The 69,833-nt window shown below is 34.4% G+C and overlaps 6 protein-coding genes, 1 long non-coding RNA gene and 1 other non-coding gene across 17 annotated transcripts in view; 6 read left to right on the top strand and 2 right to left on the bottom strand.

Annotated features, from left to right (window-relative positions):
- The window catches only part of LOC106667559 (glutamate synthase 1 [NADH], chloroplastic), a 29,241-nt gene extending 21,588 nt beyond the window's left edge, over nt 1–7,653 (top strand). For 2 of the 4 annotated variants that reach the window (XM_014395591.2, XM_014395592.2), the window contains 18 exons: nt 1,417–1,512; nt 1,586–1,767; nt 1,828–2,028; nt 2,086–2,266; nt 2,322–2,530; nt 2,588–2,773; nt 2,842–2,990; nt 3,057–3,195; nt 3,323–3,636; nt 3,704–3,863; nt 3,925–4,106; nt 4,165–4,430; nt 4,519–4,739; nt 4,802–4,978; nt 6,395–6,631; nt 6,691–6,972; nt 7,083–7,239; nt 7,311–7,456. In XM_014395591.2, the coding sequence (XP_014251077.1) occupies nt 1,417–1,512; nt 1,586–1,767; nt 1,828–2,028; nt 2,086–2,266; nt 2,322–2,530; nt 2,588–2,773; nt 2,842–2,990; nt 3,057–3,195; nt 3,323–3,636; nt 3,704–3,863; nt 3,925–4,106; nt 4,165–4,430; nt 4,519–4,739; nt 4,802–4,978; nt 6,395–6,631; nt 6,691–6,972; nt 7,083–7,239; nt 7,311–7,456 (3,485 nt within the window). The other 2 variants (XM_014395590.2, XM_014395589.1) reach the window with 2 other exon arrangements.
- A 12,293-nt stretch (nt 7,654–19,946) lies between these two features.
- LOC106667612 (probable tubulin polyglutamylase TTLL2) lies at nt 19,947–44,970 on the top strand. Of its 6 annotated transcripts, none has more exons than XM_014395667.2 (10): nt 19,947–20,396; nt 25,095–25,189; nt 34,950–35,072; nt 38,048–38,151; nt 39,122–39,245; nt 39,306–39,582; nt 39,640–39,842; nt 39,900–40,181; nt 42,651–42,783; nt 42,841–44,970. In XM_014395667.2, exons 1-10 carry the CDS (start codon nt 20,318–20,320, stop codon nt 43,251–43,253), a joined length of 1,833 nt encoding a protein of 610 aa, XP_014251153.1. In that variant the 5' UTR covers nt 19,947–20,317; the 3' UTR covers nt 43,254–44,970. The 6 variants fall into 6 exon arrangements, with proteins under 6 accessions (XP_014251153.1, XP_014251155.1, XP_014251158.1 ...); XM_014395669.2 differs by lacking the exon at nt 19,947–20,396 and adding an exon at nt 21,683–21,700; XM_014395672.2 differs by lacking the exons at nt 19,947–20,396; nt 25,095–25,189 and adding an exon at nt 33,122–33,281 and having other exon boundaries at nt 34,950–35,064.
- On the bottom strand, nt 40,108–45,453 carry LOC106667613. Its single transcript, XR_001340603.2, has 3 exons — nt 45,245–45,453; nt 40,293–40,359; nt 40,108–40,199 (listed from the first exon to the last, which is right to left on the bottom strand). It is a non-coding gene; the product is annotated as an uncharacterized LOC106667613 (long non-coding RNA).
- Trnar-ucu lies at nt 42,308–42,380 on the top strand. The gene has a single exon. It is a non-coding gene; the product is annotated as a tRNA-Arg (tRNA).
- Nucleotides 45,454–46,423: 970 nt separating the features above from the next.
- On the top strand, nt 46,424–50,375 carry LOC106667656 (TELO2-interacting protein 2-like). The gene is made up of 6 exons (XM_014395736.2): nt 46,424–46,746; nt 48,737–49,031; nt 49,264–49,386; nt 49,459–49,620; nt 49,685–49,888; nt 49,948–50,375. Exons 1-6 carry the CDS (start codon nt 46,574–46,576, stop codon nt 50,224–50,226), a joined length of 1,236 nt encoding a protein of 411 aa, XP_014251222.1. The 5' UTR covers nt 46,424–46,573; the 3' UTR covers nt 50,227–50,375.
- A 1,868-nt stretch (nt 50,376–52,243) lies between these two features.
- LOC106667512 (T-complex protein 1 subunit theta) lies at nt 52,244–56,469 on the top strand. The gene is made up of 9 exons (XM_014395497.2): nt 52,244–52,481; nt 52,644–52,814; nt 54,489–54,620; nt 54,757–54,955; nt 55,019–55,218; nt 55,283–55,528; nt 55,587–55,790; nt 55,847–56,086; nt 56,147–56,469. The coding sequence occupies exons 1-9, from the start codon at nt 52,422–52,424 to the stop codon at nt 56,336–56,338; spliced, it is 1,644 nt and encodes a 547-aa protein (XP_014250983.1). The 5' UTR covers nt 52,244–52,421; the 3' UTR covers nt 56,339–56,469.
- A 107-nt stretch (nt 56,470–56,576) lies between these two features.
- On the bottom strand, nt 56,577–60,341 carry LOC106667516 (aminoacyl tRNA synthase complex-interacting multifunctional protein 1). Its single transcript, XM_024227970.1, has 4 exons — nt 60,119–60,341; nt 57,433–57,564; nt 57,223–57,373; nt 56,577–57,109 (listed from the first exon to the last, which is right to left on the bottom strand). The coding sequence occupies exons 1-4, from the start codon at nt 60,296–60,298 to the stop codon at nt 56,595–56,597; spliced, it is 978 nt and encodes a 325-aa protein (XP_024083738.1). The 5' UTR covers nt 60,299–60,341; the 3' UTR covers nt 56,577–56,594.
- Nucleotides 60,342–60,476: 135 nt separating this feature from the next.
- On the top strand, nt 60,477–69,571 carry LOC106667517. Of its 2 annotated transcripts, XM_024227969.1 has the most exons (25): nt 60,477–60,721; nt 60,788–60,823; nt 63,490–63,508; nt 63,601–63,684; nt 63,756–63,848; nt 63,925–64,005; nt 64,098–64,184; nt 64,275–64,358; nt 64,938–65,030; nt 65,135–65,218; nt 65,279–65,344; nt 65,435–65,500; nt 65,580–65,666; nt 65,731–65,805; nt 66,100–66,285; nt 66,882–66,983; nt 67,103–67,179; nt 67,291–67,348; nt 67,422–67,468; nt 67,530–67,581; nt 67,666–67,698; nt 67,773–67,966; nt 69,128–69,191; nt 69,270–69,354; nt 69,421–69,571. In XM_024227969.1, the coding sequence occupies exons 1-25, from the start codon at nt 60,629–60,631 to the stop codon at nt 69,518–69,520; spliced, it is 2,046 nt and encodes a 681-aa protein (XP_024083737.1). In that variant the 5' UTR covers nt 60,477–60,628; the 3' UTR covers nt 69,521–69,571. The 2 variants fall into 2 exon arrangements, with proteins under 2 accessions (XP_024083737.1, XP_014250991.2); XM_014395505.2 differs by lacking the exons at nt 65,279–65,344; nt 65,435–65,500 and having other exon boundaries at nt 60,481–60,721.
- Nucleotides 69,572–69,833: the final 262 nt, after the last annotated feature.

Below are 69,833 nucleotides of genomic sequence, written 5' to 3'. Positions count from 1 at the left end.
GCTTGAATAATTCTCAAAATTAAAATTAGTTACAAGGCTTTGAAACAATAGAGGTCGTATCAAAGGGGGCATTGGTGGCTGCAATGGTTTAGGCGTTGACACAGTGCTTATCACTGAAAGGTAAAGGTTCCAAGTTCAAATCCAACAGCCCTCCATTTGAACCCGGCATACTTACAAATGGGCTTTTTTTCAAAAACACCAGCACCTCGAGGTTGATATTACCTCTGCTGTTGCAAACCCTTGTTTAAAAAAATATGGTCATATAACCCCTTGGAGTGTTACAATATACAAAAGTCTATTTGTAAGTATGTGAGGTTGGAATGCAGAGCCCTACTGGATTTGAACCAAGAACCTTTTCCTTACAGTAATGAGCACTCTGTCAACACCTTAAGTTGTGGCCATCATTACAATAATTAAAATGAGCTTAGAAATATTTTATTCAGGGAATCAACCTCCATCAGCATCTATATTTTTCTCCCAACAAGTTACTTACCCAGTTATACCCTTATTTTAAATGTTTGGCTCGTGTGTCTTAAAAAATAAATTGTTTCCGTTGCTAAGGAAAGGTGAAAGTCAGGTGGTGCCAGGTTTGGAGTGTGCAGAGAGTGTGGTAGATCTTACCATCAAACTTCTTATCATCTCTTATTCTGGCTGTATGAGGTCTCACGTTGTCCTGGTGATGAATTACACATTTTTTCAGTTCAAGAGAGCCGCGTTTCTAGGCCAGTGCAAGATATACTTGTTTCAGCTGGATTGAGTAGATTTGTGCGGTAATGCCCATTTATGTGGCAGGAATTCATAGAGCACAATATACTACACCAAACTCAACTTTTGTTGTAGACATTTTTATTTTTTGTGTCAATGGGACAGGGTCATTCTATTTTGTGCCTTGAAAGAAATGAGAGTTTTAAAGCCGAAGCGTCAATTTATGAGGAATCCATTTGCTCACTTCTTTCCAAATTGATGAAAGCTAAAGTGAATGCTTCTATCGCTTACGTTGAACACTCATGGTGAGCTCCTTAGCTCGGCTAGCTATAGCTATAGCTTCTCTCACTTCATCATCATTCCAGGCAGAAGGTCCACCAAACCGTGGTTCATCTTCAATCTTATCATGTGCTCATTTATATTGTTTCATCACCAAACATAGTGCAAATTTTATGAGTTCCCTTGGACACCATAGTGCCTAGCTTAAATTCATACAAAAGTTAGTACGAATTATGGATTTTAAAGTTATGAGAAAGAAAATATTTTATAACAGTGAAATGTTCAAGGCGTTTTTTTCTTAATGAACTGATGCATTATGTAAATATCTAATCCTCTTAATAATAATAAATGAAAAACCACGACCTTTTCTGGTTGTCTGGTAATTATATGTAGTAAACTTAAATAGTTTATGTATATATACATGTATTTTAGGTGCTATGAGTTTCGGCAGCATATCTTTAGAAGCACATACTACACTTGCCATTGCCATGAACAGAGTTGGTGGTAAATCAAATACAGGAGAAGGAGGTAAAAACATCAACTATTTTTTATCAATGATAGTAGATCATTATTTTCCAATATATCTTGAAAATTTAATTAGGGGAAAATGCTGACCGTTACTTAGACCAGGAACCTGAGTTTAATAAAAGGTCTTCTATTAAACAAGTAGCATCGGGGAGATTCGGCGTTACAAGCTCTTATTTGGCACATGCGGATGACCTGCAGATTAAGATGGCTCAGGGTGCTAAGCCAGGTGAAGGTGGTGAGCTTCCTGGCTATAAGGTATAACATTTCATCATTTCAATTATATTGACAAGATTACGTTTAATTTTGATTTTTCAGGTTACAAAAGATATTGCAAAAACAAGACACTCAGTCCCCGGTGTCGGTTTAATATCACCGCCACCACACCACGACATTTATTCCATCGAAGACTTGGCTGAATTGATTTACGATTTAAAATGTGCAAATCCAAACGCGAGGATATCTGTCAAGCTTGTTTCCGAAGTCGGTGTCGGTGTTGTGGCGTCTGGCGTAGCAAAGGTAGAATTTTAATTAACCCCAGCTTATAAAAATGTTCAATTTTATGCTCGTTATTAGGGTAAGGCTGAACACATTGTGATATCAGGGCATGATGGTGGCACTGGCGCTAGCTCTTGGACCGGAATCAAAAATGCAGGACTTCCTTGGGAACTCGGTGTTGCTGAAACACACCAAGTTTTGGTATTGAACAACCTTCGATCAAGGATTGTTTTGCAAGCCGATGGACAAATCCGTACTGGTAAATAAAATATTAAGCCTTGTTGTAATATTCATTAAAATTGTTTTAAATTAAGGGTTTGATGTTGTTGTCGCTGCACTCTTGGGAGCTGATGAGTTTGGTTTTAGTACAGCACCTCTCATTGTCATGGGATGCACCATGATGAGAAAATGTCATTTAAATACTTGCCCTGTAGGGATCGCAACACAAGATCCCGTTTTAAGAAAGAAATTTACAGGAAAACCTGAACATGTTATCAACTACTTATTCATGATCGCTGAAGATGTATGTTTTCAGTTTTAATACCCGTGTTTTATTTGTCTTTAATACTATTTTTTACAGGTCAGGCAGTACATGGCGTCATTAGGAATTCGTAAGTTCCAAGACCTCATTGGAAGGACCGACTTGCTTAAAGTTTATGAAGCAACTAAGAATCCAAAAGCAAAATTGTTATCTATGAATTTAATACTTAAAAACGCCTTGCATATGAGGCCAGGTGTGAATATTGTGGGCGGTTCTGTTGCTCAGGTACAAATAAAACGTGTATGCTTTCTTTTTTGGAAACTTTTGTATAAAAACTTAATTCTCTTTTATAGGATTTTCAATTGGAAAAAAGACTCGACAAACAATTAATTGATTTGTGCATGCCTGTGATAAATAAACAAATGAACTGCATAGATTTAAATATGACAATAAACAATGAATGCCGTGCTTTTGCCTCAACCCTCGCTTATCACATCTCCATGTAAATCAAACAATTTTTCACGTTATTTATATATTTATGTTAATTATATTGAATTTTCAAAAAAAGGAAATACGGTGATGAAGGACTTCCAGAAAAGAGTATAAACATCCATTTGACAGGATCAGCTGGTCAGAGTTTCTGTGCTTTTATGCCCAAAGGGGTACATGTGACATTAGAAGGAGACTCTAATGATTATGTTGGAAAGGTAAAATTTAAAAAAAATTAAAATCAGATTTTTTTCCGGAGGATCTCCGAAAAAACTTTATGTTTCCAGCAGGTCGATAATCTAGCTCATCGTCAGATTTTTTTTTTTTTTAATGGATTTCTTCTAGGGACTTTGTGGAGGAGAGGTGGTCATCTATCCTCCTAAGACATCAAAGTTTGACTCCGTTCAAAATGTAATCGTCGGAAACGTATGCCTATATGGTGCAACCTCCGGGAAAGCGTTTTTCAGAGGGATTGCTGCAGAACGTTTCTCAGTCAGGAATTCTGGCGTAGTCACAGTCGTCGAAGGCGTAGGCGATCATGGTTGTGAATACATGACTGGCGGCTGTGCATTGATATTGGGTCTAACAGGACGCAACTTTGCTGCTGGTATGTCTGGTGGGATTGCGTATGTTTTAGACGTTGATAGGTCATTCCATAGGTAAGTTTTATTAAATAATACTGTTTTGTTTTTTTCTATAATTTGACTTATTTTATTTTTGTTGAAGCAAATGCAACATAGAAATGGTTGAACTTTTACCGTTGGACCAACAAGAAGATATCGATTATGTTTATAACCTGCTTGTAGAATTTGAAAGCAAAACAGGATCAATAATAGCCGATGATTTAATCAAAGCTTGGCCCACTCCTGCCAAAGATTTTGTTAAAGTATGTAAACAAGGAATATATTTATAATAGTGGCTTTAATTTATTTAACAATATTTTCAAGGTGTTTCCCTATGAGTACCAAAGAGCTCTTCGTCAACTAGCAGAAGAGAAAATAAGCAATATGAAAATGGAAGGAGATACGTTGAATTATATTAATAATCAGCCAGTAAGGGATATAGAAGATATAATTTCTGATACTGGCACTGAAAAGAAACGTGTTGAAAAGACATTAGATAAACTCAGGTATGCAAATTTTTTTAAACCGTTATTTTGTAAAATTGTATATGGTTAATTTTTCCAGGGGATTTATCAAGTATACAAGGGAAACAGGGATGTACAGGCCGGCTGAAAAAAGGCTCAAAGATTGGGACGAAATTTACAATGTGGATCACGTCAGGAAAGGATTGAGAGTTCAAGCAGCGAGGTGTATGGATTGCGGTGTCCCTTTCTGTCAGAGCTCACACGGATGTCCTTTGGGAAATATAATTCCTAAATGGAACGATTTAATATACTTGAATAATTGGAATGAAGCGTTGAACCAACTACTTCAGACTAATAACTTTCCAGGTGAAGAAAAAAAATCTTGATAGTTTTTTTAAATTATTATATGTAATATTTAGTGAACGTTAAGTGATTAATGATAAATTTTTTAAAGAATTTACTGGTAGAGTGTGCCCTGCGCCATGTGAAGGTGCTTGCGTACTAGGAATAAACGAACCACCCGTTACAATTAAAAATATTGAATGTGCCATTATCGACCACGCTTTCGAACAAAAGTGGATCAAACCCGAAATCCCAACACATAGGACTGGTAAGAAAGTTGCCATCGTCGGATCAGGACCGGCTGGACTTGCCACCGCACATCAGATGAACAAGGTATGCCTGAAAATTGTGCTCCTATATAAATCTTTAAAAAAACTTTCTTACTTTTTTTACAGTCAGGACATACGGTCACTGTTTTCGAACGCAACAACAGGATTGGCGGTCTATTGCAATATGGAATCCCGACAATGAAATTGTCCAAAGATGTTGTTCAGAGACGAGTGAAACTTCTTAGCGATGAAGGAATTCAATTTAAAACAAACGTTAATGTTGGAAAAGATATTTCTGCAAAGGTATTTTTTTAAACTTGATTTCAAGACTTAAGACTGCCTTTATAGATTTTTTTGTTTATTTTTCTATGGCAAAGATAAAGCATAATTATTGCAAACGAATTAGGGTGAATTTAGGGCGGGCTAGGACACACATAGCAGTTATCATGTCAGTTTTACCATTCCACCAAATGTAGCTGACCAGTCCTGTTCGTTTCTTTTTTGAATATTAATTATAGTGCATTTTAATGTATTGTTGTTTATTAGTGCAACAGATGAAGAACAAATACTTCTGTTCCTGTCGTATTACCAATGGAAAAATTAAGGAATCATCAAAATCAAAAACAAAAAAAGTGAAAACAGATGGTTCACACATAGAAGCAAGACAGATGTGTTGGCATGGGTGATGGAATACTACCCAACCATTCCACAAAATATGTCTTCAAAACCAACTTTGGTGGTCGTCTCTTTGACTCACTGACTTTGTTTCAAAACCATCAGGCAATACGCGTCACACCAACTGTCATGTTCCACTCTCAATACAAAAAATTGATCCACTAACCAGGTTTTCCTCTCAGTAAACACTTTGTAAAACCACTAGGTGTGTCATAGGCCATATTCCGAGATACTAAGATGAATTTTTTAATTGCAAAAGGTTTTGAAGTTATTACGAGATCCCAAAGCTTTTTCATTGACTTCCGTCTGTATCCTTCAGGCCCGGGCTTTTCCTCTCTCAGGAGTATGGATCTTACCCTCCTTGAGCATTTGCACCAATAGAGGACATGTTCTGCTGTTTCTTCTTCTTTTTGGCAATATCTGCACAGGCTTGTTTGCCATGCTTTCATATTCTGAGGTGTCAAGTTAGCAGTCAACTAGAATAATAGTATGAGTCTTAACACAGACTAGTAGTAAATATGAGTCTTAACACAGACTAGTAGTAAATATGAGTCTTAACACAGACTAGTAGTAAATACGAGTCTTAACACACCCTAGCTTATTAGTCGTTATTTTCTGCTATGGTCTTTTGATGAACTTTTTGCATGCCTTTTTCTGTGCTACATTCCCATTGTATGGAGGACTTATTTTTAATCCATTGTCTCTGACAGATCCTACGTTTCTGGCAGTTTGGTGTGTCACAAAAAGGTTCAAGTATTGGTGTGTACCAACTTTCCTTGGCCAATTAATTATCTGCCTTTTGCCCATGGTACCCAGGGAGAATTTTGTTTTCCCCAATGTCTGAAAGAGCTGGAATGCTAAATGACTGTACTTTACCACTGATGCGGCAATTGCCCTCAATTTTAAATCTACCTATAATTATACTTATAATAGTGTGAAGAGACATAGCAAATGTGAATAGGATGATCAGAGATGGGCAAACTACAAGATTTACAATTGTAAATTTTTTAATATAACAGATTGATGTAATAGTACAGTTTTCAGGAACTTTGTGAAGAATACGATGCCGTGATTTTATGCACTGGCGCTACATGGCCGAGGGACCTGCCGATTCCAGGCAGGCAGTTGAATGGTATCAATTACGCCATGTCATTTTTGGAATCTTGGCAGAAAAAGCAAATGGGCAACAATGTATTGCCGCTTTTGGCGAAGGACAAAGATGTGGTTATTATTGGAGGTGGTGATACAGGCTGTGATTGTATTGCTACTTCGCTTAGACAGGTCGGGCTAATTTGGCCGACAAATTAAACAGTATTTTTTACGTACAATATCAATTTCAGGGTGCTAATAGTATCACTACTTTTGAAATTCTACCCGAACCACCAGAATTCAGGTCCAAAGACAACCCATGGCCCCAATTTCCCAGGGTTTTCAAAGTCGATTATGGTCACGAAGAGGTGAAAGTCAAGTTCGGCAAAGACCCGAGGCAGTATTCAGTTCTCAGCAAGGAATTCATCGATGACGGCAATGGTAATGTCGCCGGTATAAGAACAGTAAAGGTCAGTTGGAGTAAGGATGAAACTGGGAGATGGAAGATGGACGAAGAGCCTAACTCAGAAAAGGTAAAGTTTTCAAATTAAAAAAAAAAAAAAAAATTATATATATATATATATATACATACATACATACAGGGTGTCCCAGTTCCTTCTAAATAAAATAATAAAATTTTAAGGTATATAGCTGTCAACTTGTTTTGTTGGCTATGGGATTTTTGGGACCTGAAAAGTACATAGCAAATGAACTGGATTTAAATTTAGATCCAAGATCTAATTATGAAACACCAAAAGGAAAGTACGCAACATCTGTCCCAAAGGTGTTCGCTGCTGGAGGTTGTATTCCTTTTGTATTAATTGGTTTTATAAATTTTTCAATTTGATATAAAAACCAAGTTTAATTTCAGATTGCCGCCGTGGGCAATCTTTGGTTGTTTGGGCCATTTCTGAGGGTCGTCAAGCAGCTCGAGAAGTGGACGCTTATCTTCTAGGAAAGACTACACTTCCAGGCCAAGGTGGTGTCATCACTAAGTTAACTAGTCAGCGCGGCTGAGGTAATGTCTGAAGAGAATGTTTTAATTGGGTTTTTCCTTATTCTTTTGGAAATTGTAAATAAATCTTTTCTTTATTTAACTCTCTTTTCAGATGTAGAAGTTAAATTATATATATACGTAATTATTTTATCTAATGAAATGGTAATATTTTTGTAGTCCATTTATATAAGCTATTTAACTATTTCTTAATTGATTGTTTTATTTTTTATAAATTGTGTTTTAATATTTTATTTTATTTTTTGCCCTTGTTATACATTTTTCTTATTACATACACTTTAATATATATGTTATTTTCAAAATCAGCCATAATGGTCATTTTAATTTTTTTTTTTTTAAGGATGTTTAAAAACGTGCTAGTAATTTTATTAAATTTTATTTTTATAAGCTAGTTCATGTATACGTTAAAAAAGCAAATGATTTGTTTTAAATTAATATTGTTAACCATTGTATTTGTGCTTATTCAATAAACCAGTTTTATATTTACATCTTAATAAAATTGAATAGGAACTGACTTTGTTGTAATTTTTTCCTTTAGACACTTCCTTTAGGTATTTTTTTATATCATGAAAATTTTAAATAAAGACATACTGATATGGGGAACTGGCACATGACATACTAGTGGGATTATCTCATATTGAAGATATTCGCTTCATGAAGTTACTAATAGGAGTATCTATTTTGGAGGCATTCGCTTCATGAGGTTACTAGTAGGAGTATCTATATTGGAGACATTCACTTCATGAGGTTACTAGCAGAAGTATTTATATTAGAAGCATTCGCTTCATGAGGTTACTAGTAGGAGTATCTATATTGAGACATTTGCTTTCATGAGGTTACTAGTAGGAGTATGACATTCGCTTCATGAGGTTACTAGTAGGAGTATCACATATGGAAGACATTTACTTTATGAGGTTAATGGTGGAAGTATCTATATTAGAGACATTCGCTTGATGAGATTACAAGCAGAAGTATCATATGGGAGACATTCTCTTGATAAGATGACAAGCAGAAGTATCGATATTGAAGACATTCGCTTCAGGAGGTTACTAGCAGAAGTATTTATATTGGAGACATGTGCATCATAGGTTACTAGTAGTAGTATCATATATGGAAGACATTTACTTTATAGGTTACTAGGGGGAGTATTGCTTATGGGAGACATCGTTTCATGAGGTTACTGGTGGAAGTATCCATATTAGAGACATTCTCTTCATGAGATTACAAGCAGAAGTATCATATATGGAAGACATTCGCTTCATGAGGTTACTAGCAGAAGAATCATATATGGGAGATACGTCATGAGATTACTAGTGTAATGTGTTATTTACCTCGTAAAGTTACTAGTAGAATTTTGTCCTAAGAAAAACTAGCGTACAAGATGTTGAGTGTGGCAGCGTTCTTGCTGTGGAACTCCATAATGGTGTTTTTTATAAATAAATATAAGCCTTTAGTTCCAGCAGGTTCATTTACATGGGAAAGTTTTACCTACACCGTTCACACTAACGGAACAACTTAACACACAGTTTAAATAGCACTTTATAAAAATGTAAAAAAAAAAGAAACTAAAAATGGCTCAACATCCTTGGACAAAGAAAACAGAAATGTATAAAACCTACAATACAACTACAATTAAATGTAGTTTACCGGCAAAAGTTATTCATAAGATCATAATTATATTGGCTTCTGGCACAAAAATCAAATATTAATAATAACATGCTCACTAACCTGACTGCCAGCAGAGAGAGTTGATTTACCATTTGTAAATCCCTCCTGGTAAAAGGAAAAATTACATAAAAATTTGAGAATACAAGACGAACTGTTTATAAAAAATATATGTTAAATTATGTTTACCCTCTGAAGGCAAAAATCCTCGTCTTAGAACAGCTTCGATGAACCAGCTAACTACACACTGTTGTACACTCGCGGAACAACTTAACGCACTGTTTAAAGCACTTTATAAAAATGTAAAAAAAAAAATAGTACAAATGGCTCATCATCCTTGGAAAAAGAAAACAGAAATGTATAAAGCCTACAATAAATTAAATGTAGTTTACCGGCAAAAGTTATTCATAAGATCATAATGATATTAGCTTCTGGCACAAAAATCAAATATTAATAATAACATGCTCACTAACCTGACTGCCAGCAGAGAGAGTTGATTTACCATTTGTAAATCCCTCCTGGGAAAAAAAATCAGTTAAAATCAAAGAATGGAAGATAAGGTACATATAAAAAATAGATGTCATATAAATAAAATTTACCCTCTGAAGGCAAAAATCCTCGCCTTAAAACTGTTTCATTGAACCAGCTAACTACAGATGTTCCTCACTCGTGGAACAATTTAATGCACTGTTTAAATAGCACTTTTTGAAAATATAGCAAGAAATACAAAACGGCACACCACCACCTAGAAAAGAAGACCACATAAATATATAAAACCTGTAATAAAAGAAATATAGTTTACAGCGACAAATTTTTTATCAGATTACAGAAAAAATTGTATTAAATGTAACAGTCACTTACAAAAAGGGAAGAATATGATTTATTGAACACATCCTAAACAGAATCTCCATATAAATAATTTTAATAAATCTTATGTAATTTTTGTTTTTACCATCAATGGCAATTTATTTTTTATTAACCAATAACCAATAAAATAATAAGCCCTTCTTTTAGAAATAAATGCGAAAAACCGAAAGAACGTTCATTGTCTTTTTGGATATAAAACCACCTGCTGGGTTGATAGGACGAAAGATTAAGCTCTTAAAGCTCTTAGTTTTGAAAATAACGGGAATAATGTAGAAAAAAAAGGAAACCATTTTTCTGTTTCTTTTTCGATGTAAAACGACCTGCAGGGTTGGTAAAAGGAAGAAGTACGGAGTACTGTCATTGTTGCTGTGGAACATCATCACAACACCATCAGTGTTGGTCATAACCCCCCTCAAAAAATTGAGGAACTGAGGGCCTTTTAAATTATTTTCATAGAAATAAGATTCAATTAATTTATTTTCGAGAAGTCCACATCGCTAACCATCCCTAACCATAAGCTACTGTGATGACAAGATACGAAATTCTCAGATTTTCCTCTACCACCTTCGAAAAATTCCATTTGTTTAGTATGCCATTGTAGATGAAGTCGGAAACATGTGTCCACAAATATGGAAGAATTTTTTCTTCAGTCTCACAAATCGACATTTGTGCAAGGAACGTTAGATCCCCGTCATAATCAAGAGTCCCGAAGTACCTGTATGAGATACGATACGATCCTGCTTAAAATTGTAAGTCTTACCCTTTTCTTACATCTAACCCTTCCAACATTTTGGAGAGAGGATGTGAGATTTTCGAGAACATACAGTAATCTGTAAAATATTCACCCCCTCGTGGAAATTATATTGCCGGTTTCTTTTTGCCATAATTGTATCATTTTTTGACCAATTTAAAATTAAATTGCACCATTGTTTTCAGTGTAAAAATATCCTTTAAAATGATGTGTCAGGATGTATAGGGTCATATTTGAAATTTTAAAGTTGAAGTTTGCCTGAGGTACCCTGGGTAATCTTCTCCAAAAAGGTAAAATTTGAAATTAGACTAAAAAATATTAAACACTTTTTTTTATATATATAGCATCCTGTATATATTCTGCATCGGGTAATAAAATCCTGGAGAATTCCAGCGTATCATGGGTCAGAATATATCGGTCAATGTAATTAAAATGAACAGTATAAGAACAAATTACAAATATCCCTATTTGTTTTTGAACAGTTTATTTCGAATAAATTTGCTTTATTTTATAAAAATTTAAAAATTTCTTTGACTGCATTGCTTTTTGCACCAGCCTAATAAGAGAAAAAACAATACTCAGTTACAATATTTGGTTTATATTATTTTTAAACATTTTCCAACTTTTTAATTTCAGCTACAGTAGGTTTTAATTATGTATGAGATTTTCTTTCTTTGTCGGATAGTTTCTTTTTGCCGTAAGTTTTTCATTTTTTTGACTAATTTAAAATTAAATTGCACCATTGTTTTCAGTGTTAAAATTCGTTTAAAATGATGTGTCAACATGTACAGGGTCATATTTGAAATTTTGAAGTTGAACTGGGCCTGAGGTACGCTGTATAATTTTTCCCCAACAAAGGGAAAAATTTGAAACTAGACTAAACAATATTAAACCCTTTTTTATAGCACCCTGTACATATATCCGCATCAAGGGTAATAAAATCATGGAAAATTCCACCGTTATCATGATGGAAAATGAGGCATGTAAAAACATATTCGTCCATTTATAAGGCAGGTCATGCACTCTTTTCCGAATATATCGGTCAATTTAATTAAAATTAATGGAATAAATTACAAATATCCCCTATTCACTTTTGAGCAGTTTATATCAAATAAATTTGCTTTATTTTATAAAAAATTAAAAATTTGTTTGACTGCCGTTTCCAAAGCTGCATTATTTTTGCACCAGCCCAATAAAAAAAAATATTAAAAAATTAATAAATAAAAAACAATATTAGGTTTATATTATTTTTAAACATTTTCCATTTATTTATTTTTTATTTTTTAATTTAGCCTCAATACGTTTTAATTATGTAGATTTTTTGACGGCCTATCGTCTGCCATGCTGTTTTTTTATTTTTTATTTTTTTGCTGGCTAGGCATTCGCCAAGTCAACCTTGAAAAGGGTTAGACCATTCTGAAAAATTCAATACCAACCCAATTTTTACTTCTATTACAATTTAATTGATTTATAAACTTTAAGATGTGTAATTTGAATGATTTGATCTAGATATAATTAATTGATGACTAAAAGCTGATTCTTGATCTTCTAGCTAACTTAGGTATAACTAAATGGCGCTTGAGTTTGCTGCGGATAGAATGTCAGCCTATTTGTTAAATTATATGACAAATTAATCCATATTTGCTTAGTAGGTCATAATTGATTAATTATTCCAATTAATTATTATTTTTATTTAAGATTTTTGGTTGAGGTGAAAAATTAGTAGCTCATATTAAATAGCTCAAGTGGTTAGAGTAGCGGCGTATTGAACTGAAAGTCGTCGGTTCACAACCCGCTCGTGACATTAATTTTTCACCTCAACCAAAATCCTTAGATAAAAAGAATAATTAATTGGGATTATATTAAAACAATAAAGACGAACAAATTTCTATTTATAAATAAAGAGAAAATACCTTCATTGAGGGGTTAAATGAAATTTTAACATCTTAACCGTTTGAGCCGACTGGAAGGGCCAGTAGCCGAAAAGCTTTTGATCCATAACCCAAAATAAATCAATATCCGAATTATATAATAACTGAAAACTGTTCAATTGACTATTTTCTATGTAATTCATTAAAAACAAACAAAGACCGTCTTTTTTAAACTAATAAATGTCAAACATTAAAAATACCTTTTTTGAGGACGAAAATGCGATGTGAAACGATGGCCGCCAGGAGAGAAAGAGAGTGAATGGCGGGAATATTACTTCCCAGCCCCCCCCCCACCAACACCACAAATTATTCATACAATTCTCTCTAATTAATTTAAATATTGGTAAATGCTTAAAAATAATATAAACCGAATATTTTAAATAAGTTTTTTTTTAAATTACGCCCGATTCTTTTAAAAGTTAAATCATAATTTTGCACTTTTAGGACATAAGCTGGCAGTGATCTGATAGGCCAACAATTCTCCGGTTAGAAGTTGAATAATTAATTCATTTTAACAATAAATAATTAATTATTAAATATTACTTAATTTTTTGTGCTATTATTTTTAGAAAGGATTTCGATTAATGTAATATTTTTTATTTACACTGAAGGATCCTTGATTCGCCGGCCGTTTCCCGCCATTCCCAAGGACGATTCAGGCTGCAACTGGCGGACGAGACTCGGCTTTTTCACGGTGAGCTTTTATTTCGAAATATTCTAATTTTAAATTATATAAAAGCTGATTTTCGTTGAAATCGAAGAGAAGTCATTAATGAAATAATTTATCAATCACCAGTTTTAAATACTGAGTTGGATGTATTATTGCGACACAGTGAATCGGTCCAACCTCTTCGGATCTCCTGTTGACTTTGGTAAAATTTTCCTCCTGGATCATATATTTTCAAGAGGAAAAATACATTTTTATTAATAGCAATATAATTTTTTCAATTAATTATACTTTGTGTCTATCGTCTCGGGTGAGATGAAAAGGTAAATGTAACAAGTGGAATTTGTGCCCAAGGCTTCGGCTCAATACGCTGCTGCCTAACCACTTGAGGTATCAGTCACTATAGCTCAAGTGGTTCGAAAAGTGGCATATTGAGCCAACGGTCGACAGGTTCGAATCCTGCTTGCAACACTAAAATTTTTAATTAATTCAATTAATTATACTTTTTATCTAATATCTTGGTTGAGTTGAAAAAGTTAGTGTTACATTGTCCAATAAATCCTTGATGATATTGAATGATTGACATCCTTTGGGTATGTGAAATTCAAGAAGCAACAGTAGTTTAGTGTTTGGCGAAGGATATTTGACACTTTTTTTTTCTACTCATACCTGATCATTTAAGGTTGAATTACAAGATTTTTACAAAAATTAACACACATTGAAAATCCATTTAAAAAGTAAGTTAGAAAGTAAAGGAGATTGTAGTATCAGTAAATAGTTAATTTTATTCCACTGCGATTTGGGTTAATGATACCGAATTTGAACTGAAAGGTTCCTTGATGAACTAGGTCTTATCGTGTGTTTTAAGCACAGAATGGGGGATACAATAAGTCTTAAAGGGCGCAGCATATGCACCCTGACTAATACATCTATCTATCGAATTGAAAACAGATTATTTCAATGAGTATTTAAAAAAAAGTAGAGTTGGTGCTGTTCATTTCAATTACTCTGCACTTTCCACTAAAAACACCATCAGAAGTGATAGATTATTCCCGTTATTTTCAAAACTAAGAGCTTTAAGAGCTTAATCTTTCGTCCTATCAACCCAGCAGGTGGTTTTATATCCAAAAAGACAATGAACGTTCTTTCGGTTTTTCGCATTTATTTCTAAAAGAAGGGCTTATTATTTTATTGGTTATTGGTTAATAAAAAATAAATTGCCATTGATGGTAAAAACAAAAATTACATAAGATTTATTAAAATTATTTATATGGAGATTCTGTTTAGGATGTGTTCAATAAATCATATTCTTCCCTTTTTGTAAGTGACTGTTACATTTAATACAATTTTTTCTGTAATCTGATAAAAAATTTGTCGCTGTAAACTATATTTCTTTTATTACAGGTTTTATATATTTATGTGGTCTTCTTTTCTAGGTGGTGGTGTGCCGTTTTGTATTTCTTGCTATATTTTCGAAAAGTGCTATTTAAACAGTGCATTAAGTTGTTCCGCGAGTGAGGAACATCTGTAGTTAGCTGGTTCAATGAAACTGTTTTAAGGCGGGGATTTTTGCCTTCAGAGGGTAAATTTTATTTATATGTCATCTATTTTTTATATGTACCTTATCTTCCATTCTTTGATTTTAACTGATTTTTTTTCCCAGGAGGGATTTACAAATGGTAAATCAACTCTCTCTGCTGGCAGTCAGGTTAGTGAGCATGTTATTATTAATATTTGATTTTTGTGCCAGAAGCTAATATCATTATGATCTTATGAATAACTTTTGCCGGTAAACTACATTTAATTTATTGTAGGCTTTATACATTTCTGTTTTCTTTTTCCAAGGATGATGAGCCATTTGTACTATTTTTTTTTTACATTTTTATAAAGTGCTTTTTAAACAGTGCGTTAAGTTGTTCCGCGGGTGTACAGCAATGTGTAGTTAGCTGGTTCATCGAAGCTGTTCTAAGGCGAAGATTTTTGCCTTCAGAGGGTAAATTGTATTTATATGACATCTTTTTTTTCTATGTACCTTATCTTCCATTCTTTGATTTTAACTGATTTTTTTTCCCAGGAGGGATTTACAAATACAATTAAAATCAATTCTCTCTGCTGGCAGTCAGGTTAGTGAGCATGTTATTATTAATATTTGATTTTTGTGCCAGAAGCTAATATAATTATGATCTCATAAATAACTTTTGCCGGTAAACTACATTTAATTTCTTGTAGGCTTTATACATTTCTGTTTTCTTTTTCCAAGGATGTTGAGCCATTTTTACTTTTTTTTAAAAACATTTTTATAAAGTGCTTTAAACAGTGCGTTAAGTTGTTCCGCGAGTGTAGAACAGTGTGTAGTTAGCTGGTTCATCGAAGCTGTTCTAAGGCGAGGATTTTTGCCTTCAGAGGGTAAATTTTATTTATATGACATCTATTTTTTATATGTACCTTATCTTCCATTCTTTGATTTTAACTGAAATTTTTTTTTTTTTTTCTTTCCCCAGGAGGGATTTATAAATGGTAAATCAACTCTCTCTGCTGGCAGTCAGGTTAGTGAGCATGTTATTATTAATATTTGATTATTTTGACAGGTAATATAATTATGATCTTATAAACTTTTGCATGGCAACTACATTTAATTTATTACAATTCTGTTTTCTTTTTAAATTAATGTTTAAATAATTTATATATATTAATATATTTTTGAGACGATCTTGACTAATAAGTTGACCAGTATGTTTACAAATTTGAGGAGGGTAGACCAGCCCGTACTAACCTAATGAGCCTATTAAAGCATATTTAACATTAATTAAATAAATATATAGACTTATGAATGAATAAATAAATAAATATGCGCTCCATATTTGACAGCCAAGAATTTTCAGGCTTAATGTCTTGAGTGCCTGAAGCGGTTTTGGTCCTGAACAAGTTTGCTTAATGTTGGGGACAACTGTTGACTAGTGTTAATTGTCTAGTGTCAATTAATTGATTAATTGATAAGTAGTGTTATATGAAAAAAATATAAATAACAAGGCTGTGAGTTAAGGGGCCGAAGAAGATTATAAAATAATTAAAAAGCTTTCCATGTAAATAAACCTGCTGTAACTAAAGGCTTATAAAAAAAACACCAACTAGCAGACAGATCATAATATGGAATATGATTCTAAAAAGTGGGTGTGCTTCAAAGAACAATCTAAAATTTAGTGGGATTGAGTGAAACACTGTATGCTATATTAAACTGTGTTGTGCAATGCCTACTTCTAGTAGACCTCTTCCCAAAGAACAATCTTTGAATTGGTGAGATTGTATGAAGTTATACATGTATAGCCTTCGAAGTATGCTGAATGAAGTTCAATGACTACTTCTATTAGTGAATATCGTTCATAAAGCAATCTAAGGCTTGTGGTGGGATTGTCTAAGCCAATAACTTTCTCTATGTGCTAATGATACTTCATTTTTCACTTGATGTCAGACTTTATCCCAAAGAACAATCTATGAATTAGTGGAATTGTGTGAAGTAATAATGGATTCATAACTCCCAAAAATTTTAAGAACCTATATAAAAAAACAGTTGTACACATCAAAACCATTTTCTATGCAATAATATGCACAACTTGCTTCTCCATTTAGTAGAAACTTCCTCTAATAGCCCCATTCCCAAACCAGACAAGTCCCACAGCAACCCATCTTTATACAGATAGAAACCAATAAGCCTTCTCCCAATCCTAGCTAGAAAGTTCGAACACCTCCTCAAAAGATAAATCCCTATATTCAAATCCCAGAACCCTGTCACCATCCATCAATTTAAATCTCTGTATTCTGTAGTCTAGCAGAGGTTCAACCAAATGACGAACAGGACCTGAACATGATTCCACAACTTCCACTACAAATTCTCCTTCCGCACCAATCCAGCTCAATCCATCTCTTCAACATCCCACCCTAATAATCCTACAGAAAACAGTTGGCTCTTGACCTAACACAACCCTTAACCAATAAAACAGTAATCCTAAACATTGAGTTCCAGCAATGGCCGGCTCCTCTACCCCATCCCCATGATCTGACCGGTTCCTGCCAGATCTTTATTTTAGTGTTCACCATTGTTCATTGACAACTTCTAAATTTTCTATCCAAAGAAGAATCTATGAATTAATAAAATTTTGTAGTAATAAGTTTTTTTGTATGGTGAATTAAGTTTCATTGACTACTCTTAAGAGTGGGCATTTTTTTAAAGACAATCTTAATCTCTGGTGGAATTAACTAAGCCTAACTTTGCCTATATTGCTGAATCTTCATTGTTTATTGACCGCTTGTTTCTCCCAAAGAACAAATTTTGATTTCATAGGATAGTGCGAAGACTTCTTCTTCTATTAATGCTTCTTGAGAAAAATTGTCATTAGATGTGGGAATTGTTTGAAACTAATTTCGAAATTGAAAAAATTACAAAATGCATCGGTGTAATGAAAGAATTTCCGTTTCTCTTAATATAATATAATTTATTAGGTTTCGTGGTCCGCCTGACCAAATAAATTCTTTTCAATTAATTAAGGTTTGGGTTGGGATAAAAAGTCAGTGTCACAAGGGGTATTCGAACCCACAACCTTCGGCTAAATACGCCACTACTCTACCTACCACTTGAGCTACCTTGACTTTGGGAAGTTGGTGTGCGAGTGGTTCGAAGTCACAATAGCTCAAGTGGTAGAACAGCGGCATATTTAGCCGAAGGTCGTGGGTTCGAATCCCGCTTGTGACAATGACTTTTTTATCTCAACCAAAACCTTAATTAATATTATATAATGTTTATGCAAAGAAAAGTTATATAGAGATATAAGAATTAATTACATGGCGTTGCACTATTCATTAGGCAAAAGGAATTTGAGAAATTGTGCCTTGTGATTAAGCGTCGGGAGAGAAAAATGTTTAAAGAAATGTTTGGCTAGGAAATAGTAAGTTTTTATTCTAGTGTAGCTTTTTTAGCTTTTAAGAAGTTTAGAGCTCACAGTTTCGAAGAAATTATATTTTTTACATCGGGCTAATTGTAGTTCGAATAAGTATGTAAATTAAGTAGGAAAAGAAGGTATTTTATTTATTTAACTTAGAGGAAATTGTTCTGAACTTTCTACCTTCTACCTACTGGTTCTCTATTAATATGCGCTATTCATTTTGTTCGTTTCTTTCTGATTGTCTCACGCAACGGTTTGTCGGCGAAAGGTCAGAAACGTTTTATTACGGCAACTTTGAAATCCGCTATCCCATAAATCATAGGCGAAGAAGAAAGAAAACTCGTGTATGCTACACGGAAAGGAGACACATATTTAACGCCCTTCGTTTAAAGCCAAGTTCCGTGCCCGTCGGCTCGACCTACGGATCAGAGGAGCTCGGGGGTAGACATTAATTATACAAGTCGGAACGTTATAACTTAAATCCAAAATAATTTGCCTGTCATTGAATCCGAGTTTAGCGGGACCGGCCGACATCCCCCTTCGCTTCTAAATAATATTGTGTTCCCTGACAAAACGCTATTCCTAAATTTAGATATAGAAAACCATTAGGAGAGATTACACTTATTATAAAGTTTCCACTAAAACGCACATCCTCCACACGATAATTGTTTACAACGTCGCTACATTTTAATACGGGCCGGCGTTTATATTCGACAAAAAATTATGATTTAGAAGAACGGTTATTTCTTAAGATGAATGACAAAACGGAAAGCCAAATCAAGAAAACAAAAAGGGTTTGCCTAATTTAAGGGCTCTGGTCCTCTCTTCACATCAAGATCATGTGATGCTGATTCCTATGTATCATCTTTCTATGTTTCTAACGATCCTTTCTCTGCTTCTCTCTCTCTCTCTCTCTCACTCTCACTCTCACTCTCTCTTTCTCTCTCTCTCACTCTCTCTTTCTCTCTCTCCCCCTCTCTCTTTTTTTCTTTCTTTCTCTCCACCTCTCTCTCTCACCCTTTTTCACTATTTTTCCATTCTGTACTATATATGAATAATATAAATAATTGCCAAAAATTCCTTGAAGAGATCTCTTTTTTTTATTATCTATTTATCCATCTATCTAATCTCTCTCTCTCTCTCTCTCTCTCTCTCTCTCTCTCTCTCTCTCTCTCTCTCTCTCTCTCTCTCTCTCTTACCCTTTATTATTTTTTTCGTATTGTCCTAGGTATGAATAATATGATAAATAATCAAAAGTTCCTTAAAGATCTCTCTCTCTCTCTCTCTATATATATATATATATTCATATTTATATCGCTCTCTCTCTCAGCCAATCCTTTTGTTCTATATTCTCAAATTTTCTTTCTTTCATTCTCTCTATCTCTCTTAAACCCTTTTCCATTACTTTTTCATACTCTTCTTTTTATTAAATGCGGACAACTACAGTAGATTTAGCATTGGCATTGCTGCAAGAAGGGGCAAAGGTTTCATTGATTTTTGGATGCCGATATTTATGTCTCTTCTATTCCGACTATGTTGGCAACCAAAAATGAGCGGCCTACATCACCTGATAGGCATCACATGGTACCTATTACGGCTTATCGGCTGGCCACGAATTCAATCGGATATTTGGTTAATGAGGGCAATGCAGTGATATGGCGTGGTCCAATGGCTAGCAAGGCTTTAATGCAAATGTTACAATTGAAAATAATTTACAACGTTCAGTTCAAACAACATGTGGCTAAATATAATGTTATTTCTCTTTTTAGCTTCATTCATATGTAGTTTTTGAGTTTCTCACACATTTTCACTGTTCTTACAACGCGAGATTCATTTTTCTTCAAGGCCGATTCCGCGAGGGATGTGAGAAGAATTGGAAAAGTAAACGTTTATTAAATTATTTGGTGTTATGTGGCGGCTATGGGTTCGCCATTTGTGCCGGTTTTTGTGGAGTGCCGAGGCGCGGCCCGTGGTGTCATGAACGACAAAACTCCTTCGAGGGGAAAAACAGGAAGCCGAAGGAGGCTGGTGGTGAGGAACTTAAGATGAAAGTGGTGAGATTGCCTCTTGGCGCCAGGCAACAAATTGCACAAGACCTTTTTAGCTCAGCGAATTTAACCAATGGTAAATTTTATTTATTTCAGCCCTAAATTTCAAATAATATAAAGTTCTTTACCTTCACTTCATGTATAACAATTTTGGTTCCTGGCATTGATAACTGGGGTGAAAGTCCCCAGGTCTAATGCTTCTCTTAGCCAACTAACTATTAGATTAAAATGCGTTTATTCCAGTACAAAAAGCAGCAGAAAAAGAAGATAAAAAGTATTCCAATAACAACTTTCTATGTATGTTCGTTCATATAGTACAATAATGACCTCATGAAGTCATTAGATTTAATGTCACGCATGGGGGAACATTCTCATCACAAAGTAAGCAGTTGAATGTTACATTAATATCATGATGTCACTAGTGGACCTCGTGAAGTCACAAGAGTACATATCCCACGCCGGATACATTCTCCTTGTTAAATCAGCAGTAGATGGACGGATAATGTCACTAGGGTACATATGGCACATGTGAAAAATCAACTTATTAATCACTAGCGAGTATTTACGAGTGGTGACCACTCGTCTCAAGACTCACTGGTGGATAAACGCGGGTTTTTAACTTCGAGATGTCACTGGTGGCCCATCGTGGATGATTTATTCACCTAATGAATTGTTAAGTCAGCAGTATATGTACGAAATATGTGATTCACCTCGCTAGATTAGATTAGAGAAAGATTCGGCCTCTACGACCCGAGTGCCGCAACCAGTATCGGTCTATTACCTTCTCCATTCTTGTCTAGAGTTCCTCATTAAGCTTAAGGCTTTTTAGCAGATCCCAAAACTTTTCAAGGAATCCCGAGTGTTCTCTTCAGGAATCTTAGCCTACTAAGTCTTTGTTTTTTCGCGGTTTTTTCTTCTTGGCAATATCTCCATAGATTTGTTTCTGCCACACCGAGTCTTTTGTGTGTGTGTTACTTTCGCCTCATATCAGTAGGGTAAGTGTACGAAAAATCGCCTTATCAAGTCACTAGAATTCACATCACATGTGCCCCACAAAGTCACTAGTGGTGTTGTACTCGTGATACATCTATTCAGTACCCATATTTGTATGATAAATTCGGCATTTGAAACAAAATAGTACAAGAAGAAAAAAATTTAAAAAAAACATTAAATCTTAGTTTGAAAATAGGGAATTAAATTATTAGTAAATCAACAAAAAGAACTAGACACATTAAAAATAATATATGAATAAACAAAAAAAACTTATTACATCAATATAATATAAAGCAAAAAATCGTTGCGATTCGATGAACTTGTAGTTTGGACCGCCTATTTTCATTGGTTTTGTCTTAAACAGCACATCAAATGACAGATAAAAAGGTACGTACTTAAAACTAATAAGCTATACCACTAACAAAAAACATATGTTTTAATAAACAATGCCTCGATAATTACCTGTCTCGAAATTGAATGTAATGTATGTACTAACAGAGAATATGCTGAAAATGAACGAAAATTTAGGGAGAAAGAATTGGACGCACGGCAAATCCAGCGAAAATAAAAACGAAAGTTGGAACATAAGCATACCATCAGATAGGTATGATAGGTATGAACATTTAGCTACTTTGGTACTTTTACCTCCAAGAAGATTTGAGAATTTCTAACACATCTCAAAAGGAGGAAAAAACTAAACCGAAAAAACGATTGTAATATATATGCTTTTGAAATAAAATCCAACATTCACAAACAAAGGACAGTGTGTATGCTGAAATACGCGTACCAACCATGGCAAAACACGTCTAGTTGACGAGGATGATCACAGTTAATTAAGCTAAGAACGAAAAGTGGGTATACATATCAGATGTACCTCAAGCTCTAAGATATCCTGGGAATTTTTAATATATCTCAAAAGAAAGGATAAAAAATAGTAAAAAATACGGTGCAGTACTCTCACAAAGGACCGGAACCACAATTTATTAGAAGGAAGTGAAAATTAGCAAACACCAGAGAACACCAACCATGGCGAAACGCGACTGACACAAACCAACCTTATTGAAGAAACAGGGTCATCAGTGCTAATCACGATCACGATTCAGTGCTAATCATCGAATTTTAGTAATAAAACGGAAGATTTTGAAGAAGAATAAATTAGATGTAATGCAATAGAAACCTTTTCTGCCAAATTCTGGCTTAAACGAAGAAAAAACCTACCCTTACAAACAGAAAAGACCAGATGTAAGAAGAGACTAAGTAGTGATAGTCTGGCCGAAGAATATGAGTTTAGATCATGTGGTAGGGTCATCAATGAGTTTTGAACCTTTCCCCTTGATGTCGCAGCGTCATTAATGACAGCCAATTGAAAATAATTAAAATTGAAAACAATCGTCGCATAAGACCCCGAAAAAAGCGTGGTTTCCGCAATGTTTTCACTCCCCGTTACCGCATATCCGCGGACACGCGAAAACGGCATTAGACGTACAAATCCCTCATCTGCCCCTTCCTGGAGGAGGGAGGAAAGAGTTACATTGTCATATTGCCGTACGTTTTGTAAATGGCATGACTGGTTTTGGGGGCGGGTTTCGGATGGTGGGGGCGGCGTCCCAACATAAATACCAGCCGCTCCTCTTAGTACACCTCAGACCATGGATCGCGCCCGACCCATCGCATGGTAACGCCAGCAAAAAACAATCAAAAAACCACGCACCCTCGTCTCTTTTAGCACTTAATTATATACAAACGCTCCCTCCTCAGTTGTACCTTCAAACGTAGAAATTATTTAATAAAATTTGCACTAGGTTAGTAATTAATATGTATTGTTTAACTGCAAAAAAAGGCAATGACTTAAAATTTATCGACAGCATGGCTTTACATTTTTTCAATGGACTTTGACGTGTATACTCATTACTTACAGCAAAAAAATCAATCAACTAAAAGAAAACTAATATTTATCAGTCTTATTGCAAATGAAAGGAAATTAATCGACTACGGCCACTTAGCTGGTTCACTATCTACTATTGTTTAATTAAAACTTATAAAACACAATCAACATATCAAACCAATAAAGAAATATAAATCGCAAAAAAAAATAATGACAACCAGTGCGTGTGATATCCAACCGGTTCAAATTCCCATGATGTGTCAGATATTGTTTTAAGGATCAAATTTAATTCCTCACATGCAGACTTCATTTTTATTGATAAAAATACAGATTTGATTTAATCTTCTATATTTTTTTTAAATTTGGTCTTTAGTGGAGGCAATGATAACAATTTATTAAACCGACCTGCCGGTGGAATAAGACGAATGGTCATCACATCACACATTCATTTAAAAATGTTTATAGCAGAATGTACATTGTATATTCTTTCTCTCTCTCTCTATCTATCTCTATTTCTAACTATCTATCTATCTATCTATATATATATTATATATATATAAAACCATCTATCATCCGTCGAAACCCTAGTCTTGCTCATTCTCAGTGTATTTTTTATCCTCTGCCAATCTCTTTATTTATGTATCTAAACACTTAACTATTGAACTATCAATCTAACAATTTATCCATTAGATTTGGTGGTCCGATTGAATAAATAACTTCTTTCAATTAATTAATCTTTATGTTAGGTATTGTTGAAATGAAAAAGCTAGTGTCACGAGCGGGATTTGAATCCACGACCTTCGGCTTAATACGCCGCTGCTCTGACCACTTGAGCTATCATGACTTCGATCCACTCGGACACCGCCAGGTCGTGGGTTCGAATCCCGCTCGAGACACTAGCTTTTTCATTTCAACCAATACCTTGCATAAAGATTAACTAACAATTTATGTTATCTCATTTTAACATTGCGACTTCTCCTTCCTTCCTTCTCACTCTCACTCACTCACTCACTCACTCTCTCACTCACACTCTCTCTCTCTCTCTCTCTCTCTCTCTCTCTCTCTTCAATCTTTCAAACAAAAACTCTTCTTCTATATCATTTGAATTGAATATTAATTATCATTCGTGTGATAACGTTAAAAAATATGCGCGCGCGCGCGTGTGTGTGTGTGTGTGTGTGTGTGTGTGTGTGTGTGTGTGTGTGTGTGTGTGTGTGTGTGTGTGTGTGTGTGTGCAAGAATCAAGTTATTATAATAGTTGTATTATAATTGTTATAATATAATTTTCTTATTTGCTATTTTCACACACGTTTTTCCGTGTGCCTTACCTACACTGTCTAAATTTCTATCTATAAATCACTCCCTTATTTTCTATCTTTCTCTTCGATCTCTCTCTCTCTCTCTCTCTCTCTCTCTCTCTCTCTCTCTCTCTATCTATCTATCTATCTATATATTTATCTCTCTCGCTCTTCCTAAATTTGCTTTTGTCACTTGCTCAGTCTCACTCTTTCTTTTTAATTATTAATAATTATTCCTCGTTTTTCTTCATTATCTCAACAAAAAAACGTATACATTAATAATACATATATAAAAGGCCATCCGCCTGTTTTTATATTCGGAGAATACACATGCAAACATTCGTATTACCTAATATATAATAACGAAATAGGCAAATTATGAATAATCTAGATAATAATAATAATAATAATATATAATAATAATCTAGATTGTTTTAACGATAATCTAATGCAACTGTCCTTGCATCTGAAGAATGAAAAAATAACCAAAGAACCAAAAACCAAAAGTTTGTTTTTTCGATCGTTATTAAAATAAATTTGATCTTACTATAGTTTGTAAAAACGTTTGCGCCAATATTTTATCATTTCTTAATTTTAGGTGAGTCCCTTGATCATCTGTATGACAGGATGATTGAAAAGCCTTTTATATTCAAAATCAATGACAACGGAACTGGGCCGAATCTTTTACACCAGGTAAGTCCTAATCTTTCAGGATCTTGTCTTTTTAAATGTATAAAATCGATAATAAACTAGATTTTAAAAAATATTAACATTATTGGGTTGGGGGACCGCGGTAGCCGAGTGGTTAGCATAAGAGACACTCACGCCGCGGTCGTGGGTTCGATTCCCACCGTCGCCTCTGGCCCTTTTTTCCCGATAACCCCCAATTTGAACACAAGAATTCGTACTATGTCTAATATGCAAGATCATAAGGCCAATAAAAAAAATAAAAAAAAATAAAAAAACAAAAAAAAACACATTATTGGGTTGTCCGGAACATAATGGAGGTTTTCATGTTTTATTTCCATTAGTCCTTTACATAATAAACTGTTTACGTTTGATATATTATCCTTTTGTTTGATTTCAACAGTTTTTATTTTTCTTCCAAACAAAAATGTTTGCTTACCTCAGTAGTATTTCATTAATTGGGAATAATTCAGTCTTTACGAGCTAAAACTCAGTCAGAACGGTGCCCAATCGGCCAGAAACTGGTCATGAATTCTGGGGCTATGACAGTGTGACTGAGAGCACCGTTCAGAAATGGCTTAAAAAATTTCGTTAGGAAGACTTTAGCTTTGAAGAAAAGAAAGCCGTGGAAGGAATTCTTCCCTAGATGAAGATGTTCGCGAGCTTTGGTCAAAGAAAATCCCAGAACGAGAAATAGAGAAATAGAATCTTTCAGTTAGTAAATGGATCGCTGACCACCTTAAGGCAATTGTAAAGATCAAAAAGCTCGAAAGTTGAGTTCCTCGTGTATTAAACGAACGCCCCCCAAAAAAAAAATCAAAGAAAAAAAATTCTTACGAAATTTGCGCAACTTTGCTAAAACAGAAACGAATCTTTTCTAGATAGAATTCTTATTTGTGATGAAAAGCGGATTCTCTACGTTGACAGCAGACGTTCTGGAAAGTGGCTCGACAAAATAGAAGCAGCACCACTATTTCCAAAAGCCCCCAACTCATTAAAACAAGATGATGGGGACTCTTTGGTGGGCTTCATTTGGGTTCTCAAATTGAAGTAATGCACCAGAAATTGACATTATTGAGGCCTGAAGCCATATTTGATCAATCAGAAAAGGCCGTTTCTGTTACAGGACAACGGTCAACCCCATGTGTCAAATGTGACAACAGTAAACCGTTGGATCTAGGTTATCAGCTTCCTCTCCCTCTCTATTTATTATAACTCCAACAGAGTGAATCTACAAGAGGAATAGTCAAGAAACGCACATAATAACAAAAAGAAAATAATTGAGTAATTAAACAATAATAATAAAAACACATGGCTTAAGGATTCCTGGCATGTATACGTTTTAATTTAACTTTAACTGAATGCAAGGAATCGTGAAATACATCTATTTCATTGGAATAATGATTCAGCAATCTCATTATCCTCGCTAGAGGGGAGTTTAGTCGATATTCTGTTCTGCAATGTGGGACAAAGAACAATTTATGGTCGCTGAGGCACACAGTGATAAATATAAGTTTTGGATATCAAGGACTCCCTTTCCACAATTTCCAACCCCAAATGAGATCATACAGCATGAGCTAAGTGACTAGACCAAGCCAGTTCAATCTTTCCAAGGAAATCAGATCCTCAAGACCAAATCTGAAAGCCATTATCCTGGTTGCTTTCCTTTGTACTTTTTCTAAGACGCTAATCTAACCGACATGGAAAGAGGACCACACGACACTTGCGTATTTCAGGTGGCGACGCATGGGATTGATATATTTTAAGTCCCAAGACATTTTTAAAATCTCCTGAAAAACTAGTAATAAAACCAAGATTGCGTAGAGCCTTACCTCGAATTTGTTTGATATGGTCGCTGAAATCGCCCTTTCTGCCAAAAACAACACAAAAATCGGAGATAGTCCTCTTATAATCTCTGCCCATCAGCAAAATAATCAAAACAAAAAAACGAGTTAAGATTTTTTAGAAAATTTAATTACCATGCATTTGTTACTATTCAAAGGAAGACGATCCTGCTCACACGAATTATGAAGCAGTCCAGTTCCCCCCTTGCAAACTAACCCAGACGTGATCTGAAGTCACGGAGTTAAAAATTTTCAAATCATCCACCAATAAAGAAAACTTACAATCCTTGAATATTTTACAGACATCATTGAAATAAACAAGAAATAATATGGGCCCGGAGTGAGAACCCTGTGGTACTCCAGAAAATGTTGAAATCTTATCTGATACTGAGTTATTAATGAGAATAAACGAAGGGCGATCAGATAGAAATGATTCGATGAAGGATAACAAAGGATCACCTACTCCAAGGATTTTCAACTTAAACGGAAGAATATAACAATGTCAACTCGGCTTTAGACAAATCTGTACATACATTCTCCAGACCTAAGGATTACCATTTTTTCAGACACCTGGATATCGTTTTACAACATAAAAAAATGTATTGATCAAAAGTCAAGACTTAAAATTTTATTTGGAGGGTATAGACAAGTTGCCATCACGTTGGGAGAAGTGTATTGAGAGTGATGAGGGGTATTTTAATTAATAAAAAATATTCAAAATCATTTACTTTTTTATTTTATAACCATAAATCTGCATTCTTTTCCGGACAACCCAATAAATTGCCAAGCTCTGTGATACGCCCGGACTCACACCCGACGATCCGTCGAAGAAACACTGACACAGTTTTTAACGCAATCGGATCGATTGACGTTCAATCACGCAATGTTTACCGGACGTATTCAGTTGTTATAGTGGCAATTGTTCTTCGCGATATTTTAAATAAACCCCGAGACGAGAGAGTCGTTGAATATTTTGAGTTTAATTGTAAAATATGAGAAGTTTGGAAATTAAACGAATTGAAACATGACCAGGCTATCGATCTATAAGCAGAAATCAACAAACTGGTCCGCCTGTCCTCGCATGTGTCGTCAAGCTTACTTGCATTGACTTGCTCACCCTTTCTACCTAATTATGTGACGGCCTATAATATTTTACAGGTTGATCTGATAAGCCTGTTTCTGATTTTCTTATTGACATTCCTCATCACAGGTGACAGTTTACTTCCTGTATTCTAATCATAATATTTTGAAAATTAAAATATAAAAGATCGCACGAGACCGGGTCAGTTTTAATGCGTGACAGCTCATCGTTTGGACCGCTAATTCTTTCACCACCTGATGCTTCCGAGCCAATAACGTGACAACGGGATAAAACGAACCCCCATTTACATCAACGAGGGGTATTGACGGGGGTTTATTAATGCACGCCATCCTTTATGGCGTTTATTGAACGGTTTCATTACAAATTAAGCTATTAAGAACTATCTAATGGGCCAAGGGACAAAAACCACGTCTGTATAGGTTCTTAAAGAAATGCTGATTTAACTTCAGTACAGATACATGTACTTATTTATCTTTCATTAAATATTAAATGAATTCTGTTTTTCGTAACCCTTGTAGGTAAAATGCAAATGTAAGGGGCAAGGAGGTCTCGAGGCCATCGTCGACTAAGGCGGGGTTCTCGTGATGGGAAAGAAACTTTTGGATTCGTAAAGGTATCAGTTTGTTGTGAATAGTGAGGTTAGTGACAAAGAAAAAGAGCTTTGACGAATTGTCTGAATTTTGATTGAAAGGATGCGCTGGATGTTGGATAGATTGCCAGAACCCCACAGTTCCGTTGTGTCTCAGTAAAGTCTTGTTGGTTTAGCATTGAGGTAAAGTCGGTTTTCGGTCCTAGAAGTCTTTGTAGTTGCCCAAGTCATCTGTTAAGTTGTTGCCTCTTAGGTCTTGTGTGGGGATTTCACGACAGTCTGCTATCTGCATATAGTATTTGATTATTGACCGGTGACCTCCTTGCCCCTTACATATGCATTTTACTAGGTCATACATTTACTAGGTATTTGATTTGAATTTCTGTGGAGGGCAAGATTGTTTTTATAACATGAGCATATTTTTCTTCATTCAGTGTCCTCTACGTTTTGTACCAGTCTTTGATAAGCTCAAGGTGTTCTTGGATGATGGATGGTGGATGGTGGATAGGATTCGAATTTACAGGACAAAATTGCAGTATCGTCCACGTAAGTGGTGATGATGGTATTAAGGTTTTATAGATAGTTGAGCTGTATAAATGATCTAAAAGATACGACCGAGATTGCTCAGTTGTGAGACGACGCTAGTATCTATTTGACGAGAACTTGTTGCCGCACCTCACTCAAGGGTCAGGTTAGGTATGACGAGTGTGTAACGATTAATTAATCGCTTTATAAAGCATATCCGAGTCCCAGATACTATCCAAAGCCTGTGCTTATCTAGAAATGGACCCAATACTCTTTATACGCTATGGCAGAGGAGGTGGTGTCCAAACTCTGAAACCTTGTTGGATTGTGGAATGATGAAGACGGGAGCTGAATTGGTGGAAAGGAATAATTTTATGAATATCTAAAATTAAACGCTTTAAAAGTAGTCTTTCAAAGATTTTGGGCATTGAAGGAAGAAGGCTAATGGGTCTTTCATGTACTTCGGAGGTTTGTGAGCTTTAGGGATGAGAATAGCTATAGAGCAATTCTATAAGAGAGGATGGTATTACATTCTGTGATTAGGAAAACTATGTGAAAGGAAGTATGGTAGAGGTAATTAGACCATGCCCACGGGATTAGTGCAGGTGGTACATTACTTCAGAAGGATGAAAAGAGTTGAAAGGGTGGTGAAGATTAAGTGGTAACCTGCTGTACGTGAAGGGCATCAGTCATATCTTGATAAGGAGTAAAGGTGATCTAAATAGGTTGCATAGAGGTTTGATTAACCCTGTCCCAGGATCTAATAGGTAAATGGGTGGGTTATCAACTGAATGATATTTTGATTATTTTTTTTTTTTTGTAACAGGGAATTGTCGTGTGTGGAAAGGGTTTCAAGGTATTTATTGTATTGGGAAGAGCAGTAGGAGGAGAGTTTAGTTCGCAGAGTTTAAGTGTTCTTCTGGATAAAGGGATTGTTGCCTATATATAGTATGGTTAATATTCTAAAATATCGAGGCAAAAAAAATTATAATTAAAAAAGTATCAAATTCTTCCAATTTGTACAAAACTGATTTTTTTTAACAGTCTATACTTTATACAGTGCCAGAAAACATACTCAATTGGTTCGTTTCCAGTCATCCTGATCTGCCTGGTCTCGCTGGTTTTATCTGCCTGACGCTAATATTTCATATAAAAAAAGTCTGAAACAAAAAGCGATAAAATTAAAACCTGTCTTATCTACTTAACGCTCTGTCTGCATTAAAAGAACGGCGAAAAAGGTCTACACTTACGCAACACTTTCGAATCATGCAGTCAATTTCAGCCAATTTTACAACCAAGTTCGCCGTAACAAGTATTTTATTTGATAATATTTGTTCGTGGTGAAAGATTTTTTGTTAATTTATTTTATTTATTGCCATATACATACAATAAGCAAATAATGTAAATAAGTATATGCAAATTTGACAGATCTGTGGGAAGAGAAACCAGCAAGTGTTGGAATTCTGTTTTCTTTAGTTGGGAGTAGGCAAGTAGAGGTCAGGCCATCGTCTTTTTAGACAGCATGGAAGATTTTATAATCTGGGACATTGAGGAAATAGTTTGGGCTAGTTTTAGGGAAATAGTTTTTTTCTAGTAATTTTCCTTGTCTTATCATGTTTTCTTCCCGACTTAATGGGTTATTCGTAGTCTGCCTAGTCACTGGAATATGCTCGACTCCTTTTGCCAAAATATGACATTTCCAGTCCCAGAAAGCCCACTACCCAATTCCACAAAGACAAATACGAAAACAAATTAAAAAGAATACAAATGATAACACAATAATGGCTATAACATAATCACGAACACTCCGGATAGTCTGGATCAGGTGGTCTTGAAGAAAAAAGCAAATTCAGTTGTTACTACCAAGCTTTTGTCCTATTTTAACGTTCAGGGCAAAACAATCATACATATGTCTACAAATTGACATATTTAAGTTTTTGACAGGCTCATACTCAGTCCTTACATTGCCAAGGAATTTCAATCAAGAAAAATAAATCAAGAAATTTCAGATGGCTATAACAACTGAATTTTTCTTCAAGACCATACCTTGATCAGAGTTGGTGAGTGAAAAAATGGTTGATACTTCTAATATTGAAAACAACCATAAACAACAAAAGAATAAGCAAAACACGTACACAAAAACGAAACAATACCTCAAGACCAAACATTAAAATGGACTACATTCATGCATTAGAAAAGAAACAAACAAACCAACTAATGTATTCAATAAACTAGGTATAAAAACAGCTCTAAAAACCACGAATACAATAGGAAAATTACAGAGAACATACCGAACCCTTTATGGGCGACGACGGAAAATCAAATTAAACTACTCACATAATAGAAAATAGCCACAAACCATCGACAATACAAAAAAGAATGAAAATATTACACAACGTACAAAAATGACAGAAAATGAACATACTCGAAAACATAGAAATGTATAAACATAACACAATCAACACTAAAAAACTTATAAATACACAAATTATCATAGCTCGCAAATATTGTTCTCTTGGTTGTTATCAGGGATGTGATCAAAGAAAATATTTTTAATTTTAAATCTTCGCCTAGCTTTCGGAACTTTATTGTACCTTCTTTAGGGCTTGATTTTTAGTCAGAAGTATAAAAACTTAAATTATTTTATTTTCATATTAACACTGAAAACCTTTTCACTTTTTCTTCACTTTTCAACTATGAAATGACTAGACTAGTTAGAAAAAAATGACTACTAGAGTCATTTCAGCGTTAAAGTTCAGTGTTTTAGTCTAGTCATTTCATAGTTGAAAAGGTGAAGAAAAAAGTGAAAAGGCTTTCAGTGTTAGTATGAAAATAAAATAATTTAAGTTTATATACTTCTGACTAAAAATCAAGCCCTGAAGAAGGTACAATTAAGTTCCGAAAGCTAGGCGAAGATTAAAAATTAAAAATATTTTCTTTGACCACATCCCTGATAACAACCAAGAGAACATTATCTGCATACGTTTGTCGCTAAATTTACAAAACTTAACTCACAAACATCATTCACACTATTAAAAACATTACAAAATGTAAAAGGAAAAGGACCGAAGATCAAAAAGACCGACTAGAACAATCAAAAGACCACAACTTAATTCATGAAACACACCGACAAACAGCACTAATTTTGCAAACAACCCTTGAAACATAACCCTTCCCACCATCCAGGGCTTCATAATTAAAACTTTAGTTCACAGATATCACCCACATATTGAAGATGGTGGAAAGCCGAAACGCGTCCAAACCAGGATAGGCAACCAGAATTGTACCTATAATACAATAGATTTATCATCCTGCAGACCACAAGAAATCGCACAATTTTCAGTGTTGCCCCGAGGGTGCAGAAATATCCTTGTAGATTTAGATAAAATTTGCTTTTAATAGGGAAAACTTTAAAAGGGGGATTTATATCCATTTATTCTAAAATATCTTTTGGTTCTATTTCGCCGGGGGGGGGGGCAAATTATACGGTATGAAAATTGTTTATGCAGATTGTAGATTGTTTGAGTAAATGTTTTCGTTGTTTACTGACAATAGCCTCGATCACGTCAAAATAACTTTTTATCCCAGTCGCTATTTATAAGTCTGTAACAATAAATAAGGACAACCACGAGATACACGAAATGTACGAACGCCATTAAAAGTAAACAAGTCTGAAAATGTTATATAAAAAGGGACGCATTAATAAAAATAACCATCTCTGTGTCTCACGCTAGAAAATATGCAGTAGTGATCGATACGCTTCAATAATCCGGCGTGAGAACGGGAAATTGTAGCAATTTTGTTAATGGGGGGGCCGAGTTCTCTCTCTCGTGACAATCTAAAATTAAACCGGTAGAATCGTGAAAGGATATGTCGCATAGTGGTTGATTACACCGTGGAACTTGTGTGATTTCCTCCCTGAAGACGGGAAAACTGTACCAGCCGGTAGTGTTTAGAGTCAAATTATAAACTTTTGCGTAATAGTTGTCCCGAAGGGGAAATTGGATCATTTCGTTAACACTCTAAGGACGAAGGGAGGTAAAACAAATTCCTACAAAACACTTACAAAAGAGGAGCACTAGTAAACTTACAAAACTACTTTAGGTCAGATTTTTTTTTAACTTTCAAAGTTTTTTGTAGAAACATATAGTATGTACAAGCCATAGGACATTTACTTAAAAATACGCTTCTATTTGTTATGCCAAAAGATCCATGTCATCATGTCCAAACATAAATGACAAAATTTACAGCTCGATAAAGACAAACTTAACTATAATAAACGCTTTTCCCCCATTTATAATATTGTTTTGCCTCTGGGCTGTTTATTTGAAATCAATCCTTCCGGGTTGTTTCGTGGTCGGTTTCATGGCATATCACACAGCACGTACCTACATCAGCAGCTGGGAAACGTCTGACAGGTTGTATTTAGTACCCTTTGAGCATGAATAAAAGGCTTTTCCCATTCGATTATTCACCTTTACATTCCATAGTTCGGATCGAACACATCATTTCAATCAACTGTCGCTGTTTTCAAAGGGGGAAGCCCTTTTACAGACTGTCATTTGTGGGGCTGAGGCTGTCTTTCGTCGACTTTTTTTCTCTCTTTGTTTTGCGCTTTTTCCGTATATTTTATTTGGTACATCCAAAAATTTAACCTCAGTCCGTTTCAAATTGGCATTACGTAAAATGCGATTCTTCCTTTTGATAGAAAAGCTCCTGCAATGCAGTTTAGACAGATTTTGATTGACCAGGGTTCCCTAAGTAGTTAAATAACAGCAAATAATTCAAAAAACTCTATTGTACTGCATACGCAATATTCGTTTTTTGTGGCGTATTTTATTTGAATTACGCTTAATGACTTCCCATAAAAATTAAACTAGTAAAAAAAAAGCAGGTGACACGTATAATCAGCCATCGCAGTACCTTACGTACCTGTTCGCCGTTAGTTTTTTGTAGGCTATTCATCGTTGTTAATTTGTAATTATAACTATTAAATAAATAAAGAAGAATTCAGGAATATCAGGTACAATGATGTGGTATACAGATGGATCTAAAACTCTTGAAGGAACAGGATCAGGAGGTTTTTGTACAAGCACAAAACTTTAGCTCCAATCCTCCACAATAACCTCAAAATAGCCTGTGTAAATAAATTAATTCCCACCAAATTTTCCAGGTTCCACCAAAAACTCTCCACTCACCCCAACCAATACATGTCCAACATAACCAACCAATAATAATCCCGTCAGGCGACTAATGGCTCCGGGACCTCCTCGCCAAGGACTTTTAGGTGTCAATGTGATTTATAAATAATCACTGTATCAAAACATTACATAATATATTAAAATGTGCATATGGTAATAAATATATATAAAAAAGGTGTGGATGGTAAGGTTAATTTGACCTAATAGAATGTGAAGATGTGTTATTGATTGATAATAATATTTCTGGTCGGCTTTATATTAAAAACGTATTAAAAACATAAGCTATTTATTAAGGATGTTTTTAATTGTTAATCCGTTTCGTTTATGAGGCTCGGTTTTGCTAAAACCCACGGGGGTATTGAATTACCTGTCAAATTGCGTGTACGTTAACCTTTATATTTGATCAATTACTTTACCCGGCGAGTGTTCCGTAGCAACGACTAAATGGGGAGAACCGGCTGAATTATTATTACCGTCGAGTGAGATAATTTTCGAACGGTTCCAGGTATTCTTAGAGCGTGGTTGGCAAGAGTTCACCGAAGCGACTTGCACCAAAGAGAGGTGGAACATTTGGTGGAGGACGACAGGGTTTCCTGTTTCGCACTACAAGGCATTAAAAGGTTGGCAGGTGAGCTTACCGTCTTGAATATTCTGATAATAAATCTTTACAACAGTTGCAACCCATGAAATTTATTGGACGAAAATTAATCTATAAGGTCAATAAAGACACAGTGCAAAAAATTCTAGCTGTTGACCATATCAAATTCTAGACAACAAATTCGTAATTAAACATCATCATCAATAGAAACCAAGATTTGATCATTACGCATAATACCGAACTATCATTGGCATTATGTATGTCACTGTCTCATATATTGTACATTACACATACTTAATGACCAAACACATGGATATTATACTTAAACTTGACGTGCTATGGAGGCCGTAGCGTAATGTCAAGTTTGTATTGGTAATTTTAGAGCACGATACTTCAGACCAGCTTGACAAGAAATGCTTAATGAATCAAAATTATCAATACAGGCCAAGAAAATTTGATCATTATGAACGAAGTCAAACTATAACAGGTAAATACGTATGACGTCCACTAGGTCTGTTATGTTAACTCACAACCAACCAGGTAAGACAAACATAAATTTAAGGTACGACTGTGGCAAGTTGTAAAACGCAATATCGCCGAGGCACTAGAGGATGATTATGTTGAACTTAATGACCAGATAACATGGACATTATGATTAACCCAGACATGCTATAGACGTCATAGCGTAATGTCAAGTTTGTATCGGTAATTTTAGAGTACAATAATCCAACCATAGCTGTCCACCTAGGCAATAAATGCGTAATAACTCTAAATCTTGAGCATAGACCTAGGAGATTTGATGCTTACCCACAATGCCGAAATCACGTTAAAAACTACCAAAAGTCAATCACAAATTTGAAGTTCGACTGTTGTCCAAATGTGGCAAGGTGCAATACGAAATGCCACCAGTGACGTTATGTCAAATTTTCAAAAAAGGATTGTATTGGTATTTTTGGATCATAAAATTCCAAACTTACAGACTCAGTTTTAAAAGCTCTTTAGCCACCTAGACAACAAATGTAATAATTAATTTTGATTCATTTCGCACATAGGTTAGTGTATAATTACGTATAATTATGTATAAAACCAAATACTCCCACTGGGTAAATTAAAAGTACTCCCAATTTTAGACAAGCATTTGTAAGAGTGGGAAAAAAGCAAATTTTAATCTTTGGGAGTCTAAATAAAAACTAGTTAAAGATGGTTTTGATTTTTTTTCAAAATCGCTTTTATAATTCTTTGTCAGGGGGTGGTATATTTATGCATGACTTTTTTCCTTACTACAGTAATCTGTAATAAAGGAGTTTGTTACTACATGCCCCCATACTGATTGCACGTATTTCATTTGCAGTATTAACACAGAATATATTATGTATACAATAATATAAACAAATAAAATGAATGAGCTGAAACAAACAAATAACAAATTTTATCTTTAAAAAGAATTTTTACGATTCAAGATTTGCATTATTGAAGATTAAATAATATCGAAATTTATTTTATTTATAAATTTAAGAAAAGGGCAGAAACGTTTTTCTATTAATTTTCTGTGTTTACTTGGCCAATTTGATCCGTGCAGCATCGCTGATCTCCTAAGTGAACTCAGTGGCCTTTCGTGTAGGTCACAGTCAAAGAGAATGTGATCCCAGGTTTCTTCCGATCCTGCCTAGCATTCGCATCAAGGGTCGTCGATCACATGGAGTCGGAAGAGATACGACCATGCCCTTTCAAAAATTGAGTTGTTTTGAATGAGTGGGGAAAATCAGCCTTTAAACTTCCCGACACTGTTGGAAAGAACTTGTTGGTATGCGACGCTTGCTCTGTCGTGATGCATGCAGTATTCCATTGATCCAGAATTTGCATTCGAGTTGGGTACTTCACATAACTCGGAGGTGCATGGCAGAATTCCACGGCAACGTCCATTGCAGCATCCATTGCCTCTCGATCTGCAGCTTCGTTTCCTCTGCTTCCGACGTGAGCTTTGACCCATATACATCATATGATCAGATGAGATTGACGATTCATGTTTGGCACGTTTTCAAGATGTCTAGGGCTACCTGACCGTCTGTTTTAACGATATTTTTGGAGCCTCCCATTTCTCATCCTGAGCTACAATCCACATCAAAGATCTTAAGAAAGCCAGAAGTTCATGCTGGTTATCACTACATCAATCCGCCAGTTTAATTTTGCTGCTGTAAATCACATCTTTACCTTGCCCGTAGATAAGGAACGCCGCTCCACAACTTGGTTACCTAATTTGCTGCCGTCCGTATATATTTGCAGGCACTGGTCTTCGGTTGTCAAGCAGTTATGCATGACTTGAGTATCCCCGTGAGAATAGACCTTAAGCATTTTCGCTTCCGTAGTGTGCGGAAGACTCAATTTTGACGAGTCCGCACGATATAAACCCTTTTATTAATATTTCAAACAGGTTAAAGACCTAATAACTTATACGAAAAGTGTATAAACAAACGAAGTTAGTGCCCGAGTGGATCAAAGTCACGATAGCTCAAGTGGTAGAGTAGCGGCGTATCTAGCCGAAGGTCGTGGGTTCGAATCCCGCTCGTGACAGTGACTTTTTTATCTCTAACTAATTGAACTAACTAAAAACCTTAATTAATTGAAAGATATTAATTGGTCAAGTGGGCCACGAAAACTAGTGAATGTATAAACAAAGATGACCATTAGACATTAACCAATTTTATTTAAATTTGTTACCAGCTGTTGCAAATGTATACTTAAATTTGACTAGGATAAACAGACAATTTTTGTTATCGTTTTATGTAATAGATTGTCTATGTACGATTTATTTTATGATGCGATTAGGCGCGACACTGCGTAGCACGATACGTTTCGATGAAATGAGAGACGGCACGACACAACACGATACGATAAGAAACGAGTAGATTATTATAGATTTTAAAGAAATAAAATAATGTGTGGACATGTTTACTAGTAGTTATAATAAATTTAAAAAAAACAAATTGTTTTTGTTTATTTTCCAGTTTACCAATCACGTACCCAAAGCGTCAGCGATCTGTAAAAAAGATTATCTATCAAGGTACTTGAGGTGTATGAAAAATAACTACGGGTTTATTTTCGACTTCAGGTGAGAAAAAAATCTAAATAAGTAGTTTTATTCTATAAATAGAGTTTATCAGCTTTATTAGGTTGGGGGGGAGAAAAAGGCATTCTCTTTGGAACTTAAAGCTCACGTGCTAAAACAGCACAAGGAGAAAAGAAACTTGTGATTTACAACTGTATTATCTCGGTTTCCTTCCCACCTGGAATTTATAAGGTCACTGGTGGATTAAGACATTTTATGTTTAATTAATAATACCTTGATGGTACACCGCTAGTTGGCAAGTGGTGCGTGATCCCTCGCTATTTTTCCTTCGTTTTTTTAGTTTCACATTTTCCAAAATACCTTAATGCGGCCCACATCACGATAGTCTCACGCGTCGAAAGGATATTTTTAGAACGGAGAGAAATAAACTTCCTTTATCACCTGATTTGATCGAATTTATCATCGGAAGAAGGAAGCTTCACTTCTAAGAATAGGCCTAGTACTCAAATATATCGAGAACGCATGATTCGTGACTGTGTAAAACAACATTTACTATTAACAATCATTTATTGATCATGGCGTTTAGCTTGTTTTGTTCGTTCGGGCTCGTTCTACTTTCAAGCAATTAAAAATGCGACTCAGATTTTCTTGAAAGCACTAATTAATAAAAACTAAACAATATTTGAATAAAAAGCTTAAATTTAATTCGATGGTATTACAGGTACACAGGTTCTTTGTATATATTGTTTTGGTAAACTTCCGAGGTGCTTTTTATAAAACTTGTAACATGTAAATATAACTTTTGTATTGTGATATGGGTTGTTATTCAATCGGAAAAGTTTCGATTCATCACGAAATGAATGAAAATCATTGACTTTATAAAAACTTTTATGAAAGCTATTACAGTTCACCCCGTATCATGTTAAAAGATCGAATCAATAAAATACGATTTACCCCGGGGCAAAATTTGTTTTTACTTTTTTATTCAAGAAATAAATATTTCTAATTCCAGCCCGGAAGCTTTTATATTACCGAACGATTATTCTAAACTGGTAGAGACTTGTAACAAGCTAGATGATATCTGGATATGTAAGCCAGTGGGCCAGAGTCAAGGAAAAGGAATATCAATTTTTAGGGTAAGGGATTGTTTAAAACCTGAGTTGTTTTTGTTTGGTTTTATTTGGATTTTATTTCAGAAAATTAGCGAGTTGACGTTCGACAGCCATACGGTCGTACAGAGATATGTCCGAGATCCGTTTCTCATCGGAGGGTATAAGTTCGACTTGAGGCTTTACGTCTGCGTGCCTTGTTTCCATCCTCTGACCATCTACTTGTACAGAGAAGGCCTGGCGAGGTTCAGCACTGACAAATTCTCATTGTCCGATCTCAAAAATCGGTACGCCCATCTGACCAATTCTTCCGTGAACAAGCAAGGGCCGGGATATTCAGAGATGAAAGATAAAGTCGGAGCAGGTGAATTTTTGTAAAAACCTTTAACGCTTTCACCTGTTACCGTTTTGGGTTTTTAAGGCTGCAAATGGACTTTGAAGCAACTTAGGCATTATTTGAAACAGAACGAGATAGATGACTGGCTCCTATGGCAACGTATCGTAAACATGATTGTATTGACAGTTGCGAGTCAAGTTTCGGGAGTTCCAACCACGCCGAATTGTTTCGAATTTTACGGATTCGACGTGCTCATCGATCAAGACCTTAAACCTTGGCTGCTTGAAGTGTGTTTGTAACAGTTTTATAAGTAACGTTTCAAAAGTTTAATATTTTATTTTTAGGTGAATTCAAGTCCGGCTCTTTGTACCGACTGTGATGTAGACCCGGCCGTCAAGAAGCCGATGCTCCACGACATGTTCGATTTACTCGGCCTGCCAATTTGCAATACGGGTCTTTCTCTCTTTTGTGAGAGGGATGTGAGCGGTGATGAGGCTTCTGACGAAGAGTCGGATCTGAGGATACTTCAACGAACTGCGACGAACGCTGCCACCGTGGTCGCGATGGCTCAAAAGTGGAAGAAGCACGTCTCTTTGCCATTGGAAGGGAGCAAGTCGCATCCATCGGTGAGCCGCAAGCTGAACCTGTAGCAATACTTTCTCATAAAAAATTTTCCTTTCTCCTAAACTACTAAAAAAATATTTACTATTTCAAAAGCATTTTAAAATTAAAAGTACCATATTCGTTTCCAATGTTTTACTCCATCTACAAAATTTTGTGTTTGCCAGTATCATACTAAAACAGCTAAAATAGAAATTTTATAATAAGTAATTAAAATAATTAGATGTAATTGAGGGAATGATGGGACAACGAATTGTTACAATCGTGTAGAGGGGTTCGATTCCCCAGCCATCACCTCAAGATTTTTCTGAATCCACATCTCAAAATGAAAAATCCTTCATTTATTGATAGCAATTATCACCAAAAAAACCTCAAATATATGTCGAGAAGCAAAATTTAAAGAAAGTGAAATACATATAGAAGAGGAGAGTGAGGAGAGTCAGGAAGAAAGAAATGATGATGATGAAAGAGCGGGAGAAAAGATGATGGATGGAAAGAGTGAAAGAGATGCAGGCAGATACAGAGTAAAATAAAAAGTGCAATAAGGAGAGAAAAAAACAAGAGAAACAAAGACGTGAAAACAGAAATAAGAGGGAGAAAAGGAGAAGTGGGAAAATGAGCGAGTGAAAGAGATACAGAGTAAAATAAAAAGTGAAATGAGAAAGAGAACAAGAGAAGAAGACAGAAATGACAAAATGAGAGAGAGAGAGAGAGAGAGAGAGAGAGAGAGAGAGAGAGAGAGAGGAAAAAAGTTTGATGAGATAGTGAAAGAGTTACAGACACATAAGAGAAAAGTAAAAGTAAAAAGTATAAGATATACAATGAGGTGACATAAATAAATGCAAGGGAGAGAGAGAAGAAGAGAATGGGAAAATGTGACAGTGGAAGAGAAACGGAAAGAGAGAGAAAGAGAGAGATATGGAGACAGGGATTTTTTTAACTTGTTAATCTATAGTAATTTTCAAAAATCGGCATTAGAATGACAAAGAGCACAAAAAAGAAAGAAAAATTATGATTAAAAGAGTTGTTTTAATTTAAAGTGATGATGAATTTACACCTGATGATTGATGAAATATCAGTGGTATACCATTGTTTGAAACAATTAGCTTTTCTTACATTTTAACCAGAAAAACAACATCTATTAGCATGTGTGTGGTGATTAGTGACCGTTAATCGATAATTATTCAGAAATCGTGAGATGCGGTTGGTGCGATGTAGGTGTCAGAAAAATATTTTCTTTATCGTGCCAACGTTCGATCTTTATTGAGATCATCTTCAGGGCCTGGGATTTACAAACATTGTTTACATTTAACAAATACATTTAGGATGTGGAAAAGTGAATTTATACAATGCAAAATATATTTTTTATATTCAATCAAAGTATTTCTACTCACTCAAAGTGTTTGTCTTCTGTGTAATTGTGCCATTCTTGCGTGTCGTGTTGAGAGTGCCAGTGAGATTTTGCTGTTTTATGTTTATATACGTTGGATTTTGAAGGGGTGGGGAAGGAAGTCGGTATAGAAAAGACATTTTTGTATAAGGCGTCGGCTTCTTTGAGGTGAAAAGAGCAGACGAAGGGAAACAATGTGTTGGTAATGGTTCGGCCAGAACCTCACCTCTGACACCTCAACATAAAACAGCAAAATCTCACTGGCACTCTCAACACGACACGCAAGAATGGCACAATTACACAGAAGACAAACACTTTGAGTGAGTAGAAATACTTTGATTGAATATAAAAAATATATTTTGCATTGTATAAATTCACTTTTCCACATCCTAAATGTATTTGTTAAATGTAAACGATGTTTGTAAATCCCAGGCCCTGAAGATGATCTCAATAAAGATCGAACGTTGGCACGATAAAGAAAATGTTTTTCTGACACCTACATCACACCAGACCGCATCTCACGATTTCTGAATAATTACCTATTAGCATGCTTCTTCAATTGATTTCTCACAGTTGTATGTTTTATTACTGTTGGCGACCTTACCTGATTGATATCTTCTAGAGTCAATTTTCACAAACAATCGCACATCATAAATTTCATCAATATCCGATGATTGATGAAATTTGTGATGTGTGATTGTGAAAACCGACTCTAGAAAATATTAATCATTACATAAGTACGTCCCTTTGGCGCAGTGGATAGCGCGTTGGACTTCTAATCCAAAGGTCGTGGGTTCGATCCCCACAAGGGATGTTTCTTTTTTTTTTATGCGTTTTAACCAAGAATTTGTTTAATTTTTTTTCAGAAGCACTGAGGATGCCTATGTTAGTGACTAGTTCTCGTTTTTCTAATGTTATATGCTAACTGAGCTGTGCTTAACCTTTATTAACTTAATTGCAAATGTTAAATCTTCCAATTGTTGGTAGAAGAAAATCCAAATTGATTTATATTTTTTTTAAATGAACAATTATTTATGCTACATTTAAACCAATATCATTATTCTTATAAATTAAACTGTTTCAGTTGATGAAGAGAGATTGTAAAAACAAAAGGTTAAGATCATCGTGTTCAACCCTAAGCCTTTCACAATCATCCCAAAAGAAATTGCCAAAACGAAAAACAGCGTTGTCGACATGTATTGTAGGAGCATACACAGGTATACACCTAACAATTCTTTTTTCTACATAATCATATTTGTATATTTTTATATTAGGTAATGACGGAAGATATGGTTTCAAATATGATATTATCGATGATCTTGTTAAGAAAGAAAAGTCTAAAACTAAATGGGACAACGGGATTGATTGGAAGTACCCAACAAGCAGCGCAGGTCATTGGGTAAGGGTATACCCATTCAGGCAAGGGATTCCGGAGCCAAGGAAGAGCAAAGCTTGCACGTCGTTGATCGCCCAAAACCAAAATGGCACAAATGGGACAATGAAAGCAGAAAACATCTCGAAGAATGTCGACAAGGAAATTAAAAATATTGTGACCCAAGTTACAAAATACTACAAAACGGCTCGCGACTCATTTATCAAGAACAAAACTCTTAATGATTGTGCTAAAGATAGTTATTTGGTTTCACAAACCAAAATCTGCGAAGATGTGTGGCATCCATTATTATAGTTTAATTTTTTTACAGTATTGTTATTTCATAATTCATCAGTTAATCTTTCAACTTGTGTGTGATGCACACATTCTCTTTAACTGACAATAATGGCTTTTTTTAATGTGAAACATTAAACATTTTATATTTTATTATAGTCTACTCAAATTTGCCCTGATTTTTTTTTTAATCTCTCTCTTTATCTCTCACTCTCTCTCTTTCTGTCTTTCTACTATAGTTCAGCATGCTTTAAGGCCATTATTGTAGAAGGAAATAGGCATTTCTATAGATTGTAGTTTTCACTTTAAACTGATTCTCATTAAATGTGCCAATTGGTTTAGGTCAGCAACTTTGAAACATAGAATATAATTACTTTCATAATCAGGAACTTGTAAATTGGTCTGGTAACTACCATCTGCCTACTATCACTTGTATTGTCTAATATTTCAGCATTTAGCCATCTTCAGTGATTGGTCTGTGTGTTATTTTTTTCAGATTCTTTGGGCAATTGTGTCAGCCTTTTCACTATCTTCGTGCTGCCAATATTGTAAATAAGCTTTCATGAACAAAACTAAAAAAGAACACAGAGACAAACAACTGAAAATGTCAAAATGGTCAAATGCATCGGCGATACTATACTTAGTATTATGATCAGATACGATTAAACAGGTTCATCAAGTCACAGCCCCCAAAAAAGCTTAGATGTTTTTCTGGTTTTATAAATGTATCATTTGGTTTTTTTAACTAAATGAAATTCAAATTTAAACTGCCATTAAAAGTTTTGCAACTTTACAAGCATTTGCCAAAATATTTAACATTGCCATTATATTTTCAGCTACATTAAGAAAAGCAAAACGGGTTGAACAAATTAATGTTAGGGTTTTATCCACATGTTAAGAATTACTTTTTTTTTTAATTAAAGAAAAATGCAGTTGTTTAAATTATAAGACATAAATGACAAATATAGTTTATATAATAGTCAAAATCAAAAGATGGCCACATTTATTCTAGTACAGGTGTCATTTCATTTTATTTAGTTTAATTAATTTTATTTTTTACTTTGTAGTAACTCTCAGCTTGTCTTCCCTAACTGATTATATTGTATAATTGTATTTTTTAAATTTGAATTTATTGTTTTAATGGTTTGACTTATTTCTAAGTCTCTTTTGTGTGTGTGCTCTTTGGCGCAATCACAAACCATTATCTTTTGAACGTTAATACAAAAATGTTGCGCTTGTATAAGAAAAAAGAAATTTCCATGTGATTGAAAATCTTTTTGACATTTTCTTCAACTAACACATATTTATGTTATAAGTCACATTACAAAAAAGCCTTTGCTAGTTAGGAGTAAATATATATTTTTTGAGAACATTAAAAAAATTTAAATTCAAGTAAAAAAAATGTGATTATGTTCTGCGGAAACTTGTAAAGCTATTTTCAATATAAATCAAAATAAAATTGTCATACAATAATTAGATAATTTAAATATATTCATGGAAAATGAATAATATTTTTTCTAATAATGTTTACAATACATTATGTGAACATTGCACTTCGATTGTAGACTGAAAAAATGTATTTGTGTTTTATCCAATAGAAATTAAATCTAAATCAACTTCATTCATAGGTATGCTATCGTTCTAATAAAATGCTCATTTTTATCAAATTTGGGATAAATGTGTACAACTTGTAAATACGTGTTATGATCCCTAAGCGCTGTGATTAAATTTGTTTTTTTGAAATCTTGTGTCTGTTTTCTTTCTTCCAAAATTATTCAACAACAGTGTAAAATCGCTGGAGATTTTTGTGCAAATAGCAATTAAAAGTGAAATGTAAGAAAGGATTCTGCCTACAATAAACCAATGGTAAAATAATTAAAATTATCTCTGTTATTATGAGAAAATACAAACTGGTTATATATGCTACAATTAGCATAAATAACAATAAAAATGGATTTTAATCAGAAGTGTTATTATGAAAAAATTCAAATAGGAATGAAATTTTTACTTACTACAGATCCTCGTACAAATTTTAACAGTTTTTTCTTTTGTACAAATTGTAATGTCCCAAACTAATTCATAATAGTACAAATAATATAAATAGCATATCAATTATAAATAATTGTTTTGCAATAAATTAAATTGCCACATATGATTTATCGTTATGTGCAAATTTTAATAGTTTTCCCCTATGCCAACTATATTAAAGGTACAACTGGATATTTTATACCACAGTTAACATAAATATAACAATTATCCACAATCAAGAACAAATACAAGGAAACTAGCGATTTCTGGCCTCTGTCACTATGGAAAAATTTTAACAATTCTCTCCTATGCCAAAAAATATAAATATGAACTTGTAATTTATGTCATAATTGTCATTATAAATTGTATCCTCAATAACAGAAATAAAAAGCATGAGGAAACTTGCCATTTTTGATCTATCACTATGGTTACTATGTAGAAATTTTAACTGACATGCCATCAAATATTAATGGTACAAACTGTTTATTTACGCCACAATTGACATATCATAGCAATTATGCATTATATCCACTAAAACAAATATGAGAAAAGTTGCTCTTTCTAATCAAGGGAGGCTAAAAGGGGCCATGGTGACCCTAATCCGAGATGTAAAGCGAACTGTGGGGAAGGATGAATGACAGTGACAAAAAATAGTGTCTCAAATGGAGCCCTCACAGAACCGGCTGACACCCTGTTGTATCCAGGCTTACCCTGGCATGCAGGGCTCTGCTGGGGCTGACATCCTATATCCCTAGCTACTTGTGGGAACTATATGGAACCTACCAAACCAAAAATCTGGTCAGGCCCAGGGGCCTCCCAAGCAGTGCCAATCCAAAACACATCCCCTTCAAGGCAAAAAGCCTGGAGGAGATTGAACAACTCTTGGCAGATGAGATTATTAAAGTCTGCTTGTCGGCAGCCTCAGAAACAGGCTAGCAAAGGGGCCTTGACACAAGTCAGGATAGCTGTGGTAGAAAAAGGCTACCCAGACTCATACCTCATAAACCGTTGAACTAAATTGAAATAATTTCTGGATAGGTTTTGTTTATCAAAATTAATATTGTGTATTTAAACAAAATATTTTTAAAATGTGAGTAAATGACGTAATTGGACGTTTGGCGAGTAGCGTCATGATTGATTCAGAACCTCCAACCGGTCCAACCTCTGATTCATGGCCAGTGGTCAAGGACTAAGGAGTAAGGACCTGATTGATTCACGGCTTCACGCTACCGGCATCGGTGTGGTGTAGCGTCAGCGTCAGCGTATCCAAGGAGAGAAAGTCTATTAATTTACTTTCGATTTCCTCGTCCAAGATGCAGAACGAGGAGCGGAAGAGAGCGTGGGAGCTTCTGACGGCGGCCCGGGTGCCCGAGGTGTCTTCGGGTTTCGACCGGCCGCTCAGCACGGCGGACTTTCTGCCTTATACGGCCGCCTGCGAGGGCCACTTGGAACGGGTGATTGAGGCCCTCGAGGAACGAGCCACCCGGTAAAAAGAGAAACATCAATCTCAATCAGTCAATTTAGTCTGTCCGCCCTCAAGTGTCATTCTCTCCTACAAGACCTTTACTTGTTTGTTGTTATTTTTTTTTCTTTTGTCAATATGGTACTATTTCAGTCTGGAAAACCTATTCAGATCACGTTACTCAATTTCAAGCATTTATTTAAAACCTACTCAGAACATGTAAAGGCAAGTGCAAATCAACCGACCGCTTCGTTGGCCGTGATTGGCTTATTGTGTACGGGATGTGAATCAGAATCAAAGAAGCAGTTGGCCTTAGTCAAGGTTCGGCCTTCTGGCGGAAACACCAAAAGGGTAGATGTTGAGTGCATTCCACATGGCCCAATCCCTTGAACCCATCCCCTTTGATTGGAGATTTGATGTGAGTGAGCCAAGGATGGCCAATGTGTTTGTGACCAACGTTCGGCCCCATATGTTGGTCTTTCGTTGGCCAAGATTTGCTTAGTGTGTACACACGATAACTCAAGCTCAATAATTTACTTGTGTTTTTTAGCCATAAACCTTGTCAAATGTGGTTCTATTTCTGTCTGTAAAAGTTATTCAAATCATATTCATCAAGCTCAAGCATTTACTTATTTTTTAGAAATGACAAATGATGGAGTGAGTGTGGTGTTCAATCCTTTTTTTTTTTTTAAAGATAGTTCCTACTCACAGTGAGTTGTTCTGCAACAATCCAAATTTCAAGCCCTTTAGCTCATCATCAGGTTGAAGGACTTCCACAACCACGTCTCTAGACACACTTTTGCAGTTCATGTCGACAGACGTGGAAGTCCTTCTACCTGATGATGAGCTAAAGGGCTTGAAATCCGGATCGTTGCAAAACAACTTATGAGTAGGAACTATCTTTCTTTTTTTTTCTTTTTTTTAAAGGATTTTACTTTTTTTCAAGCTATAAATAGATTCAAATTTGGGTCCATTTCAGCCTGTAAAAGTTATTCAAATCATTTTCATCAAGCTCAATCATTTACTTTTTTTTAAGCTACAAATGACTGAAATTTGGGTCTATTCCATTCTCTAAAAGCTATTCAAATCATTTGCTAAAAGCTCATGCATTTACTCTTTTTTTTTTAAACCATAAACATTGTCAAATTTGGTTCATTTTCGTTCTGTAAAACCTATTCAAATTACATGCTTCTTTTTAGCTATAAACAGTCAAATTTGGTTTTATTTGAGACTGTAAAACCTATTTAGATCATGAATCTCAGGCAATAACAAATATGTAAATGCAGTCATCAATACTCTTTAAACAGAAATATTTTCAATTTAAAAGGCACAATTACTATTGTTTTTTGTGTTTTTTTAATATTTTCAAGAAACTAACAAAACCTTTAAAACATGTCAATTTTTAATAAAACTTATCTTTAGCTTGTTTTTCTGGTTTCCTATTCTCACTAACTTCATCTGGAGGTTATGTTTCAGTATTTTGCCATTGTTGTTCCATGTATTATATTATTGTCACAGTGTGTGTCATTTTTGTATACAAAATGCTGATACAACTGTGATACTAGGCAGACCAGGATGAAAGGAATGATCAAGTTTATGTTATGCACCTGAAAACCTAACAGTCAACTTATTGGTTTAAACCTTTCTGATCATCCTGATCTGCCTATCCTTGCTGTTTTGTCTTGTGAGGAACATTTCTCTATCTTTACTGGTTGGTTATACAACATGCATTTTGTATTAAAATGCCAAACTGTATTTGCCAGGCTAAAACCGTGAAACTAGGTAGACTAGGATGATGAGAAGGATTAAAAATTTGTACTTGAGCATGCTGTAAAATGTATTTTTAATCAACCTATTGCTCACATTTTTTATATATATATATAACAATTATTATTATTGTTTGAGGATTCTCTACTTCTCACTATTTTACATTTTTCAGTACTCTGTGCAATATGTTGAAAAGCTCATTTCGCCTTTAATTGCAAAGATTTTCAATTGTTCACTTTCACTACAGGGATGCAACAGAGGCTGAGAAGAGCAAGCTTATTGCTGAGGCGGTACTCCTTGCTGGAGAACACTCAGCAAAAAGCCTGTGGACGACAGACAACTCCCTCGCTCTTGGCAGCAAGCTCCTTGGCCTCCTCTTGTCTAAGGAAAACCACCCCAGCCTCAGCCTCCTCTTGACTTGCAATAATCAGAAAATTTTCAAAACAGCACTCGATGCTCTCAGGCCAACGCTGCTTCAAAAAACTTGGAAGAAATTCCCTGCAGCGATCCTCTGCTTCTCTTGGATTCTTAAACATGTCAAAGTAAGACGACAATTATTGTAGTGAACGGCCGAACACTTTAGTCATACTAAAGATGTATCATTATGCATTGTGGAGCCCTAACAAAATTTGAAAATTTTCTGAAAGTACGCAAAAATATAAAATGAATATTTAAATAAAAAATTATTTTTTAAACATTGAATGTATTTATACATTTCAAGCTTTCTTTTTATAAATTTTACTTACAATCTCAATAAGGTCATTTTCATTTCAGTCTCCTCACTTGGGTGATCATTTAAACAAAGTGCTACCGACTGCATTGATAATCACCGACGATTTCGAATCTCAGAACAGAATATTAGGCCTTGATTGCATTCATCATATTATTGATAATGTGGTAATTATTTATTACTATCTAATAAGTGCAATATTAAAGTTCAAATGTCGAATATGCTTTCTTTTTTTCTAGACAAAATCAGAACTGACAATGTACAATTTTCATGATGTCATAATTGAAGCATTAAGACCTGTACTGTATCATAACGAACCGCATGTAATCTCACCGATGATAAAAACCTATGTTGGACTCATGAATAAGCTTCATCCTCAGCACCCCGTAACCAATCTAGCAGTATGTATATCAAAAAGATTGTCATCCATGAAAGTAAATTTTATTTAAACTCTACACTTTTCAGAGAAATTGTTTTGATGATATATTTGAAATAATATTGAAAAACATGTACTTGGAGCAGAATATAAATGTGAGGACTATGTACATAGAATGTTTGCCGCTTCTCATCAAGGCTAAAGGTCTGACGACACTTAGACATGGAAATCTGATTTATAAAATTTTAGAAGAGTATATCTTAGACACTACAAGCAGACACTTGGCTTTGGAGGTTTGCTATTGAAAACATGTATTAATAACAACCAAATTGATTACTATATTATTCTTCAGGTGCTGATTGAAGTGTTGAAAGTGAGCTGGCCAAGGAAAAAATGGGTTTTCGATTCTACGATGAGAATACTGCTTAAACTGATTTACAACTATACTAAAAATCGATCTGAACTTTCACCAGACATGATAGACAAATTAAAGATAATCTTAGCAACATTGACACATCTCAGCCCTGACGATGCAAAATCTCTAATCAACGACATGAAGAAATATGACACGATTGATGGTTTCCACTCTGTACTAATTTCATTCTTTCCTCACGAACTGTCTGCTGAATAAAAATTGCATCAATAATTAATTTTCAATCAATAACTTTTTATAATATAATCTATACAAGAGACTTACAATGTGATATCAAAATATTGTGTGATATTTAATCCTCAGAGATATTATTTTTATTTCATTAATAAATTTTCATTTTCTCATTTTTTGCTGTGCATTTTTGTGTGTTAACAGAAAAGATGAATGATTTCTAATGGCAATACCATGATACAAATTCGGAATAATTAGTGTGAACACTGTTGAAATATAAAAGAAATGCAAATGAGGTTGACAATAACACATACTTTTCAGACAAAATCTGCATGTCCGACATGTAAAGAAAGATTACTCGATGTGTCCCACTTAATTGAAGAGCGCCCTCATTGCCTCTATATAGGGAGCGTGTAGGAATGCTACCTGATAATAGGATATGAGAATTGTGCTCGAGTGAGGCAGAGACTATTTAGGTCCCATTTCAATGTTTATAGGAAACAGGACTGTTTTAATACATATGGTATTTTATAGATGTATCTCTTCTAGTATTTCTTTGTGTGTATTGAAACAATGTATTTATTAACGTGAATGTGTAGTATGAGAAGGCTTATGGAGGAATATAAAATAATCCATCACCCTAAGTGAATGGTATGAAAATAAAAAAGATGTATTTAAGAGTGAGTGAGAGTCTCTTCAACTGCCACTTTGGCAGCTATATCAGCTCTCTCATTGCCAGGGATCCAGAGAAAAAATAATCTTTTCCCTTGCTGCTCAAGACGTCCCAATGAATACAATAGATCCCATACCATATATTGCCGAAAGGATGGGTAAATGTTTAGGGCAGCCAAGAAGTTAGAGCAAATAACCATTATTTGCTTATCTAGATGGATAATGTTGAGGGAATTATTTATGGCTATCATTCTGGCGTTTTAATTGCTTGCTAGGGGATTTAGGGAAACTAAGCCCTGACAGTTTAATAATTAACAACAAATAACTTAATGACATGAAATGAAAGTAACAGGTTAAGTGAGAAGCACTATGCCACTATTTCTTTTTATTATTTATTTTAATAAGAAATATCTTTGGGCATACCTCATTATTTGTTTCGAATATCTTTTCTTTTTTTTTTATATGCGTATTTTCATTCCAAAAAGTTGGCTAAAGAATTTGTTTGAATTTTCTTAGTGGGATTAGTCTTTATTAATTCATAAGTTTTTTTTATTATTTAACAATTTTTACATTTTTTCCAGTAGTGAGGTTTTTCATACACCATTGTGACATTGCCCTTATCTGCTTTTGAAATAATCAAATTTAGATTGTCTTTTATGACAATCGAGTTCCTACAATGAATTTTTTCGAAAAGAGGACTAGTGGAGAGTTTGTATTTTGTGAATTCATTTCTTATAACGTTAGCCGATTCTGCCCTGACATTAGTTTTCTCTTTCTGATTTTTTTTATATTACTAACAATAATTTCCACATGTTATGAGATCCTTGGTTGGGAAATCACCTTTTGAATAGGGTAAATTTTAGGTCGGCCCTAAACCTCATCAATCATCAATCGGTATTACAATATTAGTTAAATTAGTAACATATTTTTTTGAATCAAAAGACTACTAAACGTTCCATTTTTTAGAATAATGTTTAAAATGGAGGATAAAATGTTTTATTCTTTTTTATTAAAACTAAACTGGTAAAAGTTAAAATCATACTTATTTGGGATGATGAATTGGTATTTTAAGACACTGAATAAGTGATAATGTATGGGTTTTTGAGTATAAATATTTTTGAATGATTATAAATGAGTTTGTTAATATAGATAGATAATATTTAAACTGATTAGATAGAAATTTGTTTGAATAATTGGTAAAAAGTGGAATTAAACCATCACAATTGGGCTTCTTGGGCGTGATTCTTGGAAGTTAAAATTTAATTGTTTTAATCCAGTATAAAACGTTGGATAAAATTTTTCTTCAATTACCATTATTTGTTTTGAATTATATATTAATATTTTCGCTGAAATATTATTTAATAAAAGATGAAGGAAAACAAAAAAATCACGACAAAGACAAACGGCAACACTGCGTCCTGTTTGCCGTTTTGGAAACCTAGGTTCCGGCACTCGTGTTCAACTTCTACTTAAATCTCGTATCTTTGGGGAAAAAAGTATTGTCAGTTGATTTTCTTCGTGTTATTCTTGAATTTTTAAAATCTTGGAAGATGGCGATGCACGTGCCCAAGCCCCCGGGTTTCGCCCAAATGCTGAAAGAAGGAGCCAGGGTGAGTCGGTCGTAGGCATGCCTTATGATACTGTTTTTCCATTTATCTCTTTTAACACTTTGACGATTTAACCGTTTAGGTTTTCCAAGTTGAACGTTTAACGAGGAATTTCATAAATTTCGAAAAACTTGCTTGTTAATGGGTAATTATTTCTTTCCTTAGCGTTTCTCCGGCCTGGAAGAGGCGGTGTACCGTAACATAAAGGCGTGCAAGGAGTTCACGGAGACTGTCAAGACTGCCTACGGCCCAAACGGAATGAACAAAATCGTCATTAACCACATTGACAAGCTTTTTGTGACAAATGATGCAGCCACGATTGTCAACGAGCTCGAGGTAAAAATTCTTTTCTGTCAAAATGTATCGTGTTGAGCTCTGTGAGTTGAAGAATCTATAGATCGATTGCCCTAGTCCATTCTCGTTGGTTCTGTCAGATGCATGTCACCCATGTCTGTAAGACCTAGTACACACTAGGATTCTTTGAGTCAACTCTGAATCTCCGGAGAGTCGGCTGTTTCTAGCCTGAGTCCGGGCTGCCCCGACTCATTGTTGCGATGAATCTGGTTTGTTGCGGGCTAGCATTTTCGGGCTCTTTTGAATCCCATCCAATGTGGGATTCTTTGACTCAATGTTGCGCAACATTTGCCAGTGCGGGCGTGAATCGGAACAACGCTCTTGCTTCATTTGTTTAGTTCACGTTGTAGTGAGTGTTTTCTTGAAGATTTTTGTGTTTTGTATGTTGTGGAGTACCGAGTTGACATTACAGTTTATCGAAGACATGCATTTCCATCGCTGTTTGTGAAATCATTAACGGAATACCGTAATCGGGAATTGAAAAGCCAAACATTGAACAGTTTAGCCCAAAAATTCAGTGTTTCCATCACCAAAATTGAAAAAATACACACTTTAAAAGGACAGTTTCGTTTGTTTTGATATCCTGAAGGTGTACATGAGCCTCCACTCGCTAGGAACCAGAGAGTGGCAGCTAATATGTTGGCCGGAGAGATAGATTCCCGAAAGTTGGTATCTTTCTTGGAAATTTGACGGCCAACTTTCATTAAAATGGTTTCGGAATCGGTTGGGGACATCCTCAAAAATTTTTTGAACCTTTCGCCATCATTTAATCTCAACGTGTCCAAAAGATTTTTCCCGTGCTGATTCCTGCTGTGAAATATTTGCCGAACCCACCATCTTTTTAGGCGTTTTTTAATGCACCTCCGATTGGATTCACTACATACAATGCAAAAAAGAACAAGGGAAATTCCTGAGAGCTAGTTCCCCCATCATTTTCGCAGGCACTGATGATTGTGCACTGAATCTTGGTCTGGGCACGGTTCTTTGTCGGGGCTGCATCGCAACAATGAATCCACGCAGCCCCGACTCTGCCCAGCAACATGAATCGATTCAAAGAATCTCGGTGCATACTAGGCTTAAGAACCTAAAGATGGCATAATGTGGTGAAGTGTATCTTCAGCCTAGTTCACACTTGGACTCGAACTTGAGTATCATTATTGCAGGGCTGAATCAGTGGATCTACAAGATTTTGAGTCCCATTGAAGAGATTTATAAGATTCATTGTCGCAAAGTGTCTCAGATGCAAGAAAATGAATCCCAGACGCAGCTCCGTGACAAAGAATCCTAGTGTGTACTAGGCTAAAGACTAATGGTCAGGTTTTATTTGCACAGACCTTAGGGCAGAGCAGATATTTTGTAATCTGAACTAGTTCCGAACTTGCACAAGAGCAGCTGGAATACTGAACTTCTGGTTCTACACGGCTGGAACACTGGTACAGCATTTTGTCACTTCTACACATATGGTAGTCAGTTTCGATCTGCCCAAACAAACCTGATAGCAAAAAATAGTCTAGGCATATAAGAAGGAATAATAAATATATATTTAGTTTTTCATTGTTAAACATTGTTGATGGAATTGATTGAGAATTTTTATTTATTTTTATTTTTATTTTATTTTTTTTATTTATTTATTTATTTTATTTTTTTTTTTTTTAGGTGGAACACCCTGCAGCTAAGATAATGGTACTTGCATCTCAAATGCAAGATGAGGAAGTCGGCGATGGAACAAATTTTGTTCTCATTTTCGCAGGCTCGTTGTTAGAAGTAGCCCTACCTTTACTAAAGATGGTATGATTATATATACTTTATATCTATATGATGTCTATATGATTGCACTATTATAAATACTTTTCATTGCTTTGTTTTAAACAAAAATGTAATTTTAAGTTTAAACCCATAATAAATTAATATTATTTTTATTTAGGGCATGACACCTGTTAGTATTATTGAGGGATATGACCTCGCTCTTAACAAAGCGCTGGAAGTCTTGGAAAAAATGGTCTGCCATGAAATTAAAGATTGCCGGGACGAGGAAAACGTTACAAAAGCAATAAGATCCGCTGTCATGAGCAAACAGTTGGGCTTTGAGGACTTCTTGGCTAAACTTATCACTAAAGCATGCAGTAACTATTTTATTTTTTAACTATTCAGTGTGAACATATTTGACATTTTATTTTATTTTTTAGTTTCCATCATGCCAGAAGAAACAACATTCAATGTAGACAATATCAGGATTTGCAAAATTCTCGGATCATCTGTCCTCAATTCGGAAGCCGTATTGGGCATGGTGTTCAAACGTCAAGTTGAAGGAGAAGTCACGAAAAAGACAGATGCTAAAATCGCTATTTACACTTGCCCTGTCGACGTTACCATAACAGAAACAAAGGTTTGCTAACATAAAATTTAAACTTTTGTAACAAATTATTAATTTATTGACAATTGTTTTGTAGGGAACGGTGCTTATTAAATCTGCCGATGAACTTATGAAATTCAGCAAAGGAGAAGAGAACCTCTTGGAAAAACAGATTGAAGCAATAAAAGCTGCCGGAGTCGATATTATAGTCGGCGGTGGCAAATTTGGAGATATGGCGCTTCATTTCATCAATAAAGCCGGAATGATGGCCGTTAGGTTAAATAGTAAATTTGATATCAGGAGGCTCTGCAAGGCGACGGGAGCAACAGCTCTTCCAGTCCTTGTATGTATAAACTTTCTTAACATAGAGATAGTTTATATATTTATTTTTTTATTTTTAGGCACCACCTACAAAAGACGACCTTGGGTTTGCCGATAATGTTTTTATCGACGAGATCGGAGAAACGTCAGTTGTCATTTTCCGACTCGAAGGGAAAGAGTCTAAAATTTCAACGATTATCATTCGTGGAGCAACCGACAATTACATGAATGATGTCGAAAGGGCAGTTGATGATGGAGTGAACACTTTTAAAAGCCTTTCAAGGGTATGCTTCTATTTATATAAACAAAATCTTTATGTATTGAATATTATGTTTTACAGGATGGAAGGGTGGTCCCTGGCGCTTGTGCCGTCGAATCACAGATTGCAAGGCACGTTAGAGATTATGCAGACGAAGTACCTGGAACTTCTAGGCTGGCAGTAATCGCTTTTTCTCAAGCCTTGATGGAATTTCCAAAGGTGCTGGCAAAAAATTCAGGGATCAAGTCAAAGGAGGTTATGGCCGAAATGTTTAAAGTACATAAAACAGACGAAGGACGTAATAAAGGAATCAACATCGATGTAATTATCACATTTTTCTTAGTATTTATTTTTAGATTTCTAACACTTGTTTTTTTATAGATGGAAAACGAAAACAACCTCATTGATTCAAACAAAGAAGGCATTTGGGACTTGTATAACCTGAAATGCTGGGGGCTTAAATTCGCAACTTCAGCTGCTAAAACAATATTGAGAGTTGATGAAATCATCATGGCTAAAAGGGCTGGAGGCCCTGCGCCTAAAGGGCCAAAAGGAAATGATGAAGATGACTAATTGCTTTTTCTCCATATAATTTTTTTTTTTTTCACCATCTGCAGAAACAAAAAGTGTTCACTAATTTGCTACTTTAAAACCCTTTAGATATTTAATGTTTTATGTATAATTAAAACTAATTTTTCTAAAAAGATCATCTTTTTATTCCTTGTTCTCTTATAGTGTTCATACGACACTTCAAAACAATGGCTTGTTTGTATAAAACAGTTTGGTATAATTTAACACAAGAAAAAAAAAACACATTTATAATTTAACTTTATTTTATAGGAGCGCCAATTAAAGTATTAGCACTAACATAACCCTTTCCTTCGACAGACCACCTGGCACCTTTATAGGTAGCGATACAGTCTGAGTCTGTTTTAAGATCAGGTGCGACAGTTTCAAATATCTTCTTCTTGGGGTTAAGCACTGGATCGGGGTTGTGCTTGTAGCCAGAGACGGTGATGACATCGCCCGGTGAAGAACCGATAGGTGGGCTCAGGACTTCGACTTTGTCCGGCGTGCTCGCACACATGACCATGGCTTCTGATGTCACACCCCGCATTTTGACCGGTTTCAAATTGCCGAGGATTACGACCATCCTGTTTTCCATTTCTTCAATCGGCACGTGCTTGACGAGACCGCTCACAACGGTTATAGCCGCCGGTTTTCCTATGTTAATCTGTTCGACGTATAAACTATCCGCATCTGGGTGTTTTTTGATTTCGACTATCTGACCCACTTTAAGATCCAATCTTCCAACATCAACTGGAGCATCAACTTCATTAGTTTCTAAAAAAAACACATTATTTTACATTTTAAAAAAATGTATGTGTACCAATAAAAAACACTACACAATTTAACACATACACAGAACAGTTTTGGTATAAAATAAGATTAGATACCTTTTTTTGGTGCTTGTTGCACTTTAGTTTTTCCCTCTTTTTTCACTTTTTTATTTTTATTTTCAACATTTTCTGTTTTATTGGCCACCTCTGGACAAGTGACTGGTAATTGTTTAGCTTCATAATCATTAGATTCTGATTCAGGATTAGCCTAAAAAAATTTAAAGGATCAGATTAATAAAAAATATAATAATTACCTAAACTATATACCTGCTTGTACCGCTGTTCAAGTTCAGTAAGGTATCGGACTTTCTCTTCAATAATACGTTCTAATTCTTCATTTTCTTTTAAGACTTTCTCTAATATTGGTTTCTCATAAGCCGCCCTTTCAACTTGGAACAACTTGAAAGAAAAGTTAAATTAGATGTAATAAAAATATAATGAAACAGTTGGGATTTAGAAATTGTTTCGCAAATAAGTTTCTTAACAAAACATTTGAAGCACTTTTTTAAGACCGTTGATAAATGATAGCAATAATGTCGTCTGATGGACATGAAAAAAAATCTTGTACTGTAAAAAATACTGCAAACAAAATTAAACTTAAACTTAGGGACATTAATAAATGTTGAATAATCTGGGCCCAAGAAATGAACCTTGGCCTACCCAGGCTGATTATATTACATTTGGTAGACCTACTATTAGAAACATTGACAAAAAAAAATGTTGCTTATTTTGTAAGCTGGCCTTAATATAAGTTAGAGTAAATAAACTAGGAATAGTTGTCCATATAGAGAAATAGTTTTAACATATTTTTCTTTCAGAGTTGTAAATCTGACGGCTCGCTCACCCAGAAGGGAACGCAGAAACATTTCTCAAAAACTGAAGAAGAAAATGCATCACGAGAATAACCACAGATAAATAAAAAATGAAAATATAGAATTGTATAGTAATGCCACATTTTATTTTTCAACAGTATTGTTCATACTATTAGAAAGAGAAAAGGATTACCTCCAAAAATTACAAACAAAGCAATGAGATCATTGATAGGATGAGGTAAATTCACACGTATTAACTTAATGTTTTTAAAAAAATTATAACAGTCAAATGTTAAAAATTTAACTAAATTAAGTATTTATAATAACTTAAACTGATAATAATTATCCAAATTATCTGAATGAATTTCTAGTGAAAAATTTTGATGTAGACCATTATAACACTAGACGAGCACTAAACTATCACCTCAAGCACAACAAGAAAGTTTCAAATTTGAAGGTTGTTTTGGAGGGTGGGATAATAGAGTTAGGGGTGTCATTGGCCATAAAAGTTAAGGCGTTGACATGGCACTCATCACTGTAAGGAAAAGGTCCCAGGTTCGAATATAGGGCCGCAGGATTTGAACCCGACATACATACAAATTTTTTTTCCAAAAACACCAACACCTTGAGGACATATGACCTGTGTTGTGAACCCTCATAAAAGAAGAGAGAGAGAGAAAAAAAAAAGGGAGTATAGTTAATCACCACAAGCATTGAAAGAACTCGAAACAATTTGTTAAAATGTGAAAAGTAAATTGTTGAATTAAAAAAATTGTTGAAATGTAAATATAGCTGAAAAAAATAAATACGTCGTATTTGAATTAGCAATGCTAAATAAATTTTCTTCATATTCTTATACAGCAAAGGCTGTTACAATAATACACAAGGTACAAGGATTCACAGTCTAAAGGTGGTTCCAGGCATGTGGTATTCACTGAATATTTGCCAAATCTGAAGAAGCTCATCTTGGCATTCGCCAAATAGCGCCTATGTACACACATGCAGAGTTTGTACAACCACCCAGTTTGTGTGGAAACAGTGAAACTGTCATCACATCATCTGCGGTTATTGTTTTGTATAGTGGCAACAAACTCAGTCGCAGAGTACTGTTGCCCATTAGAGACTTTAGATCCGTTTCCATCCATAAACCTTGTTTCAAATTATCGGTTCAGCTTGGTACAGTTCAAGGAACTCCTAGACTGTTATGTTGAACCTATCCATTCCTAACTAATAGAAACAATGATAAGTTGTTCTTTCATTAATTCATCTATACTAGTGAGGAATCATTTATTATCAAAAAATAATTACTGTTGATTGATGATTACAGTTGATATCAGTACAGTAATCAAACAGTACAGTTCCCGAATATGTAGATGCTTTGACTTCGCTTACTTCACAAATATTTTTTTCACTCTGAAGCGTACAAGAAAACCAACAATTAGCCGAGCACACTGTAATTGATAGATTATATAGAATCCTCTTTACGACCTGTTCATCGTGACTAGTATTGATCTATTGTGCATCAACATTTTTTTTATCAAGAGCTCCTCGTTAAGCTTGAGGCTTTTTTGCAAGACAAAACGTTTTCAAGGGCTCCCGTGTGTATCCTTCAAGCCCTGATTTTTCCTCTCCCAGGATTAGGAATCTCAGCCTACATAGGCCTTCGCACCAACAGAGGACGTGTTCCGCTGTTTCTTCTTCTTTTTGACAATATCTACACAGGCTTGTTTCTGGCACTCCAAGTCTATACATATGTCTCCGGAGTCAGCAGTGTCCAGTTAGCAATCCACCTATTATTCTAGCCCTAGCACGTCCTAGATTGAGCAAAGCGAGCACTGAATATTGTAGCTCAGCGAATAATCATCCCCACTAGGTGAATACCGCAAGTCTGGAGCCTCCTTTACAATGAGCACTTGAAAGGAATTCTTGTACATACAGAACTAGACAATTCATCAATAAAAACAACTATTAACACGTTCTAACTTCTAAAAAGCCAAACTGAGGCTTAGTGTTTTGAACATGATGAAAAGAATAATGCATGCCTAATGAAAATTTAACTAGGTGTATAATATGGCTCTTGGTCTTTGATTAGTCAGTTTTAAAAGAATTTTAGTGTCTTTGATTCAACAAAAATAGTTTACTTCTTGCTCCAAGGTTTTTAAGGAAGACTTGATGTCTTTGTTGACGGCATTAAGTTTTTCAATCGCAGAAAATTCGTTCATCTTTTTTTTCAAAACCGGGCTTTGAAATGTAATCGCACAGCCGTGAACTTTAAATACTTTAAAAGCTAAACAATATTTATAAATAAGTCTAGAAATCATTCAAAACTGAAACCAGACTGGAACCTCTGAAACAACGTGGAAAAGGGACAATGAATTGTGGGCGTAATTTTTATAAAGAGATAAATTCAACCATTTGAAATTTATCAAAGGATTATTAAAGAAATTGAATTGGGAGTTTTATCGTGTGATTTATTATTTTAGAACGTTTTTCATCGAGCGTTTCAAGTTTGGCCGACGGCCTCAGATACAACTGACAGCGCTTTCAGGTTCAAACAGTTTTCCGTTAGGAGTTTCAGGCTCAGTTGGACTTATAATCGGAGTACGCCGAATAACCGATTCACTGTTGAATTTGAACGTTTAAAACTTATAATGTATACCTTGGAGGACTTGACCAGCCTGAAATACGGCCAGTTGATTGAAATTGCCAAAAAATATAACGTGTACAAGCCGAGGAGCAAGAAGGTGAGACGTTACTTCACTTGGAAGCTTTACCTGAAAATACTTATGCTATTTCTTTTCCTTTGCTAGGTCTACCTGGTCAGTAAGATATTCGAAGCTCAAGACGTAAGTTACAAAGTTACAATATTTATAATAAAGTACTACTATTTAGTACACAACATAGCATGTATTGTTTCATTTTTACCTAGATTTTTTTTTATATAAGTCATAAAAAGTTTATTGCCTGTAATAACAAAAAAACTATTTCCTCTAGTTAACGAAACGTATTAATTAATTGTCTGGGGGCATAGTAAAGATACAAATTGAAGAAAATTTAACTTTTGTTGAACCTAACACATAAACAAACCAGTCAAAATATGCACAGTCAAAAGTTTAGGACCACCTCAATTTTTTGCAATAACTAAATGAAAATAAAGATTTCAAACAAAATTTGATTAAAACAATGATAAGATATCTGTGAAAATAAATGTACATAAAATGATCAACAGCACTGGATTAATAGTAATAATGATTATTTGGAAATCATGAAATGCGGTAAATATTTAGAAAAACATATTCTTTATTGTGCCAATGTTTCGATCTTTATTGAGATCATCTTCAGGGCCTGCATTTCAGCAAAAATGTTATCTGATTGATAGCCGATGCAAGTTTCTTTTTGTCACTGGCGATGTCCTTCAGAATACTCTTTGCTTGGTGTCCATATGTAGTTGAAATCTGTTCAACTACATCTGTTCTAAACCTACGTCACACCATACAGCATCTCACAATCTCCAAATAATTATTAACTAATGGTTTCTATACATTTTTTCATCTAAAAATCCCCGCCTTGCTTTTCAAGACGGCTTGAACTACTTGTGGCATTCTTTCTGTAAGTTTTTATAATTTTTCAAAAGGCAAGTTATTCCAACAACTGTGCAGGAGCTCCCAAAGGTATTTTTGTGAAGTTGGAGCATGAGTTTGGACATTGGTATCCAGTTCTTCCCAAAGCAATTCAATTGGATTGAGATCCAAAGATTGAGCTGGCTAAGACATGTTCTTCGAAAAAACATTTTCTTTTCCTTGTAAATAGCCTCTACAAAGTTGGAAGAATGTTTAGGATCATTATCGTGTTGCATAATAAAACCAGAACCAATTTAACAAAAACCAGAAGAGATTGCATGGTCTTTCAAAATGTCTTTGTACCTCTCTTTGTTGAGTATTCGTTGAATTTGTATGAGATCTTGTCCAAAGCTGAGAACCCCCCCCCCACACACACACAAACACACACAAATTGAACCTCCCCCATGCTTAACAGCCAGGATTATGCACTGAGGAATAACTTTCTGAAGGCGTATGACAAACCATAATCTTACAACTTGATCCAAATACCTGTAACTTTGATTCATTGGTCCAGAATACTTTTCTCCAATCCTCCAGTGTAAAATGCTTATGAGCAAGTGCCCTTCCTTTTCTTCTTATTAGCAGGACGTAAAAGTGGTTTCAGTGTACCGACATGCCACAACAATTTGGCCTCCCTGAGACTCCTTGTTACAGTTGAAACAGAATTTTTTGTGATAGTATTAACTCTAATCTGGGGGCCAGTGAGTCTTCTGTTCCTCTTACTTTTCAAAATAATAAATTTATCTTCATGGATATTATTCTGGGTCATCCTGATCGAGCTTTGTCATGATGAGAGTATCTCCTCGAAGCGAGCAATGGTGTTATGGACCTGTTTTTGAAAATTTTAGTTGAGCAGCGATTTAGCACTAAGACTTGATCACTTTGTGTAGTGTGTAAATCGCTCTGTGCAGTTCAACAGAAAATTCCTTCTTTTTACCAATTTTTGTAAGTGAAAACGGAAAAAACAAAACAGACAAGTAAAATTTTCATACTTTGTGGTCTGAAACACACTAATAAGAAACTAATGACAGAAACGTAATGTAAGATAGACCGGAATGTAAACAAAACTCCAGAAACAACAAACACATTGTTAATTCTTAAGTATTATTAGGGTGTTGTTATTGGGAGTATTAGTAAAATTCTTCTTAATTACAACCTTTTTTTTTTTTCTTACATCTGATTCTACGAGTTTTCTATATATCCATGTATTTAAAATTAGGCTAAAGATCAGATTAAAATTGTTTTAAGTGATTTTAATTTAAATATACAGGTAACTAAACTTTTGACCGCCAGTGTGGTTTTTGTTTTTAAATCTTGAGTCTACCCATCCTACCTGTATTGGTATGTCATTTCATCTTCTCACCATTTTATTGGTGAAAAAAGAATCTAATAAAACAAATAAGCACGAACTGTGAGATTTGCAAGCGGATGAATCTGTAGTTTGTCTTCTCTGATCAGTCTTTTATGCAGATATCCTCATGGAGTCTGAGGCGTAATGAACTTTTAATCTGGTCATTTCTGATAATTTTGATCTCTCACATTTTATTGATGGATCTGTTCAAAAGAATGCAATGAAGCAAATATGAACTATTTTGTCAGGTCTGCAAGCAGATGACCTGTAGTTTGTCTGCTGTGGAGATATATGACGGGGGATGAATGAAAATATTTAGATGAAATGGCTAGAAACTAAAACGCGAAGATTTCTTAAATTTTCTGAGGATCATCTACCATTCTCTCAGCACATCGCTACCAACTATATTTTATCATAATGCTCAGGCTTAATTAATTTTGCAATTTTGTGGTTTAACATTTAAAAAAAAATCCATTATATTTATATATAATTTGCTACTATATAAACTATGCAGTAATCACATTTTTTTCCCCCATTACAGGTGAATAACGAAAGTAAAGGTGGGTTTAAATAATTTAAAATTCTACAAATACTTTATTATTTTACAAATTGATGAAAATGTTGTAATTACAATATTTTTATTTCTATTAAGAGAATGACAGTTTTTGCAAAAATTTGCCAAGTCCAGAGCTCAACGATGATAGTCGAAGGGAGACTTTTACAATCGATTCTCCAGGTGAGATTCTTTTGATATTCCACTATATATTTTATTTATAAACTTATTGTTATATTTGTATGCTTCTTAAGCCTGCGAAATGATTCTGCTGACAGAAAGAAAATTAAGAAAGAAAAGGCATCCAAAGAAAACACCTATGCCAATACTGAATGAAATTACAGATGGTAATAACTTAAACAAAAAAATTATTTGTCCACAATAATTATAATTGTGCATTTATATTTTTGTTTTATTAAATAGAAATTGTTGGAAAAAATGTGCCTTTGAGTCCAGAAGTTGGAGGTGACAGTAGACGAGAAACTTACACAATTGAATCTAAAGGTGAGGTACTTTGTAATTTTTTTTTTTTTTTAATTTTTTTTTTATTTTTTTTTATTTTTTTTTTTTTTTAACATGCTATTTATTGTATGAAGGCTGTAAAAAAAGTCCAGCGGTAGATAGAATAGTTAAAAAGAAACAACAGTCTAAGAAAAAGCCAGTATTAAAGGAAATCATAGAAGGTAATTTTTTTTTTTTTCACATTTACCATAGTTATTTAGTTAAACCTTCTTTTTTTAACTTATAATTGAAACACTTGTACTTCTTTTTAGATAATGGAACATCTTGCAAAAACGAGCTAAGTCAGGAACTTGAGAGTGATAATAGAAGAGAGACGTTCACAGTTGAATCTCCAGGCGAGTTACTTGGTGTTGTATAGTTGACTCTCGATAACTCGAATCTCCAGGGAAAATTTAAAAAAACTTGAATTCAAAGTTTTTCAATTAATTGAAGTATTGAGCTAATCCACTCACTGCATCATATTTTATAAAATTGTGGATAATGCAGAATTCTTTGAAAATGTCTCCTTTTTTCATTAATGCCTTTATCTACTGCCTTAATAATTTTGTGTTTCTCCTCCACCCTTAGTGTGTTACAATGATATTTCACAGACATTTTTTGACACAAATGAACAATCTCGGAAAAAAACGAACTGCCCGATAAGCACGAAATGTTGCGCACTGTCTGTTGTAGGACTGTTAAAATAGCGGGAGACAGAAAGCTGGAAAATCCAGCACATAAAGAAATGGCACTGGTTGTGTGGACTTACAAAACAATTTGTCTAATCGAGGTTTTCATTTTGAAATGTCCGTCTTATGGAGGTAAATGTGGGCAAACAAGATAGGAAAATGAGGGGGATTTGGAAAATTTCGAGTTATCGAGAGTCAACTGTATTATTTTATTGGTTTATCATGTAATGTTTTTCTCTTATAAAGGCTGCGCAAAAAGTCTGGTGGTAGAGAAAAAAATCCAAAAGAAACAACAGCAAAAGAAAAATGTTATGCCAGTATTGGAAGAAATGCCTAAAGGTAATTTTTTACTTACTTTTTTTTTAAATGAATTTAAAACAGTATTTTTACTTTAACTCTAATTTATAATTTTAATTAATTTTTATGCGTAAATTTATTTTAAGAAAACACAACACTTTGCAAAAATGAGCCAAGTCTGGAACTTAACAATGACAACAGAAGGGAGACTTTCATTATTGAATCTTCAGGTGAGGTTCTTGAATAGTATTTTTTATTTATATTTTTATAAATGTGTCTTTCCTCTGAAGCCAGTGAAACAAGCCTGACGGTTGTGAAAAATGCAAAAACGAAACACGGGCAACCAAAGAAACAGGGTCTTTATTAAATATTAACTATTTTTATTAAATTTAATATATAATATATACAGTTGCACTGAATAAATATATATTAAATTTTTTCTGAAGCCTGTGAAACAAGCCCATCAATTGAGAGAAAAGAAAAAAAGAAACGTAGGCGAAGAAAGAAACAGGGTCTTTATTAGATATTAACTGGTTTTTTTAAATTTATTATTATATGTGTAATTACATGGTGATTTTTTTTTCTCTGAAGAATTAGGAACAAGTCCTATTAAACAAACAAAAAAATCACATCCCCAGAAGAAAGACACTCTTCCAATATTGGACGAAAATGAAGAAGGTATTGAGAAAAGAAAATAAATAAAATAACAGGCCTATTAGTATAATGCCAATTATAATTTCAGATAAAAACATCATATCGATAGATTCTGGAAAAAAATCAGATTCACCAAAGAGGAGAGGAACATTTACACTTGAAGGTTTTTAAAATATATTTTTCCTAAATATGTATTTATTTTAAAAGTTGGGTTTTATAAGTTAGTTGTTTTTTAAGTTAGGGAACATGAAAGGTTAAAAAAAAGTTTTTTAGTAACTTGTAGTAATAATTACATTTATAATTGAAATAATTCTTTGAGAAGAGTGCAGTAGTAGGGTAATTGTATTACACTTTCTCTTGGCATTTTATTTGAAAATAATTTGATAAAGTCTGATACCCAACAATTGGATGTAAAGTCCTTCCAGTAAGATTTTTAATCGTTTTTAATTTAATTCAGTTTCAGCCTCTCCTAAATCGTTAAAACGAGAAGGCACGTTCAATTTTTCCCCTCAGGAAAAGGTTGAAACAATAACTCAGCAAAAGGATGAAATGTTAATAGCCAAACAGGGTGATGAGATAACTGTTGATGAAGAAAATTGCAAAACCCCAGAACAGCATGAAACAGAAGAATTGAAATCACAGAGTGAGTTTTTAACGCTAATTAGTGCTCTCTCACTAATCCAAGCTAACTGTTGTAGGGGGATATTCGTATTAAAGAGGGTGTTCAAAAAATGCATACGTACAAAAAATAAACATAAACACAGCACTGTTATTATTCCATACACTAAATACACATATACTGACTTAAAAATTGAGCCGTTAAAAACATTATTTAACATTTTCTTAATTGTCTTTCAATAATAATAATTATTTATAATTTTCCTCTTTTTCGCTCATTTTTAAGCAGTAGGTATATACTTAACACAAGAAAAATGTAGACTTTAACATTTCATTTTTTAGTAGTGAAGGGTGTAGTGAAAGGTTCACTGAACAAAAGAAAAGAAAATTTGGGTGGTCTAAGTTTGTCTTTCCCCCCTCTCTCTCTCACACACACACTCACACTCTCTTCTACTTCGTCCAAATAATGTTTCCTTTAAAATTCTTACTACTTAAATTTTTTTCTAGTACAGATTATTGGAATGTTCCAAGTGCCTAAGTTTGGATTAGGGAGAGAGCACTGTATTTTCATTGTAAAAAAATATTTGACTATTATTTTTTTTTTTTTTTTTTTTTTTTAAGGTATTAAAAAACGATCATTCAGTATTAAAGACTTTAAATCTTTTGTACCGAAAACAGAGCCAGGGAAAGTAGGGAAGATGAATGTCTTTGAAAGATTACACGGTATTTTGTTTTGTTAATTTACAACTTAAATTAAGTAGGTCCATGCTGTGATTTATGCGTTTCGTACCGATTTTCACTCTCACAGGACTTTTTTTTATGAATAACTTTTTTTATTCTAGCCAACATTTCTCTAAGTGAGCGTCGATCAATAAGTGCTAAAACTGTTGATAAACTCCAAACGCCAAAATCTGAAAAGGTAATCATTGTTGATTATTAAAAAATATTGGTCGTATTTTTTATAAATAGAATTACTTTACAAAATTAAAACACTGTTGAAAATTTTTCAAATTATTTATGTTTTCCTTAGAGAGGAGCTCCACTATCAAAAAAGCTGATATTTACTTCAGCGACAACCCCTTTCAAAAGTGAGTTGATTACTTTTAATTTGTATATTATATAATGTATTTATGTATATCATCTTGTTTAATCTTCCTTTAGACCAGAATGACAAAAAGATTCGGTTTTCAACTCCAGTGAAGGAAAGGGTAAGAATTTCAAATCTGTATTTTTATTTAGCATTTTAATAATTCACATAACAAATTTCAGAAACAGCAACTGGTGGCGTTACGAGATAATAAAGTTAATAAAACACCTCTAGGTACAGTTTGCAAATATATTTGTCACAAATTTTTGTGTATATTTTTGTTATTTAAATGTAATATGATATTTTGTCTTTGTCTAGCCAAAAGATCAGTTTTGAACACACCAGCAATTAGTAAGTTCTTCATTTTTAAATATCTAGCAATTGATTTTTTTTTTAATTTTTAAAATTTTTATTATTCTCATCAGCCAAGAGGATTTCCAAGGCGACCACTCCGGTCATTAAAAGCCTGAATACTGGCACTCCTTTCAAAGCCAGGCAGGCGCCCAATTTTATGGAAATCCATGCGAAGAAGTTTGGAATGATGGAAAACATCAAAGACTTCAAAGATAGGCATGCCCAAAGGGGGCTTATGCTTTTGTCCCCCCCAACTTTCAAACAGGTAATTGTCATAACAAAAAATAAATATATATATAAGTGAAACTTCCCTATAACAGACACTCTTGGGAAATGAAATATTGTTGGCTGTACAAGGTGTATGCTATTGGGTAAGAGTGAAAAAAGTTTAGCATTAAGGATTGTGAGAAGAGCTTTGAAACATGGAGGATTTTTAGACTTTTCTATGACCAGAGGGTTTTTCACATTCACCAAGCATACTTTTGCCTAAGGGCAAAGTTCCTTTGAAACTTTTCCTCTCAGACAATGTTCATTTTTTGTTTAAAAAAAATAAAAATAGCAAAATGTTCTTTTAAAAAAATAAGGCCGTTTCATCTCGTTTGAATAGGTTCAAAATTGGCTCAATATTTTTTAATTTTTTTATTTTTATTTTTCAATATTTTTTAATTTAATGTATGTAATGTTACCCTTATATCAAACATTCCCCTAATCATATGTCACAATGCAACCAGATGATACTAAGAAGTTGGAATATTGGCTGGAAAGGGAAATTCAAAAATCAGGTGAGAGGGGGAGTTGGTGCCCAGGAATATAGAGGTCACGATAGCTTGAATGGTTAGAACCGGAGGTCATGAGTTCAAGTCCCCCCACTAGTGACTAATTTTTCTTCTCAACTATCTTTGCATAAAAATTGGAAATATTTAACTAATTAAATAGTATTTTTAAGTTTTTCCATACAGTTTTTTAAAACCAGTTTTCATCTCCACTAAAAGTCTTAAAATATATTTTATGCTATGTTCGAAATTTGTTGCACCAACCTGAAGATGGTTTAAAATCCATTTCTCTTCAACGTTTTGCAATTCCTAATGGGAAAATATTGGAAGTGAACAAAACACATAGGGGGAAATGGCATTTCTCAGAAGAAAAAAACAATTTCTGGAGGTTGCTGCCCATTTTTGGGAGAGTTTTAGAGTCCAAATTTTATAATTATTTGTCCATTATTAGGAATGTCTGCTTTGTAGATTTTAATTTGAAGAAATGAATAGGAAGATGCCAGGAAATCAGATTTTTTTCTGTTCAAGGAGTGTTCCGTTAGGGGAAGTTTCACTGCATTTTGTGTTCTGTATGTAAGCTGTTAAAAAATGTTAAAGACGATTTTTATTAAACAACTTCACAGCCAATATTAATTTGAAAATTAAAATTTCAGAAGTCTGAGAACTCTTTCAGTATGAAAGCAGGCTCTAATCTCGAAACAACGAATGCAAAACCTGGTAATTAACATAAATTCAATATGTAATTTTATTTTGTATTTATTATTTACTTACACTCCAACCATCCCCACTCCACAGCAAGCAAAAAATCCATGATTCCAGTTGCAAAGCCGAGAGCGAATTTATACAAAAACCTGGTGGCAAAAGTACCCCCCTCAACGATGTACGTATTCATTTTAAATCCATTTTCTTTCTTTTCCTTCAAACAATTTTTTTTTCTTTCTTTCAGGGAAAGGATTCGAGAAAAAGAAACAAAACTTTTGAAGGGAGTCCGGACAAACAAGCGATTCCAACTACAATTAGCTTCTTCCATTAAAAATAAAACCTAAGATGCAATAAATGTAAAAATATAACAATAAATTGTATATATTATGTGCTAATATTTTTTTTTACTTTTGTAAAATTGTTTCTTATGAATTATAAATTTAAAAAGTTAATATTTCAAATAAATGTTGTATTCATTGTTATACTGTTTAATTTTTTAGAAATTACATGCTTTTTGTACAAATTTATTCATTTTGACGTATAACACTTATGATTTAATACTATTTAACCATGTAATAACACAATAAAAATAAAACCCAAATCTAAAAAAAAAATATATATATATATGTATCATCATACATATTAATTGACAGGCCT

This window comes from Cimex lectularius, unplaced genomic scaffold (assembly GCF_000648675.2).
Source record: "Cimex lectularius strain Harlan isolate CLEC.00 unplaced genomic scaffold, Clec_2.1 scaffold74, whole genome shotgun sequence".
NCBI classification, from domain to species: Eukaryota; Metazoa; Arthropoda; class Insecta; order Hemiptera; family Cimicidae; genus Cimex; species Cimex lectularius.
This window is presented reverse-complemented; position numbering and strand designations above follow the sequence as displayed.

Bases quoted from the DNA above. Each gene is read 5' to 3' on its own strand.
- LOC106667612 (XM_014395667.2), top strand. From the start codon at position 20,318: ATGAAAGTGGTGAGATTGCCTCTTGGCGCCAGGCAACAAATTGCACAA. The intron at 39,246-39,305 runs GTAAGGGATTGT...ATTTTATTTCAG, and splicing joins AAGGAATATCAATTTTTAGG to AAAATTAGCGAGTTGACGTT. The intron at 42,784-42,840 runs GTATACACCTAA...TTTTTATATTAG, and splicing joins TATTGTAGGAGCATACACAG to GTAATGACGGAAGATATGGT.
- LOC106667656 (XM_014395736.2), top strand. From the start codon at position 46,574: ATGCAGAACGAGGAGCGGAAGAGAGCGTGGGAGCTTCTGACGGCGGCC. The intron at 46,747-48,736 runs GTAAAAAGAGAA...CTTTCACTACAG, and splicing joins CTCGAGGAACGAGCCACCCG to GGATGCAACAGAGGCTGAGA. The intron at 49,032-49,263 runs GTAAGACGACAA...TTTTCATTTCAG, and splicing joins GGATTCTTAAACATGTCAAA to TCTCCTCACTTGGGTGATCA.
- LOC106667512 (XM_014395497.2), top strand. From the start codon at position 52,422: ATGGCGATGCACGTGCCCAAGCCCCCGGGTTTCGCCCAAATGCTGAAA. The intron at 54,621-54,756 runs GTATGATTATAT...ATTTTTATTTAG, and splicing joins CCCTACCTTTACTAAAGATG to GGCATGACACCTGTTAGTAT. The intron at 55,219-55,282 runs GTTTGCTAACAT...ATTGTTTTGTAG, and splicing joins TTACCATAACAGAAACAAAG to GGAACGGTGCTTATTAAATC.
- LOC106667516 (XM_024227970.1), bottom strand. From the start codon at position 60,298: ATGATTTCTAGACTTATTTATAAATATTGTTTAGCTTTTAAAGTATTT. The intron at 57,565-60,118 runs GTAAACTATTTT...TTTTCTTTCAAG, and splicing joins TAAAAACCTTGGAGCAAGAA to TTGTTCCAAGTTGAAAGGGC. The intron at 57,110-57,222 runs GTATCTAATCTT...TGTTTTTTTTAG, and splicing joins GCAACAAGCACCAAAAAAAG to AAACTAATGAAGTTGATGCT.
- LOC106667517 (XM_024227969.1), top strand. From the start codon at position 60,629: ATGTATACCTTGGAGGACTTGACCAGCCTGAAATACGGCCAGTTGATT. The intron at 64,359-64,937 runs GCGAGTTACTTG...TCTCTTATAAAG, and splicing joins GTTCACAGTTGAATCTCCAG to GCTGCGCAAAAAGTCTGGTG. The intron at 65,806-66,099 runs GTTTTTAAAATA...AATTTAATTCAG, and splicing joins AGGAACATTTACACTTGAAG to TTTCAGCCTCTCCTAAATCG.